We start from the raw sequence: 52718 nt of genomic DNA on the forward strand, positions 1-52718 counted from the left end.
GCTGTCCACGAGCCCATCACTGGCGGCTCACCCTCCACGCAGAGGTGCCAGAAGTAGAGCCCCACACACACTCCCAACACCGCGTGGGCATGCCTGTTGCCCTCAGCCCAGCAGCTGCAAGTTGACAGCCACGGCCCTCCTGCCTGTCACCGGCGGAAGCAGCCCAGCACTGGCACCCAGGGCTGAGCGAGAGGGAGGCCAGCGTGGGCTCACCCCCGGGAGCAAGGTGATGAACAGTGAGATGGGCCCTCACCCCCGGAGCCTGGCATCACCTCCTCCCATAGGCCAGCCTGGAGGCACGAGCATGCACAAAGCCTTACGGATGTGGTCCACAGTGATGCCAGGACAGTCCTATTCATCCAAGTAGCCAGAGAAGGAAGAGAAAGCATCCTGCCTCCCTCCTAATCCCCCAGCACCGATTCCAAGCTATTTAAAACCCTCTGAGGTGGGCATCACCCCCAAATTGCTCAAAACAATTCACGTCCACACTACAGGCCATTAATCCAGTGGTGTTTATTCAAGCAGTATTCACACTCGCTATCGAATAACAAGGGCATCAAGGCCCCCACGACGGGGCTCTCACAGCTCCAGCTTCACAGCAGCCTCTCTGGGAGGGGTTTCAAGAACTTAAGAAGAAGGTGATGGCTGAAAAGGCTTGCCGTTCCTGCTCTGGGCCCCCGAGGAGTACAGCCTGCTTCTCGCATCCTGGTCACCAGACAGACCCAGGCCGGCGGCAGAGGCACAGCTGGGCAGAACTACGTAAGCTCAGAAGAGGCCACACTGGTCCATGTTTTCGTACAAAAAATTTAATAAATATGACTTTTCAAAATGTATTGCCAGGAACAACACAAAGATGCAAGTTTATGTTTGTATAACACTAAAAGGACAATACAAAGGGTCTTCACGGTCTCAATGGTGAACTAACAAAATCAGTTTTGAATAAGCCTTTTTGAACTTAAACTTCATCATAGCATTTTGATTTCCTCACTTAAGGCAGGCAGTGGACTCTATGGCAAATCTAAACAGTGATCTTACTGGACATTTTACGGTTCAAGTATTCAACTAGCTTATTAGAATACTCCCTAAATGCAGTAGATAAAAAAATCAAATCAGTCTTACATAATGAATGGTGAAAAGAAATCAGAATTTACAAAATAAGATTGGTGTGCTTCCAACTTCACACAATTAATTTGATATTTTTATTGATCTTCAACCACTCATGTTTCAGCTATGTTTAGTCACAGCTCACCTTGTTCCCTTAAACTGCTAGGCAGCAGATCATCTGCCTGTCTCTCTTCAAGTCTAAAAAAAAAAAAAAAAACACCTGTTCTAGACTAATTCTCAAACTGCCTCAGTCGGGGTTTTAAATATCTGACGTCGTACGAAAAAAAAAAAATTCCACCAGTATTCCAGGCACAAAAGGCCATCCTATTGTCTTAAACTATTTTCAAACACCTTAATTTTGGCTTATAGGCAACACGTAATAAGAAAATAAGTTCAAAAAAATAAAGCCATACGCTTACAACGCTATCAAAAACCTTCAATTCTAAACACGTACATATAAATAAAAAGGAATGATGTCTTAAGGCTCTTGATTATTAAGTTAATAAATCAAATATACACAGTGATTAATAAAAAAAAGAATTATTTACATAACTATACAAAATTCTACTTTTGACACATTTTTCCTCTTTAAATTCTTCATTTTACCAGCAACTGCTGACATCGAAGTCCCCCCTCCCCCAACAACAACAAAATACAATAAAAAAAATAAATAATAAACTCATTTGTGATAGTTGCTGTGGTTCTGAGCTGCAAAGGCACTTTTCAAATACAGAACTACTTGGACGTCATCATAAAACCAATATACAAAAACAACTCAAGAGTCAATAAATATAAATAAGAACTATGGTCCTAAGCCTGCATCACCATCGGGACATCTGGCAGAAGTGGAAGCTGGGCGATCTCCTGGGGGCCTGATCCGGAGGTGCGGGGGGCCCGGCACCCGCATAGCTGCGGTGCGGTGCCACCCAGCCAACCACAGAAACTACCGCTGCCAGTGTAAGCCAGCTGGTCAGAACTTAAATTAACACGGGGCTCTGGGCCCGGGACAGCGTGGGGCCGGAGCGCGGCAGACGGGGCGGCTGCGGAGCGGGAGCCCCGGACGGCGCCGCCGTCCGCTATACGATGTACTCCATGCGGCTCAGGCTCTGCGCGCTCTCCAGGTCTCTGTTGTCCCGTTTGTCTGTCCAGTTGGGGTGTTTGGCCGGCGTGCCGTGGGGGGGCTTCTCCTCTCGGTCGACCAGCGTGTACGTGGCCTGCTTGGCGAAGCGCGCCTTCTGCTGGTGCTTGTCCATGTCGTCCTCCTCCACCTCCGAGTTGTGTGTCCTTATTTTGGACATTTTGGAGTTTTTGCTCTCGTAGTCCTTGATGGGGACCGTGTTCGCCCCGTGCTTCTCGATGGGGTTCTTAATCTGGTTCAGCTGCTCGCGCACGTTGTTGGTGGTGTTGTCCTCGGCGGCGGCGCGCGCGTCGCTGCCCGGCTTCCGGCGCTTGCGCACGCACCAGTAGAAGGCGGTCAGCAGGCAGCAGACCCAGGCCACGGTCAGCACGGAGCTCAGCAGCGGCACCAGGAAATCTGCACGGCGGGGCGGCGGCGGGGGCCCGGTGAGCCACCCCACGGCCCCTCCCTACCCGCACCGCCCCTCCCCGCCGGCCTCCCCGGAGAGACCAGGCCAGACGGCAGCCCAGACGGGTGCCCACCTCCATGTGGGGAGGGCTGTCTGGGCCAGGGGTGGGGAGTCTGGCTACCGAGGCAGCTCACGGGACAAGCTGGTTCTCAGAATCATCAGAAAGAGGGCCCTGGGACGCATGGCTGCAACCCCCGGGGGGTCCAGTGCCAGCTATAGCACAGTGATGCTCCCGGGATCCCAGGGGGCCCCGGCTGCCCTGCAGGGCCACTGAGCCATTCAATCAAAGCCGCGCTTAGGATGCGCTGTTCCCCAACACCGGAGCACAAGGCAGGCTCCACGAAGACGTGTACTCGGGGTACGGCAACACTCTGCCAGGACGGTGCCTGGCGGCCAGAGACAGCCCGCAGGCAGGGGACGAGTCAAGCGCCTCTGCCCACAGCCGTGGGATCCTGGCCCGTCAGCCGGCCTCTGTCTTCTCGTAATTAAAAATGGGAGTCCTTGAACAGGGAACCGGCAGGTAACTTCCCGCCTGGGGGTTTCCCTGGATGCGGGTTGTACTGGTCTTACTGATGAGCTGGACAGGACGGTCCTCACAGAAAGGGACTCCTACTCCACCACCTACCTGTTCTGTCCTTCAGAGAACGCCTCTGAACTCTCACTTCCGCAACGGCAGCGATCAGCGAGCTGTTCCCATCACGTTTACTGACAAGATCTATGATTTTGTCGGTGATCTCTTTGAGAGGGTTCCCATCTTCCCGGATGTCTTCAGCAGACTGAAAAAAGCAGCAGCAGACCCCGGGGGTCAGGGACACTCACCGGTCACTTTTACTCAAAATTATTTGCCCATACATGTATGCCTTTCCCTGCTGGCTCACATGGAAAAGAATCTGTCTACAATGCAGGAGGATTTCTGGGTTGGGAAGATCTGGAGAAGGAAATGGCAACCACTCCACTATTCCTGCCTAGGAAATCCTATGGACAGAGGAGCCTGGTGCCTTATGGTCCATGGGGTTGCAAAGAGTCAGACACGACTGGGCACCTGACACACATGTACCTCCAGCTCGCCTTCCATGCACCTGCTCATCTGGATGCTAGCCGAGTGACCTTTGTGGGCTACTTCCAATGAAACGACTAGGTGTGAATGGGTCTCATACTCACAATGGCCACGTGTATTTCATTGTTTGCAGAAGGGGAAGGCTCGCAAGCTATGTAAATCGAATATTCGGCAGAAACATTCTTCAAAATATTCAAATTCCGCAGTTCGCTGCAAATATGCTCCGTGGTAAGACCCTAGAATGATATTTTGAAATCCACACATGTAAAAGGGAGCGGAATGAAAAACGACTGCTGTTTACTTGAAAGGGAGGCTGCGTGCAAGCCGAGCTTGGGTGAAGGACAAGAATCCAGGCTAAGGAAGAGATCCGAGCACGTGATGTCTCTGCTGTAGGGCAAGCGGAGGACACACCCCACCTCTCCAGAGCCAGCCAGAAGTGTTGCATACCGGCGACATCATCTCCTTGTTGAAGGTGATGGTGATGTTGGCGCAGTTGTCCTGGTAGTAGGGGTCGGACATGCACTTGGTCTTCATGGGCTGGAGGCTTGGGGACCGGCACTCGCCCACCCCGGTGCAGGGGCGCACGAAGCACTGGCTGTCCAGGATGGGCACGCAGCTCTGCCCGCTGGGGCACTCGCCGTGCCCTCTGTGCAGCGAGCAGGGGCGGGGCCCGCACCACACCTGCGGAAGCAGAAGGCGCGGCTCAGGGGGCGCCTGGCGGTCCGCGCGGCCCCGGGACGCGGGCGGCCAGGCCGCGCCTACCTTGGAGCAGGCGACCCTCCCTTGCAGGCACTGGCAAGCGTTGCAGTCGGCGTCCCACTTGGCCCCATCGGGCATCACGCTCCCCACGGTGACGCACGACCTCCCTGAAACTGAGGCGGAGACCCGTGAGTGGCAGGGGCTGCCCTTTCTGGAGACGGGCCTCCTGATTCTTCACTCCCTGCCGGGCGGGAGGTGCTAACGCCTGTCGCCCCTCGCCAGTGACAACGCAGGGGCTCCACAACAGGCAAGTGTTCCTCCCCCTGAGGGGTCCGGCACCTGGCGACCTGACCACTTTGGTCAGTGCAGCGTCCAGGGACAGGAGTGAGCAGAGTCTCCCCTGGGAGTTAGCGCGGCCCCTCGAAAGCCTGCTGTCTGCCAGGGAAAGGACACGCCCTGGGTACGGTGCCGGTCCAGAAAGGGGGGGGGGGTGGCATACAGAACAGAACTGGGACCCCAGCATGGGGCATGCATCACTCTGCTTGCCCTGTGTGCCCACGAGCATCACAGCTGCTTGCTGTAGGCACAGAGGTTGGGGAGGGCTGTTACAGAGCATAATGGTGACAAAAGCTGGCTAAAACTAACAGCGACTATTTCAAAGGACCCTCAGGTTTCCTGTTCCTGTGGTTCTCCAGGAACGGGAGACCTCTATGTTCTCTATGTTCTCTCCCTGACAGTGTCCACACATGACTAGTCAGAAAGGTAGCTGCAATGCCCGCTCAGCCCAGGGGACCCACAGCAGCTGGACCTGGCCAACATACCTTCCTGGCATTTGACACCACTGTGCCCTGGGGGGCAGATACAGCGGTAACCATTGATCTCATCCACGCAGGTCGCCCCAAAGGCACACGGTGAAGACTGGCATTCGTTGATGTCTAGGAGAAATGGAGTTCAAGTTTAGGCTCCAACGGGAGGCAACAGTGCTCTTCTGATAAAACACACAGACAGGATCTGTGGGCCCAAGTATAGGCTGAGTGCGTTTTCATCATGGGACCAGCACCCAAACGAAGAAATGATTATCAGTACTCCCAAAGTCTCCAGTCACCGCCACCAAGGGTCACCACTAGCCTGACTTCTAACAGCTGAGAATTTCTCAGAATTTCTGAGAATTTCGGGGAAACAGCAATTTTTAATTAAATGCTCCTTTTCTCTGATAGTGTAATTTACAGGACAAAGGCCAGCAAAGATCTAGAAAAGGGTCAGGCTAGCAAGTAGCTTGGGAGAGGGCAACGGCACCCCACTCCAGTACTCTTGCCTGGAAAATCCCATGGACGGAGGAGCCTGGTGGGCTGCAGTCCATGGGGTCGCTGAGAGTTGGACACGACTGAGCGACTTCACTTTCCCTTTTCACTTTCACACATTGGAGAAGGACATGGCAGCCCTCCAGTGTTCTTGCCTGGAGAGTCCCAGGGACGGCGGAGCCTGGGGGCTGCCGTCTGTGGGGTCACACAGAGTCGGACACGGCTGCAGTGACTTAGCAGCAGCCGCAGCAGAAAGTATCTTAGGCTTTGCGGGCCATGTGGTCTCTGTGACAACTGCTCAACTCTTGCAGCATGAGAGCAACCCTTGACAGTACGTAAACAAGAGTGTGGCTGTGGGTCAATAAACCTTTATAAAAACAGGCAGTGGGCCAGACTTGGCCCCCAGGGCACAACCTGCATAACCTGCCAGTCCTTGATTCAGAAACATGAAATAGATACAAAGTTCCCCCACCCAGTGGAGCCCTTGGGGACTCCTACGGTAAAGAGTCTGCCTGAGTGTGGGAGACCTGGGTTCGATTCCTGGGTTGGGAAGACCCGGGAAGATCCTGAGTTGGGAAGACCTCCTGGAGAAGGCAACGGCAACCCACTCCAGTATTCCTGCCTGGAGAATCCCATGAACAGAGGGGCCTGGTGGGCTACAGTCCATGGGGTCACAAAGAGTTGGTCACGACTCTGACTTCACTTTCACTTTTCTTTCTCCCACCCAGTAGTTCTTGGAGATCCAGACTTGGGGACCTCAAGGAGAACCAGTAAAACTTCAAATTATTGAGGGATAAGAACACACACAAAGAAGCACAACTGATGTATCACCCTTTTTTTTTTTTTTGGCAAAACAAAGGGCATGTAAAAAAGTAGGAAAAAGGCTCAGAATAAACTGTAAACTTCCTAAAAAACTGCATTTCCTGACCTCATTTTGTTTGAATCATTTCAGTGGGGCCTGATCAAGCCCTTCCTGTGGCTGAGGTCTGTCCCCCACTAGCATGGCTGTGTCTGTGCACCCTTGCCCATCACTTCACGTTATCACAGGGAGGAGCCTCAGAGTCGATTAACCATCAGATGCTGTGGCCGAGGCCTCTCTCCCCAAGAACGAGGCAGGCTGTGCCCCCAGGGAAGGGCCAGGAGGCCCGTGGGAGGGAGATCCCAGCCAGGGGCATCTTACTCCCAGGTGGAAGCAGGAGATTATTTGTCAAGGCTGCTTAGAACCATGGCCATAACTATTTGAAAGATGAAAACTCAAGACTAAGGGGTGGGGTGGGGAGAAACCAGTCAGAGGTGATCCTTACTTATTCTGCAGTCGGGCCCAGCGAAGCCGGGGGCGCATTCACAGCGGTACCAGTTCTCACCATCCACGCACGTGCCGCTGTTGTAACTACGAGAGCAAAGGCCCCTTGGTTACCACCTCCCAGTCTGCCCCTGCCCCGACCAAAGGTGGCCCCACACCGGTTATGATGGGCAGCTCTCAGCCCTGCCCACCCACACCAGTGCCTGGGTCCCACCCCAGAGCGTCCAATTCACAGCTTCTGGCTGCAGGAGCGCCAGTCGCATCCCAGTCACTAAATCCTCCCTGGTGATTCCTGTGTCCAGCCAAGTCTAAGCATCACTGCTCTAAATGCGGACACCATCTGACTAAGGTGTGGCCCACGGACTAGCATGAAGGGCACGGCCTGGGGGCGTGTCAGAAAGAAGGAATCTGCAGCACCCCCCAGCCCTCCTGAATCAGAAGCTGGATCTTACACAAGAGGCCCAGGAGAGGCCCACACCTGTCACAGCCAACAAGTGCCTGCCTAACAGGTCACCATGCTTACCAGGGATGAGGACTGCAGTCATTGGTGTCTGCAAAAAAACAAAAAAAAAAGGAAAAAATTTTAAAAACTTAACAGCGAAGTCTTCTTAGCCCTAAGTGAAAACACCTGTGATTTCCAGGCTACCCAAACGATAAGGCTGTCATTAACACCAGCAGAAGGAGCTTCAGACCCCTGCTCAATTGGAACCAGGCCCACATCACACTTTGCTGCAGTCACCGTGGGACACTCTTGTACAGAGGAAGAGGCCCCAGGCGGGCTGGGCAGGGGGCTGTGAGAATGGCTCTTGGTCAGACCAGGGCCGGGAAGCGAGCCGCCATCTGTGTCCACTTATCTCGTAGGTGACTTTCTCATGCCCGGGGCAGGGCTGCCTGCCATCAGGGCCTTAGAACAGGCCCAGGCGATGCACTCGGAGCCGTCACACAGCTCCACTTCTGCTTTCCATCACCAGCCCCGGGTGTCGGGGCGGGCCCTTGCAGAGCTCGGGGTTGGGGGTCACTCACTCTGCGTGCAGATGGGTCCCTCCCAGCCTTCCTTGCAGACACACGTGAAGGAGTCGCCATTGACCACACAGGTGCCCCCGTTGTGGCAGGGGCTGGGCAGGCAGCTGCTGTTCCGGGCTGCGAGACAAGACCACACTTCCTGAGGCTCTGGAGACCTCTTGAGGGGCAAAACAGGGGCCCCAGAGAGCGGTCCCAGGCACTCGGCTGCCCGGCGCTCCCACGCCCGCAGGGGCGGAATGTACCTATGTTGCAGGTTGTGCCTTCCCAGCCTCCAGGGCACATGCACTTGAAAGCGTCCCCCTCGTCGTAGCAGGTGCCTCCGTTATTGCACGTGGCCTCGTCACACTGGCTGTCCCCTGTACGAGGAGATCGGTGTGGGCCCGACCGCCCCCCGCCCCCGACACAGGCCAGGGTCCCCGCCAGCTCCCACTTACGTGAGTGGCACGTCTTGCCTTTCCACCCGTTCTTACAGTCGCAGTAAAAGTCATTGACCAGGTCGCGACAGGAGCCGCCGTTGTGGCAGGGGTTATGGCTGCAGTCGTTAATGTCTGCAGGGAGAGCAGACACCCGCTGAAAACACTCCCAGGCCCTTCAATGCCCCACGACGTGTGAGAGGCGTGCCTTTCCACCTTCACCCCATTTTCTACTCCCAGTTCAAAAACCAGCACAGCCAACCCAGGACTTCGGCAGGGTCAGCCTTTCCCAGGAATAAAGGAGCCTAGGACAAGTCATGCAAGTTGAACTCAGAATGGGTGGAAAAGATGACCCCTTTCTTTGTAAGCTGAGATGTCTAGCATCCTAATTCCAGGGGCTAATTCTCAAAGCATCTCCACAGAAGCTCCCTCCCATGGGCTGGCATGAGCACCATCGACTGCTAACAGCACACAGGCTCTCCTGTCCCAGGGCAGGAGCTGCTGGGGCCTTGCTTCCAGACATTCTCACTAAAAGGAAAGGCCTGCCGGGCTGCCTCTGCCCCCCACGCCCAGCGCTGCCTCCCCAGGGAGCCTGACGCACTGGTCTCGCAGTGGGCCCCCTCCCAGCCGCCGCTGCAGATGCACGTGTAGGAGTTGACGCCGTCGATGCAGGTGCCGCCGTTTCTACAGGGGTTGCTCTCACAGTCGTTAATGTCTGCAGAAGGAGGGGCACAGAACCTGGGTGAATGCAGGACAAGCGAGGCCGCCGCCGCACTCGCCTAGGAGCTTCCAGCTCCTCCCGAGAAGAGCCACCCAACACCGCCACGCTAAACTCCATCAGGACTGTCCTGGAACCTGACAGGCAGCTGGGGAAGCAGGGGCCTCCAAAGGGCAACCTGTCCATTCAGTGAGAGTCAGGAAGAAGCTGCTACGGAAGGCGGACCACCCTATCGATGAAGGTTTCAGCACCTTCTGAAACAAATGTGCTGGAGACCAGAGGCATCAGTGATCTCACTTGAACACCACCTCGGTCGTGGATCCCTGATAGCACCCCTGGGCCGGTCTCACTTAAAAGGATCCAGGCCCCGCCCCCACCTAGGCCAGGCAGGGAGGGGTGCTCGCCCCCCGCCCTGACCCACGTGGTCTTACTTTCATGGCAGTACGTTCCGGTGAAGCCTTTGTTACAGTCACAGGTGAACTTGCCTCCCGACTGACTCTGGCACTTCCCGTGGGGGCCGCAGACATTGGAGGAAATGTAGCGCACTCCTTCCGGCGTGTCGTTGGAGGCCATGGCCACTGTGCAGCTGTCAATCACTGCAAGACAGACCTGGGCTCAGCGCCCCGCCAGGGACGCAGCGTTCGAAACCCAGGACCCACGCCGCCTGCTCTCCCTGAGGCAAGTGCCCTTGGCTGCTGAGGTAAGAAGCTCCAAGGCACCTCGGGGGCCAAGATGGCAAAAAAACGTGCTTCGTGCACTGTGCCAGGTAAAGCCAACACTCCATGCAGAGTTTTTTTTTTTTTTTTTTTTTGAGGCATTTTCTCCCTGTGGAGCCAAGAAGTTCATGCATGCAGGCCCTGTCCACCTTTCCGGCTACATCTGCCAAACCTTCTGGAAGCTGGCTGACGAGCAGGAACGGCTTTCCGCTCCACTCAGTGGCACACACGCGGCAGAACGGACTTACAGAACCTATGGGCTGAGCCACTTCACACAGCCAAAGGCGCTAGTTACATCTAAGTGAATTAAAGTTAGGGACATCAGGGTTTCTACTTGCCCTGAGCGCTCTCTACATGCCCTGGACCACACGTGGCCTGAGGCTCTTGTACCTGCCGGAGCAGAGACCACCAAGACAGAAGGCTCTGCTGAAATGGTGCCCCAGGGAAAGTCTGGGCTTGCAGACCAGCCCGTCCCAGGACGGGATGCTAAATGAGCCTCCCTCTCTCCCCAGGCTACTTGCAGGCATGGTCCCCCCACTGGCGGCCTGGACAGATTGTTTCCACGTGTTCTGGCTTCCCTCCAAAGGGGCTATCAATCTGCACTCCCCTCGAGTGTCCCAGGGCAGTGACAAATGGCCAGAGCGGAGGAGGGGCCTCGCAGAGGAGCCAGGGCTCAGCAGGGCGGGCGGTACCTTCGCAGGGGGTGGTGCGGCAGTGGTCTTTAAGGTGGGAGCAGTTCTTGCCTTCATAGTCCTCAGGACACTTGCAGAAATAGTCGCTGGCGCGGTTGTAGCATTGGGCGCCGTGCTGGCAGGGATTGGGCTCACAATAATCGATGTCCAGCTGTGAGGACCAGGGCCCAGGCAGGGAACAAAGCAAAGCAAAGGCGTGATTATGACTCCTCTGGGGCAGTGGCCCCCGGAATGTGACCCTTCCAACTGCTTCTGTCAGGAGGACACGCAGCAGGATTTACAACTGTGTCCTAGACACTGTCCAGGTAAGCGTTCAAAAAAACAGGGCAGAGTGGGAGAGCGCTGGGTGAAACTGACAAAAAGACACTGACAGGCTGGTGGGGGGCGGGACGGAGGTTCACAGGGGGAGGACGTGTGTCCTTACAGGGGCGGGACGGAGGTTCACGAGGGGGAGGACGCGTGTCCTTACAGGGGCGGGACGGAGGTTCACGAGGGGGAGGACGTGTGTCCTTACAGGGGCGGGGCGGAGGTTCACGAGGGGGAGGATGTGTGTCCTTATGGGGCGGGGCGGAGGTTCACGAGGGGGAGGACGTGTGTCCTTACAGGGGCGGGGCGGAGGTTCATGAAGGGGAGGACATGTGTCCTTATGGGGCGGGGCGGAGGTTCACGAGGGGGAGGACATGTCCGCACGGCTGGTTCATACTGCTGTATGGCAGACACCGACACATCGCACAAGCAAGTATCCTCCAGGGAGAAATAAAGAGCTCAACAGACACCCGGAAGACAGTCGCTCAGCATCCTCCCTTCACGGCTTATCTAGCAAGAGGAGGCTCCAGACAGTGTCGGGGGACGGAGGGAGGGGAGGGACGCCTGTGAAGACCTGGCCATCCGCGCTCCAGCCTGGCTCACCTGGCAGAGGTTCCCAGAGAAACCAGTGGGACACAGACACTGGAATCTGTTGATTTCGTTCTGACAGTGACCCCCGTTGAGACAGGGGTTGCTGGCACACTCATCGATGTCTGTCTCACAGTGATCACCTGCATAGCCAGGTGGACAGATACAGCGATAACCATTAACCAAATCCTGGAGGAGGAGAAGGAGGGGGAGAAACACATGCATTTTTTCTAGGTGCTGCACAAACGCGGGGCTTCGGTGGTTCAGGGTCACTATTTCGGTTCAGCCAATTCACTGAAAAAGAGGCCACGCCTCTCCAAACATGTGAGAGGAATTTCTATGCACGTGCTGTCAAGATGATTCCCGGGAGGGAGGCTGGGGTAACGTGAGCCTGGGTGAAGCGTCCAGAGCCCCACTTTTCATCTGCAGTTTAAAATCTCCCAGGGTCAGAGCTTTCCCAGGGTCCCATCAATCTTAAGGCTTGTTGTCAATCACTAAGGTTTGGATTGAAGCAAAGATTTACATACCTGACAGGTGGCATCATTCTGACACTGGCCAACGCAGTCATTAATATCTAAAAAACAAACAAGTCATCACATCAGAGGGGCAATTTACATTGAAATTGGGCTTAATTGAAAAGCCTTCTGCTCTCAGGACAGATTAGAAACCTCCAAGCAGATTTCCTGTGAGCTTCCTGTGAGAGAAGGTTATTACTGGGTGGGAACACTCCCCAGTTCTTCCAGACTGAGCTACTGTAACTTCACATCATTGTTTTAACCACCTTATCAGCGTAAGGCCGTTTTACCAGCTAATGAGCCTGATAACAAGTATGTTTTCACCGAACACTCCCTCTCCAAAAACATTCCCTCTATAAGGTTTTCCTTCTTCTCCTCAAGTCTTAAACCTGGAGCCTGACTACATATAGCTGGCCAACACCTTCGACACCCTGGCGTCATGAAAATCAAAGTGCTGAGAGCCCCACTTACTTATGTCACAGTTCTGGCCCATCCAGCCTGGCAGGCAGTCACAGTAGTAGCTGGCAATCAGATTCTTACAGGATCTGGCGTTCACACAAGGTTTGGCCTCGCATTCATTTGCATCTAAAGGAAAGAGGATGAGCAGTGAGAAATGGGGTTCTACCCCACCCCCACAAAGAAACCACCAATAGTCTGTCTGAAGTGAGACATTTCAATAAGCTCGCTAAATAAGAGATACTATCTGGAACATCTGAATCCTCCTAGCCATAACCCAATAAGGCACGCTAACTGATAACTTCCCAGCTGCTGTGAACAGCCAGCCCCAACTGCACGGCAGAGAGCACCAGGCACTTCTGTGCAGGACCCAGCGTAGCCTAGTTGCTGGGATTTAAAAGTGGCAGAAAGAATGCAGACAGCTCATTCCTCATGAGATCATCCCCGTTTGGAACCCAGCTGAACACTTCTCGGACAGACGATTGACATGGTTCGAGGAATCCCACGACTTTCCCACAGGGCCTCCAAGAGCCAGGCCATTTGCATACGCGTGATTTCTCCCAGGCTCGCTGGCGCGACCCTCGATAATAAACGACTTCTCGGGAGGGACAGCGCTGAACTGGCACCGCCGGTCACATGCATCTTCCCTAGCAGCTCGGAGGACTCACGCTAACCCTGGTGCGGGAGTTCTCTTACCTAACTGGCACGTTTTGCCAGTCCACTGGGGCGGGCACAAGCACTTAAACCCGTTCACCAAGTCCTGGCAGGTGCCCCCGTGGGAACAGTTATTTGGAGAACAGTCATCAATGTCTGTTGGACAGAGAGAGCAGAGGGTTGGCAACTTAATCTCCATCCATTTGACAATCAGGTAGCTTACCCCACCCCTCACATGAGGGACCTTCACTTAAGAGCCAGGCACCTGCTACAAGTGACGGCCACGATGACGGTAAGGCCCGATTTTAGCTTTAAATCCCCCACTGGCCCAGTTCATCTAATCCCCGACCTAAGCGGGCAGGAGAGCCAGCTGGATCCCTGGGCGTCAGCCCTTGGTAATTTGGGACACCAACTCTGCCCACCTTTATTTCTAAAGAAAAGTTTCATCGTAGCTCAGGGATTGCTAAGGAGTGGTAAGGATTAAATAACTTTCTTCACTGGTGAAAAAAATCACATTCGTATCTGCTCACAGAGTTCTTCCAAAATAACGTGCCTGGGGTGCCCAGCCTCCCACTTCCGCACTGGACTCCAGGGCCTTGGGAGGGGCGGTCTCCCGCACACTCAGGAGGTGGCAGGCTCTCCCTGCGAACCTGCGTGCTGAGCCTTCATGCCCCAGGAGACGGGAAGAGAGGAAGCCACCCTTCTCAGTTGCAACAAGGTTGGCAGCAACCAGAGTCCCACAGGCGGTGGGTGGGGGCAATCCCAGTCCCAGAACCAAATCCTTAACTGTGTCGCCCCCTGCTATCAGGAGTAGATGACAGTGGACCTCAGGCCTGACAACACCCCCACCTCCAAGGGAAACGGTAGGACCCACACGTCTGTAACTTGGTAGCCCTGGTCCCTCTTGGAAAATGTTTGTCCCCACAATGAACTTCAGTAGTGACAACCTGCCCCACAGGTGGCGTCTGCAGGACTTCAAGGAGAACCACGGCCCCCAGGATTCAACCCAGAGGAGGCAGGCCTCCGGGGGCCGTGCAGAGGGAGCAGCTTTCCCAGGGAGCCTCTTCCCGCCAGAGCTGCACGTGCTGACTCAGGGGGCTGCCTCAGACAGGGGAGCCTTGGGGACTTCCCGGGGCAGGGCCTCGGAGCACGTCTGACCCCTCCCATGGAGACAACGCGGGGCCTGGACAGTCCCGCGTCTCGACACAGTGATCCACGGCCCCCACACCAAGAAAGGATGCAGGTCAAAGCCCGGACTTACTTGTGGAGCACGTGGGGCCAGTCCAGCCCGGAGAACACTCACACTCAAACCCCAGGGAGGTCTCCTTGCAGCTGCCTCTGTTGTGGCAGGGATCAGAGAGGCAGGCGTGCTCCGCTGTGGACATCAGAGGGCCGTCAGCATGGGACGCCCACCAAGAGGCTATCGGACACGAGCCCCCCGCCCACCCCACCCAAAGCCCACCCCTGGGCCACCAGCTCGAGCTTGTTCAAGAAATGATGCGTATACACTAACATGTGCAAATAGACAGCCAAAGGGAATTTGCTGAGTGACTCAGGGAGATCAAACTGGGGCTCTGTAATAACCTAGAGGGGTGGAAACAGGTGGGAGGGAGATTCAAGAGGCAGAGGACACAGGTCCACCTGTGTTAGCATACGTACAACATATCAATTCATGTTGATGTATGACAAATCAAATCAATGTTGGAAGCCAATCATCAATTAAAAATAAATAAATATTTAAAAAAAAGAAATGAAAGCGAGTGTGGGACACAACCCTGCTGTGTCTGGGGGAAAAAGAAGTCCCCTGTCTCACTAAGCTCTCTGGTCACCTTTCTCCCAGCTTCCGACTGGGAGCTGGGTCACTGCCCTGCATACACCTCCCCGAGGCCATCAGCCACACCCGAAACACTTGAGCAACTGGAGGGAGGTTTCAGAGAGCCACAGAGCTTCTGGGAGCACAGGTCTTAACACCGAGGACAGTTTCACCTTTCCCAAGTCTCCAAGGGTATTTGAGATAAGCGGACAGGAAGAGTAGAAAAGGGAGTCTCTCTGCGCCTAGACCACTTACCGATTTCACAGCTGGGCCCTAGACCACTTACCGATTTCACAGCTGGGCCCGGAGTACCCTTCGGGGCAGGAACACTGGTATTTGTCAGGCCCTGTGTTACTACAAGTCCCCCCATTGAGACACGGCTGATGGGTGCCACAGTAGTTGAGATCTGTCAAAAAGACCCCAAAGAAGTCTCTCAAACATCAGAGAGGCTACCCACCTGCTGCATTTCTAGACCCATTCCTCTTTACAAACTAAAACTGAGAGAAACAGACCCAAATTCACAGCGTTAAAGGCAAGCTCAAGCAGATTCGGAATAAAAGCCCCAACAAACAGAAGGAGAGTGGACCCCTGGTCCCCGCGCCCGGGACGCACCTTTGTCGCAGAGCTGGCCGCCCCAGTTGGTCTCGCAGAGGCACTGCCAGGGTTCGTTGCACGTGCCGTGGACGCAGCCGGGGTGCGGGATGCACTTGTCGCAGTAGAGACCCTGCCAGCCGTACTGGCACCTGCGGACACACAGCGCCGGCCCTTACCGTCCAGAGCCGGCGGGGGAGCCGAAGGCTCGCCAGTTCTGGTGACTGCCCGTCCAGGGGCTCCCGCTGAACAAACGTTTTCACAGCGGGACTGAGGGCCCCTCCCAGGCCCAGGCGACCCCCGACAAAAGGCAGGCCCTGTCTGGGGAGAGGCCGGCACAGGGCCTTCCTGCACAAAGCCCCTCTCTCTTCTCAGGCTCCCGCGGGAGCCCAGGGGAATCAATCAAGCCCTGGGGGCAGAGGAGAGGGCTCTCCCTCCAGTGACAGCAGCCACGCACTAGTCCTGCAAACGTGGCGAGCTTTACACCGCAGCTCCGCGGGGTGCCCGCTCAGAGCACATCGTGACCGCAGCACACGACATCACATCAAGGGCGGCGGGAAACTGCCTCCCAAGGAGGCGTCCTGAGACGGGACAAGATGGGCTTGGATTTCTGGACACATGTCTGCAGGGAGAGTGAGGAAAGCAATCATGCTCAGAGCCAGCTCTGTGGGTGACCTTATGACCCACCATCGTGGCTGCTTATGCTCTTTATTCTATAGCAGTTATTTCTCACTTTGCAAAAACCGAGCCAACTCAGTTTATCCAGCATTGGGGAAGAGAGGTGCGTTTCCTTTATAAATAAGTGCATCACTAATCGGACTCTTTGGAGGCCAGCGAGTGCCTTTGATCCCCAAACAAAACCAGAAGCACACACCTTCACGGGGCAGGGCTCAGCTACTCTCCCCTCAGGTTTCAAGTCCTCTGCAACTGTATCTTCTCAGAAACGCAGCTTCAGCAAACAGGTGGGAGCAGAGCGGAGGGGACCCCACGGCAGAGGAAGGGGCAGTGAGCAAGGGCGAGCGGCAGGCAAGCATTTCCAAGGTGGGCCACCAAAGCCCTGTCAGAACCGTCTCCCCCTTCCCGGCCACTCGGCAGCACTTGGGAAAACAAGCACCCTGACATGCAAAGGCTTCCTGCTTCCAGAGAGCTGAAGGCTGGCTAAAAACCCTCGTCATGGGAAAATTATAGGGATCCAGCTAATAGCTAATCACCCATGGCCGCGAGTCAACTTAGCCCCTGAGAATTCTGACTAACCACTTCCTAACTTCTAAAAGCAAGCCATCCACGCCCCAGTACAGAGAACCACCAGGATGTGCGGTTTAAAAATCAGACACAGGATTCCGGTTGATCTGAAATGAAACTTCAGTCTAAATGACAAATGACTATTTAATGGAGTAAAATAAGAACAAAGTCAATCCTTTGGTAGCAACTTCTTTAAAAGTGGACCCTCAAGTTGGTGGGAGCTCAGGGTGATGCTTTTGATACTCTCAGCCTAGAAGGTAGATATTAAGACGGAGCTGATTTGGAAATAGCATTCTCATCACTGTCTTTCCCCAATTCCCTCCCAAATGAGGGTTCGCTACACCTCTTCAATTTGCTTAACAAAATGCAAGAAGAGACAGCTGAGGACCTGCCCTCAGCTCTTAATTAATGAGAGCTGGATCCCCAAGCATAAAAAAGGAACCACAAGAGGCCACGGATGACTTCAAAAGAAAACAAATAAAAATACTGACCCTAAAACAGGCATCCACAAAGTTATCCCAGTTTAATAATATATGATTAAGGTTCTCATGAGAAATTGAAGCGACTTTCCTCACAGGATGATTCACAATTAAGTTTGATATTATTGGCAGGCTTGCAATGAAGCAAGACCGTGCATCCAGGAAAAGGAACCCAGGTCGACTGGGGAGCAAGAGAGGCAGGCAGGCTCTCTCATGTGGGGGAAACAACAAAACCCCAGCCCTGTCGGCCACCATCCAGAGGGCCGCTTACAGGTCGCGGGCCATCCAGCTACCTGAGCAGCAGGACCGGCGAGAAGGTTCTGTTTTGATTTTTCTTTCAAGGGAAGAGGAAAGAGCAGGGTGGGAGGCTATGCAAATGCTGTGTGGGAAAGTCACACCTCCAGTCAGTAAGGGCCTGCGTGTCCAGGCAGGAGTGGGAGGGAGGCTTCCAGAGAGGAAGGGCTCAGCTCTGGAGACAAAGCCTGTTGTTCTGGCTGGGAGGGCCTCCCCGGGCAGCAGCATGTTTATTCTGATGACGGGAGCAGAAATCAACCCCTAGGCTGATACCCATCTGAGCCCAATGCAGGCGCTGCGGGTGCCCGTGAGCTCAGCTGCTCTGAACCCACGAGCACCCTTCAGGAGAAGGGCCTGCTCCCCGCCCACCAGCTGCCCCCACTGACGGGGTCCGCCCCAAACCCCCTCGGCCTCCTGGAGCATAAATGCCGCTCTCTGCAGTGCAAGGACAGAGACATCTCAGAGCAGCCTGCTTCCGTGTGACTTCAGCAGCCCTGAGCTCTCCTTCAGCCTCAGAGTTCAGCGCTCCCGGCGGCAGGGAGCACCCCGAGGTGCTCTAGACTTTCTGAGCAGCAAGACCATGTGGCTGAGGTGGGCCGGCCAAAATGCAGATTCCCGGGCCCAGCCAAGTGAGTGGGAGCATCCGGGTGCAGGGTGGTACCCCAGAACCTGCATCTGCACACACCCCCGGTTAATTCGGGGCAGGACACTGAGAACCGGGGTTTGTCCCTCCAGCAACAGCGGCGTCACTGGAGGCTTGCTGCAAGTGCTGAGATTCGAACCCCCCTGCCCCCGACGCAGAATATGACTCAGAATATGCGACCGCACAAGACCCCAGGTAACGTCAGTTTGAGAAGCACTGGTTTAGACTAAAGATTTGTAAGCTGCCCTCGGTTCAAACTGGAGTGGCTTTGAGGATCCGAAGGACCCATGTAGTGTCACATTAAATTTGCTGATCCTTCAGGTTTGGGAGGGGAGTAAAGTGGGTGCTCCTGTCAAAATGCCAGACACCCACAGCATTTCCTGAGACAAGCCTTTCCCAGATGGGCACGATGCACATTTCAAGAAGTTCCAAAAGCTGTAAGCGGGAAGCGGCGGGGGGAGGTCTAGGTTTGGCTTCTTGCATTGTCCTGGGCCATAAAAGAACAGACTTCAAAGGTCGGCAGCAAAAGTCTACATTCATCAGGCTCAACTGACAAGATTCCAGCCCAGCCATTAACCTCTCAGCACCGGCCGGGCTCCCGCCTGCGAAGGGGCCAGGAGCTCGTGCTAATCCCATTCTAAAGAATGCTCCACTTTCCCGACTGATGGGAAAAGTGGGGGAGGGCCGGGAGACGGAACACCACGGCCAGCACCAGCCCCGTCCTCGACAGTCCATTAGCACTTGAAGGGGAAGATTATAACAACGTGTTATCAATTTACAGAACCGTTAATACATGAAGTCACTCGCTATGCCCAGAAGTTTTTTTTTTTTCCCAAGCATGTACATTCCAGTGGACAGCTGGTATAATTTAATAAGCTTCGGATGTGCTTATTTGAATTTTTTTTTGGTCAAGTTTTCTTGTCCTCCAATGAAAGACAGGCATATTCACAATAGAGTCAGTCCTCTTTTTTGCACTAAAGGATAATTATTAGGGAGAAAAAAAGTTGAGTTGTTTACCTGCAGTCGCCTGGGAGTTTGCAAGACCCATGCTTGGGGCTACAGCCCTGTCGGCAAATAGCTGTAAAAAAGATAAAAAAGAGAAACACAGAAGGGTGTGTCAGCATGCTGCCAGTCTCTCACAGGCCCACAGTGGTGGGAATGGCCTCGTCTGACAAAATCCACTGTTGCAAGAGATCTTATTTCAAGTACACTGTAAGGAGAGGAAGATGGGAGGTGTCCCAAGAACGAATCCAGCTTTAAACTTCAAGGCCATGCGAGTAGATCCTCAAACATGACGGTATTTGTGGACAAAAAGCAGGCAAGTGGGTAGGGGAAGGGGTGCCTCTGAATGATACATGCCCTGCTTCCACTCTCAACTCCCACCCTTGCCAAAAACAAAAATAAGGCCTAATCCTCTCCCGGTCATCATCCTTCCTCCATCCTCCAGCCTTCCTAGAACCCTCCGACCAAACGCCTGGTGTCTCAGAAAGCCCACGGGACTCACAAAGCAACCAGGCTGACCTTACTTGGCAGGCTAAACCACCAGCCGGATCTAGTGGTATTTTTTTTTTTTTTTTGCAAAGTATTCCTACAAAGCAATTCTGCTTCCTTTATGGAAAAAAAAATTTTGAACAGACATTAAAAAATAGTAGGCAGATAGTTTTAAGTAACTGTTACTGATTTTTAGGACACCAACTATTTAAAATATGTTTATCAGTCCTTTCATTTGGATCCCAGAAAGGCTACCTTTTCAAATTCCTGTCTCTAATTATTTAAGAAAGCATTTTTGCCCAAGAGACCAGCAAATTCTTCTTTGCCCTGCCCTTCAGCCACAGTTCAAAAATTCATTTTTTAACTTGAGTTTATCTTAAAGGAATTTACCAAATCATATGAACCAAGCAGAGTGCATTAACGTTCGTCAGGGCCTATTATATGGTTAACTAGAATTACCCACCAATTTGCTCTGAATGAGCAGCTTTGTAAAGGGGAAGCCCACAGACAGTTCTGTGCACACCTGTGAACTGGTGCGAACTCCCTGAATTCTAGCAGTTGGGGCTGACAGTCGAGGGGACGTCTGGGGGTGTGTCCCGCTGTGGGCACATTCAATTCACTGCTCGCTCTCCCCCCAAAGCCGTCCCCCCAGGGATGTCCAGTGAAGACTGCGGGAGGCCACCTTGAGCCCGGGGTGTCGCTTCTCACAGGCTCTCAGACACGGGTAACCCCGTCTCAGCCAGCTTCTGTTAGGTCAGGGGCCTTAAGCACAGACCCCGAGAAGCGGGGTCGATCGAGCAGCAAGCGCAGGAGCGGGAGAGGCCGAGCGGGAACTGGAATGAGCCCGAGCCCGGCCTCGGCCCGCTCTGAAGTGCGGACTGCAGCCCTGAATCAAGGCCGCGGGGGTGTGGCCCGCACACACCGGTGTCAGCCATTCACAGGCCGAGCCGGAGGGGCTGGGCCTTAGGCGGCACCCATTTAGCCCAGGGCAGCGCTCCAGAGATGGAGCTGCTGTGAGGGGTGAGTGGGCAAGGCTCGGAGCACCCGGGGGAGGGGGTACCCACAGCAGCTGTGTGTCTGGGGCCTAGAAATCAGCCCGCGCCTCGCATGCCCGGGAGGCCGCCTGACCGGAGGCGGGCGAGACCTAGGCCCTCACGGTGACAGCGGCGAGCACGCCCACACACCTTTGTTGCACTCCTGGCCCGTCCAGCCTTCCATGCACGTTTTGTTCCCATTCTGGTCACAGGCATAGTGTCCAAAGAAGTCGTCTCTGGGTCGGCAGAACTTATTGCAGCCGAAGCCATAGTAATAATCATCGCAGATTACTCGGATCTGATACTCAAAGTGGGCAACCCCTGCGTTGTGCTTCAGAGTCTGCCACTGCCGGCCGGGGTTGATCATGCCTGAGTGGGAAGCCTTTTCAATGATGCTGTCAGGTTCTAGAGGCAAAAAAAAAAAATTAATCACAGTAAACTTCACATGGGAGATTTCTCCCCCAACCATTCTGATGATTTTTAATAACAAATGCACCTGGTACAAAATTCAAACAGTACCAAAGGTCGAAAACGAGCCATTCATCTCCCTCTCCAGAGGCACCCACCGTACATTTACCTTCTTACTTCCAGCATTTCATTGTTTGCAAATAAAGTGAAATTATTTACCTAGCTTCTGACATGTGCATTGAGGTTGTTTTGGCCTTTTGTTAATAAGTAAGGCCACAAGGAACAGCCTTGAACATATCTGCCTGCATGTGGTGCTAAAAGAAATATCCCAGAAACAGAAGTACTAGGTCAAAGACACACACATAAACAACCCAGTTCCACCCAGAAAACTCCAACCACAGGGATCGAAGCCCTGTCCTTCTGCTCTCCCACCAGCACAGGAAACTTTCCCAACAGCAGTGCCAACACTGTGTTATTGGACCTTCAGGTTTAATGGGTATGTAAAACACTGTGTGTTACCGGACCTCCAGATTGAATGGGTATGTAAGTGATGGTGAGAACCCTTTCGACAAAACCATGTGTATCTGTTCCCCAGAACTGCAAGCCTCTTTCTCTCCTTCACCCAATCTTCTGTTGTGCTGTTGGTAACACTGGTTTGCAGAAGCTCTTTATATGTGATAGAAAGAGGCCCCTCTCTTATGGAAGGCTACTCTTCAAGAAATTTCATTATCCCAAGTTAAGGTTAGCAACCTTTCTTTTCTGGTTTTAGAGTTGTGTATTTTGCTTTAGAAAAGTTGTGTCTACTCCCAAACTCTTCACTGGAAGCCAAAGAGTAATACTGGGTGTTTTTTTTTAAGTTGAGAACTTTGCTGCCTCTTAAGCTGGTGTTTAAACAGCAATACCACGAACTTGATGTATTTGAACCACCTTTGCCCAGAGGGCAGATGGGAAACTCATCCACCCCAGTTTACAGACAGGTGGACTGAGGGTGTTTTCCAGCCAAGTCAGGCTCCTTAAAGAGTGCCTAGACTCACCCGGGGCCTAAGCAGCTCCAGGAAGAGGCAGTGGTCCCTGCCCTGAGGTCACTTATCATCTAGTTGGATAAGAGACAAATACAAAAACAGCTTCAGACTCCAGGTGTCAGAGCTCGGAGCAGGGCTGTGGGCAGGAGTCGAGGCCCCAGGTCAGCACCCAGCCTGGTCCTGCGTTTGTTTTCCTAAACCTGCCAGCATCATCCCTGGACACCATGTCAAATCCAAGGCCGCCTTGGAGCGACCGTTATGGCCTGCATGCAGTGTCTTTGTGATTCTTACCCACCCACACCCCTGTTTTTCTAGGCCCAGGGCCTGTGCTCATTTGCAAAGCTGGGCCAACGCCACAGGTGACCAGGACGCGGGCCTCCTGGGTGGCCTCAGCTACACTCCACCTCAGACAGCGCCCAGTCCGCACCCTCTGGGCGCTTACCTTTGGGCAGGACAAGCCTTGGACAAGCCCGCATACCTGCGGACCTACACCCCAGCATGTATGAAGCACCTGCAGAGAACGCTCTCCTAACCTGAGTTTTGCAAATAAACACGGGCCAAAGAATGACAAAAATGTCCCTCTATTAACTGTGTGTTTGCTCTGCTGGTTCAATTAAAAAGTGGAGTGAGCTATTACTATGTGATGATGAGATCTTAATAAAGGAATTACTGAAACACACTGGCCCTGGCTCCAAGGCCTCCCCTCCACTCAGGCAGGTAAGGACAAACAGACGGGAGTCCAGGGCACTCCGAAAGGCACAGGCTGCCGCGTCAGTCAGCTCGCTGCCGTGCTGTTTCCGGGAGATGTTGTGGAGACATCATGTCAGAGTCCTCAGTGGGGCAAACAGGGCCATGCAGCTACCTTCACACCTGCATGACAGATTCCTCCTAAGGGCTGAGAGGGAGTCTAGGGTGTCTGTGACACACTTCCTGGCATCCGCGTTACAGAGAGCATGTCTACTGGCAGTTTTTTCTAAGCTCCTGCCACCTGAATCACTCTTCCTATCAGCTCGGGGTGCTACCAGTGTTTCTGGGCAAGTTCAGTTGGCAGTCCAGCTTAAAGGCTGGACGTCCCGTGGTTAAGAATCCACATTCTAATGAAGGGGACGCTGGTTCTCTTTCTGGCCTGGGAACTAAGATCCTACAGGCCTCGCAGCACACCCAAAGATAACATTGATAAAAAAGAATAAAAAAAGAGAGTAGAAGGGAATGTTAGCAGGCCTTCCTGCAATCATGAACTGCGTGAAGATGGAAGGCAAAGCGCCCCAACAGTTCTGCAGGCCAAGGAGGAGGGCATGAGAGGCAAGTATGAGCAGAACCCTGGAACCACGCCAACCACAAACCTAGATGGCAACCTTGGCCAAGAAGGCTAAGTAAGATATAAGGAAAACCTGGTCTAAGGATGCCAACTTGTGTTTACATACCTATCGATCAGAGTGATAAAAAGAAATCATTTGCTCTGGGAAAGAGTAAAATCTGTACCCTTAGATAGCGCAGGCCTGAGAGGCGAGCGATGACTGTGAGGGCAGATGACAGCAAGGCAGCCTCAGACAACTTTCTAACACATGTGTGTCTCCTGGGCTTCGCCTGGGCCGGGCTGTGCGCCTGAGGGCTCACTGCAGGGCTGCTGTGCGAGGGAATTCTCCGTTCCGAAGCTCAGGGCTCTGCCTCTAAATCTGAAGCCTTGTTTGGTGCTCAAAGAGCAGCCAACTCCATTTGGGTTACTACACAGCTTCAGTTTCTGCCCTCATGGAGGGCAGTCCCCTTGGGAGGCATAGTGTGAAGGGAGTAAAAAGCAAAATACTCCAGGGAGGGGGACCAGCACGTGCAAAGGCCTTGAGGCAGGACAGAATGTGATGCCTTTGAGAACAGAAAGGTGACTGGTGCGGTACGATCATACGGCTGTGACAGATGACAGTGTGGCCGAGATGGAGCAGGCAGGGAGACAAAGCCGGGCTGTACCAGAGGCTTTGGGGCCACAGATACCTGTCCAAGCTGCCAATGGCTCTTACAAGGTGATACTCAAACAGTACACTTTGAAAAGATGAAGATGGCAGGAGAATGCAGAAAGCACCAGAAGTGGACCAGGGCAGACAGACAGAGGTCCATTAATTCAGCCGTTACTACAGAGTTCAGGCACGAGCAGACGGTGGCGCAGACCAGGACTGCAGCAGGATGCCAGTGAGTGCTGGACACAAGGCTGCCAGAACTCGGAGGTGGATTAGACGCCGACACGGAGAGGGAGAGAGGGCGGTACACAGGGAGTGCCGCCCAGACTCCTGGTATAGTCCTGGGCGTTCAAATGCTGCTGCCAGTCACCATCAAGGGCCCTAGGCAAGCTCCGCTTTGGGGAGGGAAGATGACACATTGGGTTCTGAACATGCTCCAATTCAGGATACCTTGGAAGCACTGCAGAAGGGAAGCTGGACAAGCAAGTGGATAAGCCACTCCCAGCAAACCCCAGCTCCTCCTCATCGAGTTCTCAGTGTGAGCCTGAGTGCCCTGTAGGGGACATCCCGCGACTTGGAGGCAACCCTTCACTTCAGGGGTAAAGGTCTGGGAGCCCTTTATCCCCACCCCAATGTTTCCATGGTTTTACCTCCCGGCAAGGGAAGAGAGGCTCCAGAACCCCCAAAGGGAGCAGACAACTGTGGGCAGCTCTGGGTGGGCCCCGCTTCCGGGGGAAGAGCCGCCTGACCTGTGGGTGATGGGAGGCCTCAAAAGGGCCCTGCAGATGCTTGGGGCTCCCTGCACACCCCGACAGGTATCCTGATCCGGCTCTCACCAGGAGCCAGTGGGAACCTCAAGGACGCTCACCCCACCAGCCTGTGTCAACATCGACACCAGGATATCTGGGGAGCCTATCCCTGCCCCACGCCCGTCACCCCAATGCTTAGTGACCGCTGCAAGCAGGTCCCTGTGACATAAGGCTCACCCAGCCCCCAACGCGCGTGGCAGGGAGGGACCAAGCAGGAGCCCACGGCCCTGACTGGCACCAGCCACAACCCAGGCTGGGCGCCGACTCCTCTCCCCCCACCACAGCGGGACAGGGCACCGCTCAGAGACTCAGATGCCAAAGGGAGGGGTGACCCAAACGGCCTGGAGCCTCAGGTAATGGGCTCAGCAGCAACCAGGTGGGCCCAGGCGGCCCAGTGAGATGGGGCAGGCCCTCCGGTGCCCCTTCTGGTGTTCACCAACCCCAGAGTCAGGAAGAAAAAGGAAGGCGGGGAGAGAGGGAAATGTCACTATAGCAGGGTCAGAGGGTGAGACCCGCGGGGGGAAAGGTCAGAGGCAGCAGGCTGATGAGCCCTCCTCTCCTGCAGACTCGGATTTCAGCGTGAACCAAGATTCCCCATGACAACCACCCAGATCCTGCTGGCAAAAGGGGAACTGGCAGAATCAGCCAGGGAGGGGAGGCGTATTTGGAAGTCACAATTCGAGAGCGAAGGCCCTCCCCACCACCCCCGCCCCTGTGCCCGCCCACCCCCAGCAGGGGAGCCCATGCTGAGAACAGGGTCACTTGCAGAAGCGGACAAGCCTGGCGTGGTGGCCATGAGGCACTGGAACCAACTTCAGCGAAAGGACTGTCATGGCCAGTGCGGGAAACGCAGACGCTCAGGGCTCAGGGCTCACCTGCCCACCGAGTGAAATTCAAAGTCGGTCTTTTGAGCCCAGAGTCACCTCTGGGGCTTTATCTTTCCGATGAGAGATTAAACACTCACTTAAAATTTAAATGGACTTTTTAAAAGTCACTACTTTGATCCTTTCACAGTCTACAAGGTTTTAGAGTTGTAAAACCATTAAGATCTCTATCCTAAAGATAATCTAAGGCCTGTATTCAGGGGCTGAGTTAACTAGCAATCTGTCCTGGCCACTTAATATTCCAAGGGAAAATTCTAGGGGAAGGGATGGTAAAAGACTCCATGGAGAGGTTCAGGGTAGGGGGTGGGTGGGTACAGAAGGGTCTGACAGGCCCGGGGGCCTGCTCTGTGCTTCCAGACTCACAGGTTGAGCCCCTGGTTTGATACTTACGGACAGTGTCATTGCTGGAATCCCACGCCTCCACAAGCAAAGTGTAGGACCTCTGAAACACAGATAAACAACAGCTCAGTACTCAGAAACTGGGGTCAGCTCGCAAAGGTCAGGCTTTCACGGCCTGCCTGCATGCTCTGCACCGAGATGGGACCTGTCTTTGCTGTGAAGCGAGGCCCTGGGTGCTCAGACCCAGACCAGCTCCCCACCACCCCCAGAGCCCACCCCAAGTTGACAGAAGAGATAGCGCTCCCTGTCGTCCACAAGCAGGTAGCCCCAAGTTCCGAGCAGGAAATGCCACCTCCCTATTTGTGCACACTCAACGTGTGGTTTCCCCAAACTTTCCAGCCTCTTAGCATGATGCCCGAGAAAGCTGCACAAAGAACTGATTCTCAGCTAACCTACCCAGGTATCTGGGCTGGGGAGTGGGGGTGCTCATCCAATGAGGAGGGCTGCGGACTGCTGTTTCACTCCGGGCCTTGCTGGGGAGGTCCCCAGGGGGCCCCCTTTCCTTTTCAGAACCCCTTTGAAAGCCCTGTCTGTGTGAGACCATCTCGGCTCCCACAAGTATCAGGTGACTCTAGGAAGCAGGAGGGGTGGGTAGGTGCAAAGAGACTCTGAACACAAAGGCAGTAACCTAACTTAGGGGTGCACAGTGCCGGGGGCGGGGGGCTGGTAGACGATAGGAAAGGAAGTATAAAAGGAAGAAAGAGCTGCACTCTATGGGTTATATTTATTGATAAACTTATCTGTCAATAAGATCTAACATTCCAGGAATAATCAGAGTCCACTAACCAAACAAATTCCCTGGACACTGGCGGGACGCCAGCAATCCTACTGAGGGCACCTTTTATCTTCCAGCTTATCTCAGAATTCCACCTCTCCCCCCAAAACCCAAGCCATCAGCAAATTCCCGCTTTTACTCAAATCTTCATTTGTAACTTAGGATGAGGTCAGTCTCACAAAACACCAGGCTTTCAAGAAAGCTTCTGCTGTCTTCGTGATGGGAAATGTATCCAGGAGGGGGTGGGATGGAGAGGAAGGGCACGTGAATGTTTCTATGCATCCCTGCCTTTCTCTGTCCAACACCAGGACGCTGGGAAGAGCAGTGTGTATGGATCAAACAACACAACTACAAGGTGAAGGCAAAAACAGAAGGGGGGAGGAAGAAAAAAAAAAGCTTCATTCATAACTCAAGGCAAGCTTACTGCTCACACAGTAACCCAGCAGGTCTTTGAATATAAAAATATCTTGTGATAGACCCTGCCTTGGAATTCAGCCGAAATATGTTTCATACTCAAAGCAGAGTAGGATTCCATTTCGTTCACTGATAACTGTGGGAAAATGCTCTGAAAAGCAAGTAGAACCAGGCAAGCCGGGGCATATACCCAGCCCTCTCCTGCGACCGGCCAGAGGTCCAAATTCACTGCTGTCATTGTTGATATTTTATTAGTGAAAGTTACACCTTATTTACTGCCTCTGCATTTCCTACGATTTCCTACAAATTACAGGACCCCTCCCTGAGAACAGCAAGAAGTGAAGTTTCTCTGCAGACGTGAGATGAAAGCCAGGTCCATATGAGGCCACATGCGGGTCTGATGTTGGATAACGAGCCCCTCCCTTACCGGTCACGACGAGACCCACCTTCTCCACTTGCACATATTGCTGCAATTTATCCTCTGATTAAACGCACCAGCACTAAACATGTAATGCCTGCGAGCCCCGCGAAAGGAAGGGCCTCTGGGGTCAGCTGGCCTGACAGCAGGGACTGCTTAATGCTCACGGGAGGGGGCGGCATGGTTCTCACACTAGGTCCTGGGAGGCCAGGCTGCCTTCAGACTCATCCTCCCAGAACTGGGAGACCTCAGAAGCCGCTGGCCAACACGCCCCGCCTCGAGGGGAAGGAGGGCAGCATCTGGGTCTTCCCACGAACCGCCTTCTAGGAGACAGAGGTGGGCTGGGGGCTGCACCATTGGCGGTTTTGGACCGTCTCACTCCCAGGCTTCAGAGGAGGGACCACAGTTCTAGGACTCAGCTCCTGGGGCAGGAGGACTCCTCCCCACTCAACCTTCAGAGCAAAGACTCTTCTCCGAGGCTCCTATTAGGAGGCACTCTCACCTCCCACTCCGTCCCCACACTATAGATCAACAATCAAGATAATTTGGCAGTGATTATTAGTTGCTAGGGAACTTTAACTTTTCCCAGGCCCACGCCTGACCTCTGTGCATCCCAGAAGGTACACATCCAGGATGCAGACCACGCATGCACACCTTAGGCCATCAAGGCCAGCTACCAGGTCCCAAATCGGCATTCTGCTACAATCACATCACACGCACATGACCACTGCCAACCTAACCCCAACGGGGGCTGAGTCCCAGGGCCCTCCTCACGGTGTGGCATGGGCGGCAGGTGAGATGACTGGCAGGTGTTCCAACTTACTAACAAGTTCATACAAACATCCCCACCCCCCAAGGAAACACAAAAGAAACAGCAGACACCTGGGTTTTTCTTGGTTTCAGTTTGTGAGAAGAGGATTCTTATATAAAGCTATCTGGCATTCATCTATTTTTCCTTTTTTCCCAGAAAAACAGCCAGGGGGCAAAGCAGGAGGGGTGGGCAGGATCAGACCTTCTGTTTGGGCTCAGAGTGAGTGCCTCTGCCCCTCCCCAGCTCCAGGGACCCTGGCAACCTGGGAGCTGGGTCTCCATTCCGCGCAGCAGAAGGAGCAATGGTCCACTTTCAGAAGGCCCTTTGGAGAGGATGCCCTGGGATTCTACCTCGAGGAGGGTCCTGGCCTCAAAGCGCCCCCATCCCCCCTGTGGGGGTTACCTTGGCACCGGGCAGAGTGGTAAGCACTGAATTGCCACATTAAGAAGGGGGGATGTGAGAAACAAAGGTGGTTGTGCTGACAGCTGGGAGCTTCCTTTTCCTGGCAACAGTGGCAGCCACACCAAGCCCTGAGAAGTGGCTGTCTCCCCTCCTGCCAAGCTGAGGGATGCAGACAGCCCACCCTGCAAAGAGCACGCGTGCAGCATCCAGAGGCCCCGGCGGGCGGCAGGGAGCGCGCCCTGGGAGCGCCCAGCGTGCGCGAGGACCATTGTACACAGTCATCGCCCCGGTCAGGCTGGGGCCTGGGTTCTGCTGACTCGACGGCCGCATCCTGTGGCTGGCCCTGTCTCTGCACTATTTGTGAGGCGGCGGCATTATTCCCTGTAATCCTCGTTTCAGTCAATCCAGCCACACTATTGTCCTGCCTGCGTCTGGGTGGCCAGAGTAGAATATATTCCAGGCACAAACATATTACATAAAGGCTCCAGAAATGCCATGTGTGGGCACACACGTGCTCACCCTGATGACTGACGTGTGTGGCGGGGTTCAGGCAAAATGAGGTGCGGAGCGGGGACAGCCACCCCATGGCGGCCCAGCTGAAACCTCAGTCATGGAAAGCAATTTAGTCTGCAGGGCTTGACATTTCAATAGAGTCTGATCTGGTTACAAAGGGTGATTTTCTCATGAAACCCCACCGCAAAGACTCACCAAGTGGGGCCCCAAAGCTCGGATCCAGATTGGAGACTCTCAATGAGATGCCCCCACCCCCTTTCCCATCATTACCCCTACCTGTTTGAAAAGCATCCCACTGATAATTAAATGCACCAGTTACAAAAGGGTGGCGAGGTTAATAGATAGAATACCGAGAAGCCAGCCAAGCACAACCGTCCGGTTCACACAGAGCAAGCCTGAACAAGATGCCTTTCTACTCATTTACCAAAGTGCGCAGAAACTGGGCTGAGCTGGCGGAGGACCCTGGATGTCTGACTACTTATGTGCCACGTTAGCCACTGGGACCCGCGCTGCGGAACTGCCTCCCTGCACACACACTGCACCGGAGACAAATGCCGTTGGTGCCATAAAATCAAGGACCACAGGGGAGGGGTCAGAGACCAGTATGGGAGTCACAACACAGGCACTCACCCCCCACCCACTCCCCACCCACCCCCCCACCCCCGGAGCCGAGATAGAAGCAGAACATTTCCCAACCCAGAAGCCTCCTCCTCCTCTAGAACACCCAACAATCATCACTTTCCATGTGTACTAACACAAACATCTTCCTAAAGTTGAAAACTAGGTTAGCTGTGTTTGGGTCTAACTTTTTTTTTTAATGTATTTAAATACTGGTGCAGCTTGGAACCTCACCTTGGCAGAGAGGGTACAAACATGTCTCTAGAAGTTTACTAAGGGGAATTCTCAGGAATATTTGCCTTTACGGATTACCATGCTAATTGTATGCACGTCCAGAGATTATGCATTCTTACACGGTAACTAATCTTGAACACTTGGCACTAGAACCAGGTTCTGGCCCTCCTACAATGGGCCAGCGGCTGCTCCAAATCCAGCCCAGGCCTCTGCATTCCTGTTTTCAGATCAGGATGTGAAGACTCTTTGTTGCCTTGGCTTCATTTTTTAATGAATAACATTTTTCCTCCATGCTAAACTTTTCACGTGCCTTCCATCCAAAAGGTCCGTTACAACCGTTTGCTGTACAGATTTTAGGCAGCGTTCAGATGGCTGGTTTTCAAGGAGGCTGCGTGCTTTGTAAGGGGCTGCTGCCCCTCCTCCTCACCCATCCAACTTCCCTAAGTGCCTGCAAGCCAAAAGCTCTACCAGTCTTGAGAAATGTTTGAAGTCCCTGTAAAATGATGGGTGTGGATTGGTGGGTTGCAAACTCATTTAAGTACTGGAGATTTGAATAAGTTGCTAAGAAACAAGAAAACAAGGAGAAGAACACACCGAGGCTACACCTGGAAGAGGAAAAAACTACGAGAAACCTGGTACCTTGCACAGGAGGTCCACATGGGGAGCGGCCATTCTGCAGACCCACAGCACCAAGTGAGCACAGCTCAATTTTCTCCCCAGCCAGGTTTTGCAATGCAGACATATCATTTCATCGCTTTAGTATGAGGGAGGTGTTTTAGGGCAAAGGGTGTTTTCCCCACACACAGAAAGTCCCTTGCTATCAGCATGTACGCACGTGAGCTGTTTGTGTGCACGCACGCTGATCACGTGGGTGGCACATTCTGACTGCAGAAAGGGGCCAGTTCCAATGAGAACCCCATCCCTCCACTGGCTACCCATGTGTGGAGGCCCAGGAACCTGGAAAGTGAGAGTTGCTCAGTCGTGTCTGACTCTCTATAACCCCATGAACGATACAGTTCATGGAATTCCCCAGGCCAGAATACTGGAGTGGGTAGCCTTTCCCTTCACCAGGGCATCTTCCAAACCCAGGGATCGAACCCAGGTCTCCCGAATTGCAGGTGGATTCTTTACCAGGGAATTCTTTACAAGGGAAGCCCCAGGAACCTGGAAGGACAGCATAAAGGCAAAGGCATGTCAGTGGCAGTCTGTAACTAACCTTGCAGCATCTGACTTACTCAGTGTCAATGGCATTTAAATAAGAGGTGGAGGGGTGAGGTGCCTGAACTGCTTCTGACAAAGTTTCTCCAGATTCACTTCACTCTAGGGCCAGCAAAGCATCAGTAGAGCGAACTAGGGTTCCTAAAAAGCTTTTCAGGCTGGATAATGGTAATTACACTAATGTATTTTTAATGAGCAGGCACTCCTGGGATTTAGTACTAATTTTGGAAAGTGCAACTTACCCATTTAGGTGATTTCTAAATGGTTATTCCCCAATCTTTTCCCGTTGAGCCCAATTACCTTTGATAATGTATGGTCTTATCACTGGGTCCCCTGATTGGAGGATCATAAATCAGCCTCATTGCTTCAAGTCAAGCCCCTTCCAGCAGCACTGCTAGGGTAATTAGAAGCCACAGAAGAACAGCACTGCCAGGCTGGGGCAGTGGACCCCAAGTGGGACACAGTCAGATACTGTCCAGAGGGCAGACCCACACCACAGAGCTGCTGGCAAGGACACGAGCCTTGGATTATACTTCACATCTGACCAAATCATTGCCTCCTCTCCCATTCTAGAACATGAGCAGTTGTTGGATTTGGGTTATAATTCCAAACAAAAGGCGTGAATTACACCACCTTCTAAAGTGATCTCTGCACTCTGAACCACCTCTCTACCACTTTCAGCAAACCTGGGAGGACCCACGCGGATGGCAACTGTGGCTGCCTAAGGGTTAGAAGCTTAGGGGCCTGGAAGTTCAAGGTGTGTGATTGTTTTAACAAACCATATCCTCCTTGAATTCTGTACCCAATTCAGTTATTACCTATTCAAGATAGCAGCTTTAAATAGACACACTCATTAATATTTAATTAGCAAGCTGAAATGAAGCTGTGCAACCTACTTCCATACTTATGCAGCTACCTAAGTGCTTTCACTTCAGTTAACACTCGCGCTGCAATCATTCTTGCACATTACAGACGTTAGGGTTTCTCCAGCTACACTGGAGCAAACAACACGGCACACCCCAAGTCCACACTCCCGTGGGAAGTCAGGCTTACATGGCACAGCAGCCCTTCTGGGGGTGATGGGGTGGGGACGTGTTTATGAGGGACACAGGCATTTGGCCCAGCTTCAAAAGAACCGCATTCTCAGTGCAGCCCCAGCTGTCTTCCCCATTCGAGAAAAGCCAAGAGTCTATTTCATGGTTGGTGACCCGTGGGGCCTGAAAACCGCAGAAGAGCACCAGCGAATCCATCCTCTCCCTGCCCTCCTACACCGCTTCCGCCCATTCCCATCTAGGGCTCTCCGCCAAATGTCAAAAGGAGACAGACACACCTTCTGGGTCAGCCTCCCCAGCCAGCCTGGGGAGCGAGACTCCCCCGGCTCATCGCGGCTGGTGCTCTGACCCTGCTCCCCACGAGGAGCCTCAGCCAGCCCTGCAGCTTTCCCACATCACTAACAGGATTCCTTTTATGGTCTTGTGAAAAGCGAGGGGCTCCACACGGGTCCTGCTGGCGGTGGGGCCACCTGCGGGCCCCTTCCCCCTAACTCCAAACACACGGTCAAGGGCGAGGGCCGTCAGCCCTCACAGTAAACTTGGGTCCAGCCAGATTAAAACGTGGCCAACCTCTTTAGCTTAGAGTTCTCCCTAATAGGGGATTAGCAAACAAGATAAACGCTCTTTGTAAAAATGAAATCCCGCAACAGGCCCAGTCCTCCGTTCTCAGAGAATCCCACAAACCACGGGGTTTTATAAGCCCCATTTAATGGCACGTTTCTGATAACTGTCTTATCTCAGCCAGGCAGAGGGCACTCTGTAGTGCCAGCTCCAGTCAGCGCGGGCCTGAGAGCCGCCGGGGCTTCCCACACACTCCGAGGCCAGCTCCCTCCCCCCTGCCGCAGTCGGGATCCCAGCCCCAGCCCGCGGTAGGAGGCGGCAGAGCGCGCCCCGTCCGAGCACGTGGCGGAGAGGACCCCGCGGGGCACCGAGCGCCCCCTCTCACCGCCCGCCCGGCGCAGGGCCGGCGAGCCCCGGTCTTGGCACCGAGTCACGCCTCCCTGGCGGCGGGAGTGGGCCAGAGGGCACCCACACGTCCCCCTCCCCTTTCTGCTGCGGCCGCGCTCATCTCCTTCCACCCAGCTCGGGATGTTGCCGGGGCCTGGAGCGGCTCTGGAGCCGGGGGCTCCTGCCTCCGGCGAGCCGCCCGTTCCCAGCTTCTGCGTGCCCCCCAGAAGCTCACGGGGGCCGCGCGCCTACCGGACGAGGGCGCACCCCCGCCCTTCCCGGGGAAGTTTGCAAACACAGCTGTTCCAGAGCCCGGGAACCGCTGGAAGTGAGGCCACCAGAGCTACGCCGCGCGGGGGCGAGGGCAGGAAGGGAACGGCAGGGGGCGGAGGCTCCCGGGCCCGCGGCGCGGGCCAGAGCCGGGCCAGCCCGCGGCGCCGGCCCCCCCAACCCCCGGCCCTAACCGGGTCCGGAGCGCGCCCCCGCACGCACCGAAATCTCCCGGGGAGCAGCGGGAAGCGGTCCCCCCACACCCTCCAGGAAGGACACGCCCGCCCTCCGGGCTGCTCACGGGAAACGGGAGGGTGCCAATTGGACGGCGTTCGGAGGCCAGAATTGTGCCTAGCCGCCTTCCACAGCGCATCAGGTTTAATTGGTTGAGCAAAGATCATCCATAATGACCTCCTGGCTCGGGCGGTTACTCTGGGGCCTCCAAGTTGCAAGTTTCAACCGGCCCTCCCGGGAGCCTTGCCCCACAATACTCTCTCGAGCCCCACTTTCCTTTTTTTTTTTTTTTTTTTTGCGCGAAGCAAAAAGCATCCGGGCTGGGGCCTGCCAAGATCTAGCACAGAGCCTCAGCTCCCTGACGACCCCCGCACCCCCGCATCGACGTCCCCGGCCTGCGCCGAGTTTCCAGCCAAGGCCCTTTAAATCCCTCTCCTCCCGCAAGAGAAAGCAGAGCTCGGCCCGCGGGTCCGACCCCCGGCCCGGCCACCACTCACCGGCCAGGCGAAACTGAAAGGCAGCACGATGCGGTTGCGTTCGTTGCCGCGACTGGCCTTGAGGTCGAAGGTGTTGCCCCCGATGACAGGCGTGGACCCCGAGCCGAAGCTGCACGGCCCCCCGGCCGTGACGCGCGACTGGTACTCCTTGAGGCACACTTTGAAGTACGTGTTACACTCGTCGCGGGAGCACTTGCGGTCCCCCGGGTTCCGGGAGCCGCCGCAGCAGTTCCCGTTCTGAAGCTCCCCGTTCACGTTCTCCATGGACAGGATCTCCAGCTCGAACTGCCCCGAGGCCCCGCACACCTGCCGGCGAGGGAGGGAGAGAGGTCAGCGCAGGGGAAAGTTGTTTTCTTCGAGGGTGGAAGCGGCGACTCCCTCCCCGCCCTCCCCGACGAGCCCTTGGCGCCAAGTGAAACTCATTTTGCAAAACTGGGTGCAAGGACTCAAAGCGATTCCCGGGCTTAAGAGCCTCGAGTGTGGGAACAATCCGACACGACGGTCCCCTGGGAACAGGAGCGGCGCGAACGCGCGTTCTGCCTAGCCTGGAGGGTACATTTGGGAGCCCGGGAGTCCCCCTGGCCCAGGTGCAGCCTATCGGGCGCAGGGGCCCAGGCGGGAGCCGGCGCCCCAGGGCTCCGAAGCCCGCTCCAGACGCTCAACCGCTGGCGTCCAGGAGCGCCGCGAGGGGAAGGGAGAGGGCAGGGAGGGCCGGGAGGGAGGCCCCGCGGGCTCCTACCTTGGCTCGCAGGGCGCAGAGCAGGGCAAGCAGGAGGCTCAGGGGGCGCCCGGGCCGGCCGCGCGTCCGTGGGGACCGCATCGCTGCGCCGCGCGCCGCGGGCACTCGGGACGCCGCCGCCGCTGCTGCTCGCGCTGGTGCTGCCGCCGGTGCTGCCGTCGCCGCTGCCCCTGCGGCCGCCGCGTCCCGGCTCTAATATACTCCGCCGATTGGAGCATGCACGACTGGAAAACAACACCACTTTTCAAAAGCCCTTTCAAGAGCGGCCCGTTCCAGAAGGCAAAGAGCCCGGCCTCCTTTTATTATTCTGATGGCTTCTTTGAGGCGCTCCCCCTCCTCTTCCACCTCCTGGCTTTCTTTCCTTCTCTCGAGCTCCCCTTCTTTTATTATTATGATTATGCGCAGCCTTTTATTCCCTTTCAGATCAGCTGCTTGAAGAGGAGGGAGGGAGGGGAGGAAGAAAAAAAAAAAAAGCCGGAGCCCAGCTCGCGGGCCAGCCGCAGGTAGCACAATGACGCGTGCCCGCCCGCCCGGCTCTCGGAGAGGGACTCAGGGAGCCGGTCTGGGAGCCGCGGCCGGGGCTGGCCACCTCTACCCAGCGCGCGGGGCCGGCGCATGCGTCCGTTCATATTCATGAGGGGCGTGCCCGCCCGCGCCACGCCCCCGGCGCTGGGGGTGGGGGGGGGGCGGGGAAGGGCCCGGGGGCTCCGCGGCGCGCGAGGCGATGCGGGTGCTTAGGGGCCGGTACAGACCCCCACCTGCGGGCGTTCGGGCCCGGCGGGAGCGGGCGGAGCGCAGGGGGACGTAAAGGCTCCGTTCCTCGGGGCGCGCGGGCTCCGCGCAGACCGCCCCCTCGGGCGCTCGGGGCAGTGAGCCTCGGGCTGCCCGTCGGGGTGTAGGCGCCGCGGCGCTGCGGAGCGGTCTGAGCGGGGCGGCTTCCGCCTTCCGAGCCGCCTGCGTCAGCTGCGGCTTCGCCCCGGGCGCCGGGCCCGCTCCCCGAGAGCGAGCAATCGCGTCGCCCGGAGCGCGCGGCTGGCGGCGGCGGCGGGGCTGGCGCGCGGGCCGCCGGCTGCTCGCCCCGCGGAGGCGACCTGGGCCGGCGCTGCTGGGAACTTGGGAAAACTTTCCCGGAGCCGGGTTGGCCGCAGAGGCGAGGGGAAGCCTCGGCCGCGCCCCGCCGCCGCCCAAATCTGAGTCTGCGGAGCTCGGGAGGGCCCCCAGCTTCCTTCTCCAACCGCGCCGGGGCGGAGGCGGAGAAGCCGGCGGGATGGGGGGGCGAGGGCCCCGCGCAGCCTCGGCGCGGGGCCGGGGGAGAGGCCGGAGCCCTGGGACTCGTGTCCTCCCGCCCCGCAGCCCGGGACGCAGTGCCGGGATTGCACCTGTAGGCGGCCTCGGAGCCGCTCTGGGTGGCCGGAGCCCAGCCTGGGAGAGACTGTCTCCCTGCTGTCGCCCGCCAGCACAACTGGGCTTCTCTGGGGTAGCAGTGGAAACCAGTGCCATTTTCTACCTTGAGGCGAGTCTCGCAATTAAGAGCGACACTCTAGGTCACAACCAAGGTCAAAGGAAACCTGCCTAACGCCTCTACCAATCCTTTTCTGGCGGGGACCTGCTGTTGTGTTGGAGGGGGTCTCTTTAGGAAAAAGATCGATTTCCCCTGAAAGATGCACCAAGTTTTGACCCCTATATGGGGTCCGTCCTACGGGAAAGCGTGACTATTTAGGGGCCGAATCGTGGCTCAGACCCTCAGAAGCTGTTGACCACGATGGGCTGCAGGGGTCAAGGGAAAATATTTTCCAAGCTCCTTTGTTAAAAGAGAATAAAAGGGTGGCTAATTGTGGTTATTTGTGGGTGGGTCGATACGGACAGTATTTTCAATGCTTGATCTCATCAGGCTAGAGAATAAAACAAGGCGGCTAACTGACCTCTTTACACTGGTTCAGAATCACCAAGGATGGTTTAGAAACATTGGCATTTTAACAGCCTAAGAGAGACAGCTTTTTAATGGTAATATGTCCCATCTTGATGGTCATTGCTGAGAGACCTAGTCCATATTTTGGAAACGACATTTCCGAGAGCAGAATCATAAGCAGTAGCAACCGGGGTGTTTTGCTTTAATAAACCCCAGTCCCAGCTCCCCCCAATTATCCTAAATACAAGACATCCAGCTTTCATACATAATCACATCTAAACTTTTCTCACCAACATTTCCATAGAAACCAATCTCTCCCACCTCCTATCTGCCCCGCTTCTCACCTCTGCCTCCAAATTTTCCCTAATTGGGGTGCTAAGTAGTGGTTTAAAAGCAAAACGCTGGTGTTGGGGGGAAAAAAATTCACAAAAGCTAGTAAGGTCTTAAAATGCTCACTCCTTGGCGTTCCCCATGTCTGAATCTGTTTTGTTTCTGTGCCCCTGTGGCCTGTTCCCCACACCCCTCAGGAAGGAGTCAAGCTGTTAGCTGAAGAGTTTAGATCCAGACACGGGACTGGATGGCTGCCTGAGATGCCAGATGCCTTCAGGTGGGAATATGATGTGCATGTAAGCTGAGGTCAGCTCCAGGCCACAGGTGAGTTTAGCCCCTTGAATAATAAGAACATTGGTTTCTGAGGGATGGAAACTGTTGGATTAACCCTACCCAAAATGAGTGACTGAACTGAAATGTCAAATCACGAATAAACATGAAATTCTCAGGGGAAGAGTATGGTGCCCCTCAGCCTTCCTGAGCTTGGGAACCCACTCTTAGAGAAGACAGCTGTGGGCTAGCGGGGATTCTTTGGAGAATTTTCAGCTGAGCCTCTTGCAGCTAGTTGGTACTCCCCCAAAAAGCCAGTCACGTTTTCCACAACCGACATCAAGGAGACGTTCTGCCCTCTACTTCCTCCCAGCTGGTTCTCAGCCTCCCTCCCTGGAGAATGGGGAACTACTTCAGAAAAAACTCAAATATGCAAACTCCCCCTTGGCCAGAAGTCCTCAACCTTTTTGACAGCAGGGACTGGTTTTGTAGAAGACAATGTTTCCAGGGACCAGAGATGGGGAGGGATGGTTTCTGGATGATTTGAGCACATTACATTGGTTGTGCGTTTTACTTCATTACATCAGCTCCACTTCAGATCACCAGGCATTAGATCCCAGGGGTTGGAGATCCCTGCCCTTGGCCACTTTGCATCCTGCCTTTGGGTGTAGCCTATAGTAAGTGACCATTACAGAAAAATGTTCCTGTGAACACTGCTGTGTTTAGCCATCACACCTGTAAGAAGGCGAGAGGCTGGTGGCTAGTTCCTGTCTAGCTAGTCTTGTGTGCAAATCATAACTGTCTTTAAGTATCTTTCTATTTTAATTTTAAAAAGATGATGCATTGTTTTTCTTTTTCTGCAAAACTTCCCTACCTTTGCTGAATCATCGACAAAAAAGTAGTGCTGAAGCCCCCCCAACACACACACAACAAAGGCTTACGTAAAGATATTCAAGCTATAATAACTGTATTTAAATACATTTAGTTGGCTTAAGTCCCTGGTTAATTGACACTGTGATGAAAATCAGCAAGTCAATATTTATTGAGAACTTCATGACGTGCAACAACATGGGTGATCTCAGAAATATGAAGCTGAGTGAAAGAAGCCAGACACAAAAGACTACATCCTGTCTGAATCCATTTCTATGACGTTCTAGAACAGACAAGACTAATCTATGGTTAAAAAAAAAATAGAGTAGGGAGATAGGAAGGTGGAGAGGAGCTGGGAATGGCCTGAGGCCTCTTTTGAGGGTGGAGGAGAGAGATAAGGATCTGTCTCTGGATAAGGCTTTGGATTACACAAGTGTATGCACTTGTCAGGATTCTATTAAATAGTACACTTAAGATTGGTGCATTTCATTGCATGTTCAAAAAAAATTAGTAATACTCAAATTGAGTTAGTTACATGAGTGCTGAAGTATTCAGAGGAAAAGGAATACTATTTGCAACTTGAAAATGCATAAAAAATTAGAGGAACTGATGGATGAAGAAGACTGGATCACTTGATATATGCAGGAGCAAAATGTTCAAGTGTTAGTGATAGGACTTAGGTGGTGGGTACACTGGTATTCATGTAAAATTCTTTCGAACTTTTCTGTGTTGAAATTTTTCACTATAAAATGTTGAGGAAAATAATTATTGATGTGTCAGGTATTGTTTAGGTGCTAGTAATACAGTGGATAACACAGAAATAATGGACTGAATAAACTAGAGGGCATGCTTGTAAGGGATGATGATAGTTTTTTCCTTTTGTAGTTCAAATGTTGTTGCTTATCAACCAGCTGATGATAGTTTAGATTGTGGTAGTGAACACACAGGGCTTCCCAGGTGGCTATGGTAAAGAATCCGCCTGCCAATGCAAGAAACGTGGCTTCTATCCCTGGGTTGGGAAGGTCTCCTGGAGAAGGATATGGCAACCCACTCCAGTATTCTTGCCTGGAGAATCCCATGGACAGAGGCGCCTGCAGGCTACACCATCGGACACGACTGAGCACACAGACAGTGAACACAAGGAAGGCAGCTTCGTTCCCCCACACTTTTTCTCCCTAATCCTTTCTTTCCAATAAGTAAGAGTGAGAGTGAAGTCGCTCGGTCATGTCCAACTCGTTGCGATCACATGTACTGTAGCCTACCAGGCTTCTCTGACCATGGGATTTTCCAGGCAAGAGTACCAGAGTGGGTTGCCATTTCCTTCTCCAGGGGATCTTCCCAACCCAGGGATTAAACCCAGGTCTCCCACATTGCAGGCAGATGCTTTACCCCCTGAGCCACCAGGGAAGCCCAATAAGTAAGAGAGGTCCAAATACAGAGAAAGGACATGTGAAATATCTTTCAGTATCTTCCTTTTTCTTTGAGGATGAAGTTTATGCAAGTTCACAAGCCCCCTTCCATGGAAAAGTAGTTGTGATATGTCTCTGTCCCTTCTCAGCAGGAGCGAAGGACACATACGTGTCCTCCAGGCTCTCTACCATGTGAGCGTCTCAGAAAATGCAAGCCTTTGTAACCTCTGTGTAGCCAGCTCCCCAGAGAAGCACATCATCTGATTACACAGCCACCTCCATGGAGTATTCTTCTTCTTCCACATCACAAGGAGTCCTGGACCAGAAATAAAAAAAAAAAAGAACCACCTGTGGGCAATGAATTAGACATTAACAAATCAGGATAAAGTTATACCTCCCACCACCATCATAACCAGACCGCAATTTATACAGCCAAGCACGAACTGAGTAGATCTAACCATTTTTTCCCCCAAAGCTTCACTTTACATACACAAGAGATCTGAATTCATTTTCTTTGGAAACTAGAACGATGCATTTCTTGAATTGTCAACAGTAATTTTGTATGAGCTTTGCTTTAAACATTGTTTTGGTTTTGCCTTGAGCTCGGGTATTTATAATTTTGCCTGTCTTGTCCCAACCCTGTTTCACATTCATTATCTGGAAATCTATCAGGCCAAATAGTTACATGTCCATGTCTGCTTTAAGGAGCCAGTCACAGAAAGTAGAAAAACCCCAAGATACAAAACCCAGGAACCCTGGGACTAATTTCCTCATTTCACTCCTTGAATTAAAACCAAAAGTTTTTTAAATGACCTTTCATAAGTTTATATCTGCCTGCCTGCAATGCAGGAGAGCCAGGTTCGATCCCTGGGTCAGGAAGATCCCCTAGAGAAGGAAATGGCAACCCACTCCAGTACTCTTGCCTGGAGAATCCCATGGACAGAGGAGCCTGGCAGGCTACAGTCCATGCAGTCGCAAGAGTTGGACACGACTTGGTGACTAAACCACTATGGTTTCATCATTTAATGGGGCAGGGAGAGTGCTTATAGAATGTCCTGTTTTTTTATTTTTATTTTTTATAGTGGAGAATCTTTGAAAATCTTGGGTATAAACTGCTGTTAAATTGGCATTCTCAAACAACTGTAAATGATTCACCCACCTTCCTTTTTCTGGTGATAACATAGTGAGTTTTCTATTCTGTGAATGACACCTGAATGACTTGACCTGCAGATGTTCTGTGATAATATTTTTGAAACTAAATTAGCCATTTGTACAGTTGACTGATCTGAATGAAACTACCAATTTTCTATAATTTGAAAGTGTGACTGAACTCTTATAAATCTTTTCATCTCCTAAAAGGCTCTGAAAATTACACTTCCAAAAGCAGTTGAAGTGAGTGAAAGTCACTCAGTCGTGTCCGACTCTTTGTGACCCCATTGACGATACAGTCCATGGAATTCTCCAGGCTGGAATACTGGAGTGGGTAGCCTTTCCCTTCCTCAGGGGATCTTCCCAACCCAGGGACTGAACTGAAGTCTCCCTCATTGTAGGCGGATTCTCTACCAGCTGAGCCACAAGGGAAGCCCTAAAGCAGGCAGCATTTGGAAAATGTTAACACCGCAATACAATTCACTTTTCAGCACTTCTTCATCTTGTTTGCGCTCAAATTTCTAAACCTGTGCAAACCCAAATCTGCCTCCAGAACTCAAAAAAAAAAAAAGAAAATCAAAGTGGTTGTTGGAACTAGAGAAAAGGAGAGCTAAATATATCCAGTTATCTGAGAAAATTTGAAAACATGCATAAATGTGAGAGTCAAAGAAAGGTGATCACACCTGCCAACGGCACGAACGCCACAGGGCTTCAAATCCCAGTGTTTCATGTTTGGGTTAATGGTTCTCAATAAATAACAAGACTGTGTCTGTGTTTGACACTTTTGTTCTCAAGCCAGTGATTTCTTTACTGATGGCTTTCTCTCAGAAGTTATTAAGGACATAAACTGTGGATGGTTGCAATGCTTAAGGTTATTTTTTCATTTAGAAGGTAAATAGTTGTTTTTATTATTGTTTTGATGCCAAGAGCACCCAAGGATGGCTAAAGAAACATTTGCTTGAGCGCAGAAATATTGGCACAAGGAGTACCTATAAATTTCAGATCTGTAGTTACAGGTCATAACAGGTTACTGATACACAGATTTTCACAGACATCATTCAGAAATGATTTAGGGACATATCAGAGATTCTTTTTTGGAAATTAAGGCATAGAAAACTTTGATTATAAAGAAAGTTTCAATTCTAAAAGAGGATTTCAGTGAAGTGCTAATTTTTTTTAAAGGCAGGTAAAAACTAGAGAAGCCAATTACATTATTTTAGGATAGTTTGGCAATAATTCATGTGAGGAGGAGGTGGGGGTTTTAGTAGACCACACCTGTGACATGCCTTAATTGTGTAATCAGGCTACTAAGAATGGGGGAAGGGCCACAGTATGAGGTTGCATTACTAGAAACACAGGGGGTTAGCAGTCATGGAAAAATAGTTCCAGCATACTCCACACTAGCCTTAACACAACTGAAGGGTTCTCACCAACTCTCAGCATTATTTTTTAACAACTGTGGTAAAATACACATAAAATAAAATTTGCCAACTTAACCATTTTTAAGTGTACAGTTCAAAAGTGTTCATTTAATCCACATTGTTGTGAAAACAATCTTCAGGACATTTTCATCTTCTCAAGCTGAAACTCTGTATTCATTAGACAATTCCCCATCTCTCCCCTCCCTCGACCTCTCTCAGTCACCATTCTACTTTTGGTCCACACATGTGACTATTCTAGGTACCTCACCTAAGTGGGGTCATACAACATTTGTCTCTTTGTGGCTGTCATTTCATTTAGCTAATGTCCCCAAAGTTTATCCATGTTGTTGCATGTCAGAATTTCCTTCCTTGTAAGCCTGAATAATAACCCATTTGTATGCATATGCTACATTTTGTTTATCCATTCTTCCGTTGATGGACACTGGGCTGTTGTGAATAATGCTGCTATGAACATGGGTCTACAAATATCTCTTCAGGATCCTGCTTTCAGTTCTGTTGGGTATAGGCTGGGCACCGTTTTAAGAGGCATATCGACCGATTGGGTCATGCTCAGAAGGCAGTGAAAGGTCAAAAACTGGAGACCTTTAAGGAAAGCATTTGAAGGACTTGGGAGGGTCTCATTGGGAGAAGAGGGAAAAGGACCCGTAGCAGCTGTCTGCAATATTGGAAAGGCTGCCTTAAGTCGGGGGAGGAGACTTGGGATGCTGTAAGTGGCAGACTCAGCTTAACAGGTGGAGGTTATAAGGAAGTTGATTTTGACTCAGCAGAAAGACAAACTGTTTCCATAAAAGCTATTCCTCAGTGTAACAGGCTGCCTTGGAGGTGAGTACCTACTCTTGAAGGTAACCAAACAGGCTGCTGGGACCACTTGTCAGCAGCAGGAGAGACAGAGGTTCCTCATCCTGGGTGGGATGTTGAACTAGGTGGTTTCCTAGGAACCTCATCTCTATGAGGCAATGGCTAAGTAAATGGGCAGGGTGGGAATTCAGGTCTCTACTCACAAAGAGAATTTAGGAGCCAGTTTTAGACAAGTAAGATGTTGATCCCACTGATTGGGGATCAGCACAGCCTGGTGTGCATGGGTGAGAATGACATGGACTTATCTGCTTTCCTAAACTGACTTGTTGAAACTCAGTCACACTCATCTTTACCTAATGGCTGCAGCAAATAACTATAAATGTTGCAGAGTTGGTCATCTTAGCCCTGGTCTGTTACCTTCATCTCTCCCTTGCTCCTCTGAATACCGTCTTGAGGCCAGCAGCATTGGCTCCGCCTGGAAGCTGGAGAGAAAGTCAGACTCTCTGGCCCTCACCCCAGATCATCCGAATCAGAATCTGCAATTTCACAAGATCCCCAGGTGATTCATACGCACGCTAAGGTCTCAGCCACACTGAATGCAGAGACAGTCTATGCATTAGTTAAGCAGAAGTTATCAGAGGTTCTTCCCACTGGCTGTGGCCATATTGTGTCACTGGGTTGGTTACTCAAATCTACATTTTGGGGTAGATCTCATCAATCATGAGCTCCGTGTCATAATGGGAATTTCTTACACTGATTTTTTCCAACTATACATTTATACACCAGCCTAGTCTTTAAAAAAAGATTTCAAGTGACTTTCAGGTAAAATATATGAACAAATAAATATCAGGACCAGGGAAAATGGAGCTTGAAGGAAGATCTTAACCAGGGAGGAAAAATAATAAAGGAAGACAGGTCAGGCACAACTACCTGAGTGGAGAATTGGATGATGAGCTTGCCTGCGGCCAAAGTGATCAAGAAAAACAAACAGCTGCAAGATTATCTGCAGAGTGTCAACAGGCTGGTCCCTCAGATGCAGCAAAGCTTTCCCTGGTATTTTGTGATGCAAGACACCCACATTTATGAAGGTGCGTGATTATGGAAATACAGGGGGGCTTGGGTCTTATACTCATGGCACTCTGAAAATACAACTGTTTCTCAGAATAAAACACTTGGAAGTTGAGGCCTGACACAAAGCACTGCTCTGAGAAGGGGTGCGGGGGCGGGCAGGAGAGAGCCATCCCTTGGCCCCAGGGTACATCTTTCTGAGAGTTATGCTAATCCAAAGATGATGCCCAACTGTCTAGCGTGGCGGCTTTTTTGTTTCTTGTTTTTTACATACTGCTCAGTGACTATTACTGAATCACTGAATAAATTCTCATGTGTGGGAAATTATTACAGATTAAAATCCTAGCAATTTAATTATTCTTGTTCAAAAAATGTTTCACAAATTGCCCTGCCCAAAGATTGACCCAGTGTAAGTTCTAACAATACAGTCTGAGATCTCTGATCTTCTAGTTTACATGGTTGTAATTACCTTGGTCAGTAACAGTGAATTTCTTTCCTTCTTTTTTTTTTCAATTGAGTTCTCTTGTGTAAACTTATTGATTTTGATGAACTCAGTAAACTTTTTCTGGGGAGTAAAACTAATGAGATATAAGTACCTTAATTGTGAGAGAGGGTACTTATAAAAAGCTTTTTTAGATAAGTACTGAAATAAGCCATTTAACTTTCTCAAAAACGTGAGTTTTATGAGGAAAAAAATGGTATTTTGGCTAATCTTCAATCAAAAGATACTAGACTTCATTTTTTTTTTAATCTTGATTTTTTCCAGACCTCCACTCCACAGATAATAGTAATAAGGTTATAAGCTTAGAGTTTAAATTTACTTCTCAGGCTTTCTTCATCTAGCCTTTCCTGCTTTCAAAATTGCATTAATACTTCACCTGGCACAAACCCAACATTATATATTATGTCCAGTTCTGTTTTATTTTAATCCTCTTCATATTAACTCACAGTTAAAGCAGGTCTCTTGTGGTAGCAACATGAGAATAAACTGGACATCAAAATTGCATGAATAACACCTAGCATAAGGTGGTCTTATAAACAGTACAGTATATTCTTAAGCAAACATTTGATATATATTCATTAAAATACTCTATGTAGACCCGTTTAGTAAAGGCATTGCATTGGAAAAGTACTCAATTAGCTCTAAGATAATTTTTTTTCATTACAAATTAATCTATGACTGGTGAGTTGCAGAAATTCGCCCCAACATTTTGCCACCACCCCCTGCCCCAGCCCCACGTCTGTACGGGCCTCATGACTTGCTGCGGCCACGAATCAAAGCAGAGGGATGGTGCACCAGCTCAGCGCGCAGGCCCAGAGAACTTGCTTCCCTTTCACTTCAAGACTCTGCGGTGGGGACTTCCCTGGTGGTCCAGTGGCTGCAACTCTGTACTCCGAATGCAGGGGGCCCGGGTTTGAACCCTGGTCATGGAACTAGATCTCACATGCCACAACGAAGGATCCTGCATGCCGCAACAAAGATCAAAGCCCCCACGTGCCACAACGAAGATGAGGTGCAGCCAAATAGATAAATATTTTTTTAAAACACAAAAACTCAGCTGCAGTCATGGAGCAAGCTGGGCTGACTGGAAGGAGGGTGAGAGATTATGGGCAGGAGGACTGAGTGATCCCAGACCAGATTTCTCTGGTCAGTCTCATCTGAGCCACCAGTTGACTCCAGACAAACCAGGAAGCCCAGCCGACATCAGGAAGCCCGGCCTCCCAAGTGACTCACAGACTTGTGAGAAATAACAACTGCTCCATTTTAGGCCAATAGGTCTGGAGCTGGTTTGTTATACAGCACTATTGTAGCGGTAGATAACAGTATGGTCTCCATGGGTGAAATTTTTGAAAACTTTTCATTCAGTTTATTTCAATGAAACTCCCCCAAGCAGCCCACTCACTTCTTACGTCCACCATACCCATCCTCTTGCAACTGTTCTCTGTGTCTAACAGCTTTTTAAAGTTTCCCCACATAAGAGAGGTAACATGGTATGTCTTTGACTTATTTTACTTAATACCCTCGACGTCCGCCCATATTGCTGCACATGGCAAGATTTGTTCTTTTTATGGCTGAATAATATTCCAGTATACATATATATCACAATTTCTTTAGTTTTTCATCTACCCATAACATGTAGGTTGTTTTCATATCTTAGGTGTTGTTAAGTAATGCTGCAGTGATCTTGGGGTGGGGGGATTGCAAATGTCTTTTAAAATTATTTTTATGTTTTCTTTGGATAAATACCCACAAGTGGAATTGCTGGATCATATGGTTTCATTCTAATCCCAAAGAAAGGCAATGCTAAAGAATGATCAAACTGTCACACAATTATGCTCATTTCACATGCTAGCAAGGTAATACTCAAAATCCTTTAAGCCAGGCTTCAGCAATACATGAACTGAGAACTTACAGACATAAAAGCTGGGTTTAGAAAAGGCAGAGGAACCAGAGATCAAATTGCCAATATCCCTTGGATCATAGAAAAAGCAAGGGAATTCCAGAAAAGCATCTACTTCTGCTGCATTGACTATGCTAAACCTTTGACTGTGTGGATCACAAGAAGCTGGGAAAATTCTTAAAGAGATGGGAATACCAGACCACCTTATCTGCCTCCTGAGAAATCTGATGCAGGTCAAGAAGCAACAGTTAGAACCAAACAAGGGACAACATACTCTTCCCAAATTGGGAAAGGAGTACATCAAGGCTGTATATTGTCACCTTGCTTATTTAACTTATATGCAGAGTACATCATGAGAAATGTCAGGCTGGATGAAGCACAAGCTGGAATCAAGATTGCTGGGAGAAATATCAATAACCTTAGATATGTAGATGACACCATCCTTATGGCAGAAAGTGAAGAGGAACTGAAGAGCCTCTTGATGAAAGTGAAAGAGGAGAGTGAAAAGCTGGCTTAAAACTCAACATTCAAAAAACTAAGATCATGGCATCTGGTCCCATCACTTCATAGCAAATAGATGGGGAAAAGTGGAAGCAGTGACAGACTTTAGTTTCTTGGGCTCCAAAATCACTGTGGATGGTGACTTCAGCCATGAAATTAAAAGATGATTGATCTTTGGAAGAAAAGATATGACAAACCTAGACAGTGTATTAAAAAGCAGAGACAGCACTTTGCCAACAAAGGTCCATATAGTCAAAGCTATGGTTTTTTTCATAGTCAGAAATGGATGTGAGAGCTGGACCATAAAGAAGACTGAGTGCAAAGAACTGATGCTTTCGAATCGTGTTGCTGGAGAAGACTCTTGAGAGTCTCTTGGACTGCAAGAAGATCAAACCAGTCAATCCTAAAGGAAATCATCACCAAATATTCATTGGAAGGACTGATGCTGAAGCTGAAGCTCCAATACTTTGGCCACCTGATGTGAAGAGCTGACTCATTGGAAAAGACCCTGATGCTGGGAAAGATTGAAGGCGAGAGGAGAAGGGGGTGACAGAGGATGAGATGGTTGGCTGGCATCATCAATTCAATGGACATGAGTTGAGCAAACTCTGGGAGATAGTGAAGGATAGGAAGCCTGGTGTGCTGCAGTCCATGGGGTCACAAAGAGTCGTACACAGTTAGTGACTGAACAACAAGAGTGGTAGTTGTATTTTTAGCTTTTTGAGGAACCTCCATATTGTTCTCCATAGTGGCTGCACCAATTTACATTCCCGCCAACATCGCACAATTGTTCCTTTTTCCACATCCTTGCTGACTCTTGTTATTTCTTTTTGATGTCTTTTTGATGAATAGTCATTCTGACAAGTGTGAGTTGATATGTCTTTGTGGTTTTGATTTGCATTTCCCTGATGATTAGTGATGTTGAGCACGTTTTTGTGTACCTGTTGGCCATCTGTATGTCTTCTATGGAAAAATGTCTATTCCAAGCTTCAGACCATTTTTTAATTGGATTTTTTTTTTTTTTTTTTTGGTGATTGAGTTCTTTTGGATATTAGCCTATTATCAAATATGTGACTTGCAATTATTTTCTCCTATTCAGTTGACTGCGCTTTCATTTTGTTGATTGTTTCCTTTGCTGTGCAGAAGCTTTTTAGTTTGATGTAGTCTCACTTGTTTATTTTTGCTTTTGTTGCCATGGGTGAAATTTTAAAGAAAACAGAACCACAAAAATTACTTGTAAGCATGCAATGAGTGGTAATTGCCACTAGTAAACTTCTGTGAGTTAAGCATAGCCTGGGGTAACCAACCTTAACTCAGTGGCCTCCACTTCAGAAAGGTAGCTCAGGTGGCATTATTATACAAATAACCTTGAGTCTGCTCAAGTTGTCTTAAAAATATGTTATTAGCAGGATCCCCTAAAAAAGTCAAGATAGAGACTCCTGTAACCATCCTTTGCTTAGCCTAGTCATCAATTTGAACTGTCCTTCATTCCTTCTTTAATAAATATTAACTGAAACCCACAGCATGGAGAATTCTGGCAGCTAATAGACTAATTTCTGTTCCAAAGAGGGGTAAGATGTTATATTTTCCAATAGTCAGTTTGGATGAGCTCCCAAAACTGTATATGCCAGTTGTACTTGTTATTGTAATTACATCATTTAATTCACTATTACATAAACCGATGGAATATGAGTGCTGGAAGAAAGATGTTGTTTCTATGCAAATTGAATTGAATATAGCTTGATGAGAATAAGTGTGAATTGCTAAAAATAAATTCTCAGTGAGTGAATATGAGCAAGACAACTTTAAAAGGGAGTGGGAATCCTCAAACATCTTGTGAAAAGGCAGATCCTCATTACTGGTCTGGGGCAAGCCTAGGAGTCTGCATTTCTCATGAGCTCTCAGGTAAGGCCAATGCTGCCAGTCCCAGAATGCACTTGGAGGAGTGATGCTCTCAAGGCCATTGGCACTGGTGCAGAGGCCAGGATGTCCCTTGGCAGGAAGCAGAAGTCCCAAATGGTCCTTTAATCATGTCATCAACACAATATAATTTGCCTTTCATTTTGTCAATGAAGAATTTGAAGAGGGAAAAAAATGGGAAGCTGTTTTAAAAGGATAAGTGCAAGGAAGGATGCCAAGGCCATGCATTCTTCATGAGAGGAAGGAGGAAGCCCCAAGGGGAAGGAGTTGGGGCCATCTGAGTAAGAAATCCCACCGCTTGTGTCTGAATGTGATCTCCTCTGGGAAGCAAATGGAATATAGTCACCTGGTGACCAACTGCAGGAACATGTGATGGGGTCTAGAACACTCACTGGTTACACCATCAGGAAGAGGGAGGGTGCGGTTTATGGTGGAAGCCGCACTGGGGCAGAGAGTTTCAAAACTTCTCCTCACACCATTCATGCCATAACTGTTACTGTTCCCTGCACATGGTCGTCTGATCACCATCACTCTCAAGATCCGGATACTCCCCTGCCCCCTCTTGGCTGCCCCTTTGGGCTCAACCCCCTCTCCCCAGCCCCGTGGCTTTGCTTTTTCTAGAATGGATATGGATGGAGCCACACAGCATGCAGCCTCTGAGTCTGGTTTCTTTCACTTCACTAATGCATTTGGGATGCTCTCTGTTGGTTGGTTTGTCACGGGTCCCGTCCTTTTTCTTTGCCAAGTGATAGCTCATTGCTGGGATGTACCGCAATGTGTTTATCCATCCCCAGCTGAGAGACCTTTGAGTTGTTTGGGCTCCTCATGATTACGAGTAGCTGCTATAATCATTTGAGTGCAAATTTTTGTGAGAATATAAGGTTCCATTTCTCTTAGGTAAATAAATACCTAAGAGGGAGATCGCTGGGTTCCCATGGTAAGTGTATGTTTACAAAAAATCCTGCCAATCTTTCCAGAGTGGCCGGCACTGTTTTTGCCCTGCCCTAGGTGATAGCTGACGGAGAAGGCAATGGCACCCCACTCCAGTACTCTTGCCTAGAAAATCCCATGGATGGAGTAGCCTGGTAGGCTGTAGTCCATGGGGTCGCTATGAGTCGGACACGACTGAGCGGCTTCACTTTCCCTTTTCACTTTCATGCATTGGAGAAGGAAATGGCAACCCACTCCAGTGTTCTTGCCTGGAGAATCCCAGGGACGGGGGAGCCTGGTGGGCTGCCGTCTATGGGGTCGCACAGAGTCGGACACGACTGAAGTGACTTAGCAGCAGCAGCAGCAGGTGATAGCTGAGTGGTCTTTCTGAGCTTCATTCCAGGCATTGCCCCCAGCCCCTGGACACACGCACAACAGTTTTCAAGTCAGAATCTCAGAGAGGTAGCTGCCAGGAGCAAGGAACCACCAAAGAGAAGCTGCGGTCAGAGGCTCTGCAAAAGTCAGGGAGGCTGGGCTTACCGCCCCCAGCCACTCCCGGCTTCTAGACCCGTCTGCTGAAGTCCTGTGCCTCCTCTCTGAGGGAGGCTTGGAGCCCACCTCTCTCCCCAGCAAATGTGCAACCTCCCAAACACCACCCTCCTGAGTCGGGCTTTGTTGCCAGATAATGTGACTTTGTAAAGAAACCCTTCTCCTCCCCCCACCCCCCAAAAGGAGGCTAAGAAAGGCTCTCAGATCAATCCTCAGCAGATACACGGAGTCACAAAGCTCCGGCAAATCCTTTATTCTCCCTTTGGAGCAGCTGCTGCAGCACCCCCACCCCACAGAGCCGGCCCCCAGTGGAAACCTGAAAACTATTCATATCACTTAATCCTGTTGAAAATCCTCTCTGCTCTTTCACTGAGGTGCGGTCGGCCGAGGTAAACCTGGGCTTAATTCATATGTTGGAAGGGAGATGAAAGGTGTCATCACATGATCTGACATCCTATCCAGGAGGCTGACTCTTCCCTAATGTGGAAGAGTCATAACCTCTGACTGAGAGGAACTAAAGTCAAGTCTTCAAGGAAAAGTACTATTTGGACTTTCTTTTACTATGCACTCACTTTAGAAGACAGCAAAACTGCAGAAGCAAAGTAGGTGGTGTGAGGGGATTTGAGTAGCCTTTCACTCTGGCTCATTCATGTTAAGAATCTACCAGATTTTTTACACTTCATACCAGACATGGTGAAAGAAGACTCTTAAGACCATTTTTACCCTATTGCCGATCACAGCCATGAGGCTTGGGTCTCTCCCCTGGTACCAAAAAGTGTGAGATCTTAAAACCAAGTTCTTTAATTTTCAGAGATTGATCCTAAGATATTGATATATCCCGAATGATCATCAGACCTACTCTTTTTTCTTCTAGAACTCATTGATACTTGCCAGTACCAACAGGCCCCCAGACCTTCTCTGTTCTTTCCAGGCTGGGAGAAGACTTCTTACGAGTTCCATGGGTCATACAGTTAGAGAGAAAGCAAAAGAACACAGGAAACTGTATGCATAATTTCAAAGACTACATTCTTTCTGGCTTGTTTTGAGACCCAAATAGGATTTGGAGAGTAAGTGGTCCCAGGTGGCTAATTTAGGGTGACTTCCCTATGAGGAAAACTATTATAAGGCCCCCATGAAAATCCCAGTCTCCTGGCAGATGACATTTATTTACCTTCCACTGTGTGAGGGATGGTCTAGGAAGCATGCTGGAGAAATGCAGATGGAAGGGCCATCCTGGAGACTTTGTCATCCTACAGTCCTTGAAATATTAGGACAGCAGCAGGCAGATGAAGCCTGTGGTCAGTGTTCCCCATCTCTGTTACCTGTTGGGATCACCTGGGGAACTTTGAAGAGTGTAGAGATCTGGGTCCCACCTCCAGAGACCCTAGTTTAATGGGTCACAGTTGCAGGCTGGGCACTGAGACTCTAAATCTTCCAGTGTATAGCCATGGTTGAAACATGCCTCTGGACAAACAATGTCGTAAGTGGGCAGATAAACACATGACATAAGCAGAGCCTTCTCTCCCCTGGAGGGCCCATCAGGGGTGTGTCTCATAGTGCGATGGGCCAGGGAAGTTAGGTGACAGGAAGCTGTAGGATACATAACAATTGGGCTCTGCAGTGTCATGAGAGAGAAACTGGGAAAATGTCACATTAGCACCTGTCAAATGGGGACTGGGACTGGGTGCCAGAGGACTAGGAATGCGTGGAAGCGCCCTGAGTACCGTGCGTTTCTTCTGGATCATGCTTGCTTTGTGATCAAATTTTTCTCATGCCTCTAGAGGCAATAAAGCATAAGGAATAAGAGACTTTGGTTAGAACCCCAGTTATGCTTTGATT

The 52718-nt window shown here is 51.5% G+C and overlaps 1 protein-coding gene and 1 long non-coding RNA gene across 4 annotated transcripts; one reads left to right on the forward strand and one right to left on the reverse strand.

The window, feature by feature from the left end:
* Nucleotides 1–2091: 2091 nt before the first annotated feature.
* On the reverse strand, nucleotides 2092–35914 carry JAG1 (jagged canonical Notch ligand 1). Its single transcript, XM_070471890.1, has 26 exons — nucleotides 35333–35914; nucleotides 34594–34899; nucleotides 26181–26232; nucleotides 20869–21123; nucleotides 19211–19271; nucleotides 15557–15687; nucleotides 15231–15350; nucleotides 14393–14506; nucleotides 13174–13287; nucleotides 12493–12606; nucleotides 12034–12080; nucleotides 11522–11695; nucleotides 10613–10763; nucleotides 9636–9800; nucleotides 9088–9201; nucleotides 8508–8621; nucleotides 8316–8429; nucleotides 8074–8190; nucleotides 7574–7601; nucleotides 7052–7137; nucleotides 5268–5381; nucleotides 4510–4619; nucleotides 4195–4428; nucleotides 3852–3983; nucleotides 3316–3466; nucleotides 2092–2638 (listed from the first exon to the last, which is right to left on the reverse strand). The coding sequence occupies exons 1-26, from the start codon at nucleotides 35411–35413 to the stop codon at nucleotides 2181–2183; spliced, it is 3657 nt and encodes a 1218-aa protein (XP_070327991.1). The 5' UTR covers nucleotides 35414–35914; the 3' UTR covers nucleotides 2092–2180.
* Nucleotides 34835–42037, forward strand: LOC139036541 (uncharacterized). 3 transcript variants are annotated; one of them, XR_011489313.1, is made up of 3 exons: nucleotides 34835–34922; nucleotides 37769–37895; nucleotides 40270–42037. It is a non-coding gene; the product is annotated as an uncharacterized lncRNA (long non-coding RNA). The 3 variants fall into 3 exon arrangements; XR_011489312.1 differs by lacking the exon at nucleotides 34835–34922 and adding an exon at nucleotides 36021–36076; XR_011489311.1 differs by lacking the exon at nucleotides 34835–34922 and having other exon boundaries at nucleotides 36215–37895.
* Nucleotides 42038–52718: the final 10681 nt, after the last annotated feature.

Source organism: Odocoileus virginianus, chromosome 9 (assembly GCF_023699985.2).
Source record: "Odocoileus virginianus isolate 20LAN1187 ecotype Illinois chromosome 9, Ovbor_1.2, whole genome shotgun sequence".
Lineage (NCBI taxonomy): Eukaryota > Metazoa > Chordata > Mammalia > Artiodactyla > Cervidae > Odocoileus > Odocoileus virginianus.

Bases quoted from the DNA above. Each gene is read 5' to 3' on its own strand.
- JAG1 (XM_070471890.1), bottom strand. From the start codon at position 35,413: ATGCGGTCCCCACGGACGCGCGGCCGGCCCGGGCGCCCCCTGAGCCTC. The intron at 5,382-7,051 runs GTAAGGATCACC...CATTTCTCCTAG, and splicing joins TGGGCCCGACTGCAGAATAA to ACATCAACGAATGCCAGTCT. The intron at 3,467-3,851 runs GTGAGTATGAGA...TGCTTTTTTCAG, and splicing joins ATGAAATACACGTGGCCATT to TCTGCTGAAGACATCCGGGA.